This window comes from Xiphophorus hellerii, chromosome 1, assembly GCF_003331165.1.
Source record: "Xiphophorus hellerii strain 12219 chromosome 1, Xiphophorus_hellerii-4.1, whole genome shotgun sequence".
Lineage (NCBI taxonomy): Eukaryota > Metazoa > Chordata > Actinopteri > Cyprinodontiformes > Poeciliidae > Xiphophorus > Xiphophorus hellerii.
In genome coordinates this window covers 137-71,579 of record NC_045672.1, presented here as the reverse complement: position 1 = coordinate 71,579, position 71,443 = coordinate 137, and the positions used below count along the sequence as shown (strand labels likewise).

General features: G+C 40.4%; 3 protein-coding genes across 8 annotated transcripts in view; 1 reads left to right on the top strand and 2 right to left on the bottom strand.

The window, feature by feature from the left end:
• The window catches only part of LOC116724797 (alpha-1,3-galactosyltransferase 2-like), an 8,913-nt gene extending 731 nt beyond the window's left edge, over positions 1-8,182 (bottom strand). Inside the window, exons 1-6 of one of the 3 annotated variants that reach the window (XM_032570559.1) lie at positions 8,099-8,182; positions 4,958-5,045; positions 4,452-4,541; positions 4,006-4,101; positions 3,119-3,256; positions 1-1,430 (exon numbers count right to left, since the gene is read on the bottom strand). The exon at positions 1-1,430 is cut by the window's left edge and continues 731 nt beyond it. In XM_032570559.1, the coding sequence (XP_032426450.1) occupies positions 746-1,430; positions 3,119-3,256; positions 4,006-4,101; positions 4,452-4,477 (945 nt within the window). In that variant the 5' untranslated portion in view covers positions 4,478-4,541; positions 4,958-5,045; positions 8,099-8,182 and the 3' untranslated portion in view covers positions 1-745. Of the gene's footprint in view, positions 1,431-3,118; positions 3,257-4,005; positions 4,102-4,451; positions 5,046-8,098 lie in introns of all 3 variants that reach the window. The other 2 variants (XM_032570542.1, XM_032570551.1) reach the window with 2 other exon arrangements.
• Positions 8,183-37,848: 29,666 nt separating this feature from the next.
• Positions 37,849-58,317, bottom strand: LOC116717550 (zinc finger protein 362-like). Of its 2 annotated transcripts, none has more exons than XM_032559058.1 (9): positions 57,667-58,317; positions 52,301-52,364; positions 49,245-49,485; positions 48,031-48,156; positions 46,471-46,798; positions 43,464-43,688; positions 41,560-41,638; positions 40,045-40,203; positions 37,849-38,762 (listed from the first exon to the last, which is right to left on the bottom strand). In XM_032559058.1, exons 2-9 carry the CDS (start codon positions 52,361-52,363, stop codon positions 38,643-38,645), a joined length of 1,341 nt encoding a protein of 446 aa, XP_032414949.1. In that variant the 5' UTR covers position 52,364; positions 57,667-58,317; the 3' UTR covers positions 37,849-38,642. The 2 variants fall into 2 exon arrangements, with proteins under 2 accessions (XP_032414949.1, XP_032415027.1); XM_032559136.1 differs by having other exon boundaries at positions 49,245-49,452.
• Positions 58,318-65,032: 6,715 nt separating this feature from the next.
• LOC116719005 (uncharacterized) lies at positions 65,033-70,469 on the top strand. 3 transcript variants are annotated; one of them, XM_032561381.1, is made up of 3 exons: positions 65,033-65,126; positions 65,565-65,714; positions 68,879-70,469. In XM_032561381.1, the coding sequence occupies exons 2-3, from the start codon at positions 65,567-65,569 to the stop codon at positions 69,823-69,825; spliced, it is 1,095 nt and encodes a 364-aa protein (XP_032417272.1). In that variant the 5' UTR covers positions 65,033-65,126; positions 65,565-65,566; the 3' UTR covers positions 69,826-70,469. The 3 variants fall into 3 exon arrangements, with proteins under 3 accessions (XP_032417272.1, XP_032417419.1, XP_032417349.1); XM_032561528.1 differs by lacking the exon at positions 65,033-65,126 and adding an exon at positions 65,165-65,186; XM_032561458.1 differs by lacking the exon at positions 65,033-65,126 and having other exon boundaries at positions 65,435-65,714.
• The last annotated feature ends 974 nt before the right edge of the window (positions 70,470-71,443 follow it).

Sequence of the window (71,443 nt, the reverse complement as noted above, 5' to 3'; positions counted from 1 at the left end):
TTTATAAAATCCATTGTCACACGTTCCTCCATAACCTATCAAGAGTTTTACTACAACAGGTTTTTACGCCCTGACAGATTTATTCAGTCTTGCAAACTAAAACTGTAGCAAAAGCAGAAACAACTTCAGTATAATAGATGAGAAAAAAAAATGTCAAATACAAACTGCCTTGTGTGGAAAAAAACAAAACAACTGTAACAAGGTTACTCACTGAGATCTTTCTCAGTGAGTCTGATCCTGGTTAAAAGTTTAAGAAGGTGATGTAGGAAACGACGCTGTAATAGGACAATCCTACAGGGGGAAAAAAGGAGGAATAAATTTCCACTAAAAATCTCAGAAATTTTGAGATCCCCAAAATTTACTACGGTAAAATTTAACATTTCTGAGTTTGAAAAGTTTAACATTTTTACCTATTGGCAATTTTCTGAGTTTCAAAGATAAAAAATTGTCAACTTCTTTTCTAGAAAATCTCAAAATTGCAGTTTTTTTCGTGCAAGTGTTCAACTTTTGAGAATTTCAGAATTTTTATGAGAAAATTTCTGAGCTTGTTCCCAGAATACAATTTTTTCCAACAAATCTTTGACTTTTCACGCTCATTAATTGCCATGTTTATTCTAGAACATGTCTTGAGATTATTCTCATAATTCGAGTTTTTTTTGGTGAAAACAAACTCCTTTTTTGACTATGTATAATTACAGTCAACTGCTACCAATGGGGATCTAAATAAAATAAATTAGAGAGTTATTTATGACGTCCTCAGGTTGTAGTAGTCTTTGGGTGCCCACAGCAGCCGGTACACCTGTATGTCTCTCCGGTAGCCGATGCTGGTGTCCCAGCAGTACTCTGGAGAGAGAACCCTGCTGGGCTTGTGAAGCCAAAAGTACCTGTTCAGATGACTCTCGTCGTGCCACAAGGCCTCCACTTCGTTCTCCTTGTCCGCCAAGATGCTGCGGTAGCAGGCCTCCGTCAGCGCCTTCACGCTCCTCCAGGAGCCTCCGAAGACAGCAGCGTGGTAGTAGAAATCCCCAGTTTTCATGAACGCCTTGGATTTCAGGTTGCGGTCGTAGGTGAACAGCATCTTTGGGAGGTGATAGTAGTGGGCGTGAAGCAGAGCCACCGAGTCTCCCAGAGCTTCGGGGCCAAATCTGCCGGTGAACACTTGATCGACGTCAAAGCAGAAGACGTGCGTGGCGTGGTGGCGGATATCCGACTCGATGACGTCTGATATCGCCTTCATCCTCATCATGGAGATGTCCTGCCACCGCGTGTGTCTCTCCGCTCTGATTAGTTTCAGGTGCCGATTGGGGGCGAGCTTGATGTTCGGCACTTTCTCAGGCGTGTCCGTGAACACGTAGTATGACACGGGCAAACTCGACATGAAGTGTTGCTCTGATGAGTTCAGGAAAGCCTCCAGGTAGGCATCCAGGTACCTGCAGAAACAAAGATGTCAGCCTTTATCTTCCTGTGGTGGAAACCGGGATGTGATCCTGGGAATTTTGCAGTTGACAGCCATCTTGGAAGGTATCCGCAACTGTGATGACAGTTGCTATGGAGTTGCTATGACAACAATGTAAACAAGCCACATCCTCTGTCTCTGTCGGCTGTGGATTTTGTTATGAATAATTATGATGTTGCTCCATTTTGTCAGACAGACTGAGACTGAACAGTCAGATAAGTTTCCCATTGGTGAACAATGACCATTTAAACGTGTTGTAGAAATTCATTATTAATGTGTTTAGGAGCCTGATGATTAAATTACATTTAGTATTTTGTCTGTTTGCATGTTTGTAATCATTATTATACTGTATTTTAAGTTCTGTCTGTTTTTCTTCAACGTCACATCGTTTCACACCTGCACATGTTTAGACCTGCTACTTCAGTGACTTATTTAAACAAACAGACAAACCAGGAAGTTCAGAGTAAGTCAAGAAAAATGCAAGAATAACAACCCGTCCAAAACAAGACAAACCGGACTGCAAAGTTAAACAAGATATGAGAAAGAGAAACTTAATGCATCAGCAATATTTTGACAATGTTTTTCTCAGAATCTTGCATGTTGATTGTTTGATTTATTTGTCAAGAAAAAAAGCAGTAAAGAATTTCATTGGAGCGGATCGGTGCTCGTTCAGACTGTTGGAATATTCAATCGGATCCAGAACAGCACAGCATTGTGGGAGAAAAGGTTTCACCCACTCCACCTCTCATGGAAAGACAAGCTAGTTTGGTAGCATCAATCTGCTGAGTTCACGTTGAAAAACATTTTTCTGAGTACAGTGTTTTCCAAAGTGGGGGACGGCAAGGGGGCGTAAAAAGTTAGAGGGAAGACGAGGGGAAAAAAACTGCAATAAATAAGATAAACCCCATACATTTTTAAATCTTAATTTTTCATCATAATTTTTGTTTTGTTATTCAGTTTCTAAATAAAACATAAGCTAAAATAATTGATCTAAGAAGGAGACCAAAGGAACTGTCCCGCTGTGGAGAACGCTGCTGCAAAACCCAGAAGAACTGGGGGAATAAAATTAAATTTGATGTGATAAATATAAAATATTACATCTTTACTTATAATCAAAAGAGGGGATTGTGACAAAAATTTGTAGCATCTGGTTATAAACTCATTATCTGACAATGACAATTTTCACCATCTAAAATTAGCATGAGGCAACGTTGTATGAATAAATGTAATTATTGGTTTTATTAATTATTATTTTGTAGCATTTTCTGTGGGTTTGCAAAGTACGTCCCCAGCCAGAGTTCAATGCTCTTTGGGAAGCCCTGAACTCACTCGCTCTATATTTGCCTAGCAACTCACTCACTCTTTGGTTACCTAGCAACGACCTGTGTCGTAACTTGCGCAGCAGTAGTTTAAGGTTTTGACACAATGTCTCCTAACTGCTTAAAAATGAAAAACGACGGCGTGGAGTGAAAGGAGAAAAAAAGTGCAACAGCTGGAGAGGAAGCTATGGATCAAATGGGAAAAGGTTATTCAACTAGTGTGGAAGTATTTCAAATATTTAGAACAAAAAAAAACCTAATCAATAATTGTCAATATTGACTGATATGAAACTTTTACATTGTGTTTTGTTCGGCCTTGTCTAACATTCATTTGAAAACCAACCTGCCGACAGCAAACACAGTCAAGGCGACAGAAGATCCTTTGTTTCTGTGTATCTGGTCGTAGTGGCTGGGATTAAACATTCCCTCCCAGATGATGGGAGCCTTCCAGGAAGTGCATGTTTGCACGTCATTTCGAGACCTGAAACAAAGGAGAACCTTGAAGTTTATACAAAAAAAAATAGTGCATGGAGAGTTTCCTCCTCTTTTAATAGGAATGCAATTTATAAGTAAAATCAGCTCAAGTTCACAGGTCCTGTAGGGACATTTAGGGCTCTTTGCAAACTGCTTCTAGTCTTTTGCTATCGGCTGTTGGGTTGAATTTCATTGGACTCAATATTTTGAATGTTTCTCATCTTTAGACTACTTTCTGTACGGTGGAGCTGCTGTTTGAACGTCGTTAGATAACTTGCCAAGCTCATAAAGTGTTGAGATGCTTTTTCTGAAGGCCTCAAGATAACTTTTTGGTGTTCACTGCCACCTGAGCAGTTAAACTAAATGTCTAAAAAGGCCAAATATATTTAAAAATTATGATTTTCTCAACATATGTATTTAATGTTATATGCCTAGTTTAGCTTCTTTAATTGGTATTCTACACACAGATTGCCTACTAATTACATTTCTTAAAATAAGTTTTACAAGATCTGATCTTCGATTTCAATTTAATGTTTATGTTGATGAAATTTTGTTAATCTAAATGCCAGTCTTGCACTACTCACAACATGAACACATTTAAAGCAACACAAGGAAAACCACCTAAAATTACTCTTGTACAAATCATTTAGGTAGCAGCAAGTATGAGCTGCAGATAAACTTGGTGGTTGATACTGCAGATTAAGACTTCATGAGAAATGTCTGTTCTAGGCAGAACTTGAGGTTTAGATGTCTTACCAAAGGTCGAGGCTTGCGTCTGCACTGTTCCCTGAAGTCAGCATCTCTACACTTTCCAAAGTGCATTTGTCCATTGGAATGAGTCCAATTAAGAATCTGAGATCAAACAAAAATGTGTTTTTTACTTTAAATTTTGAACTAATACTGATGCATTATAGACTCTAAAAACTTGTACGAGATTACATGTTGTTAGCTGACGTGCTAATAGGCAGAAAAACATGGGGGTTCTTAGTTTTCACTGAGTCTGAATCTGATCTCTGTGGCTTGATTAGTGAAAATCTAGTCTAGGATTTTATTTTTACCTTTATTATGTGATGCAAAACAAGGGCAAAATGGTGTGAATAAAACCACGTTTACCTCCACATGAGTAATATTGTTAGTTTCCAGTACAGACCTGACAAATGAGTCAGGTCTCTTAACACCATTTTAATCATTTAATAACTCACCGAACTGATGGAGGTGCAAAGAACATGACGGACGTTGCAAACGGAAATAAAAACAGGAATTTCACAATTGTCTTTGACCTCTGAATGCTCCTGTGGTGAGAAAAGGTATTAAAGCCCCAGAAAGTGTCAAAAATCCCAAAAACAAATGAACAGTGGATATAAAAAGTTTACACGCCTCTGTTGATGTGCCAGGCTTTTGTGATTTCAAACAAATTACTATTAAAAATGACTTTTTCCAATTTTAAAATTCATCTGTTTGAGGGAAAAACAAAAAAAATGCTGCAGAAACTCAGCTGGTTAAATTAGGATACGTTGTTAAATCAGGGCTCTTAACTGGGAGTCTATCGTCTGGATTTAATGGTATTTGCAAAACATCTGCAAATATATCAGGTTGAACTCGACTAATTTTGTCAACATCGCAGATTGTCTGATTGTGTTGCAGTGGCACTTTAACTGGGATCAGTAGACTTTTGTTATAAGGTAAATAATGACAGAGAGACATTTACCCACATTGTTGGTTGTTTGTTGACTTCAGTAAAGAAAAAAGACTGTAGGCTGAGGATGATGGCAACCGTGGATTATGGCACAAAAATGCTGGAAGAGAAAAATGTTATGAGAGCTGAAGTTTATTCAATATTTCTAAGAAAAAAAAGTAATAAATACATTTATCCTGGATTTACAAAGATGATTACTGTAATATTAATAATGAATAATAATACCAACACATTTGATCAATTTAAGTTTCCAATTTATAAGTATCTGACATGGTTTAAAAGAGGGCAAAAATCCCATTTAAACTGTTAGGATATTTTCAGGTTGCAACACCAAGAAAAGAAACTGTGAAATCGTAGCCATTGTGAAAAATAAACCCAATGTTTACATTCAGACCGGTTTGAGTGGTTTGGCTGGTTGACTCTGTGATGTGTATTGTTGGCTTTAAAGGGGTTTAATTCAAAACGGACTCCTCAATTCATGGAAAGATAAAAATGGCAGCGTTGAGTTAAGGTTCTGAGAAAAACCTCAGAAGGAGAAGAGCATCCTGGGTAATGCAGTTGCACAACAGAATAACGTACTACAGATTGTAGTTTTTACTAAATGTTTTACTTCTGGTTCTTCTCTAAGCAACCCGACATTGAAAGACAAAATGCTCATTGAAATGAATAGTGCAGAAATTATACACTGTAAAACATTTGAAGGTGGTTTAACTTGAAAATGAAAGTCCACCTGCTGCCTTGAACATGTAATTTAAGTCAACAAGAAAAATGTTTTGATTTTAACTCAGAAATTAAAGTTCAAGAAGTTGATTTAACAACAAGAGACAAGTTTTCTAAATGTTTTTAAGTTCATTAATCTTTAATTGTGAGTTTACCTAGCCCTAAGCATTCTGGGAAATAGTTTCCACTCCTGTCTTTTTCTTCTTTCAGTTTTCTTAAGTGCTAACATAAAAACTCTAGTTTATCAAACTCTTGGAGGTTTGACAAAATTATTAAAACCTTAACACAACTTACTACTGTAAGTTTATCTTTCACAAACTCACATTTACGTTCAAAATCTAAAACTCGCTACATTTATTTGACTTAAATAGTAGAAGACAGAAGACAAAACTAAATGCGGCTCAAATGTTTTACAGTAGATGCAAATAACCTGATGCAAATATATATATTTTTTTCTAGGTCCTCTTTAGTTTATAAAGATAACATAATTTATGCATCACATTTGCATGACTGCATGGTAAGAAACTCTCCTATAACGTCTCTAGATAAAATGTCAAAATACCTGAGACTGGACAGAACTCCCCGAACCCCTAAATTAGAAGAATTAACAGTAAGATAATCTCTCATTGTGAAGGAATAAATATATTTTGTTGTGTGTGAAAATGAGCAGCAGTCACAAAAAGGGGAACTTCATGAGCCTCAGCGCAGTGAGTCTCCATGGTGACGGGGTTTGGGTTTTTGAGGTGTGCGAGAGCTCAAAGAGAAAACATCATGTTTTAAAATTAAATATTATTTACTTATCCTACTCAGTGAATAGTCAGAAAGTTGTTTTTTTTCTGTACGGATCAATGTAGAACATAATCATTTTAACATTAATGGAGAAGATTAATTTCTTATTGGAAATAAGTTTATTCTAAGAATACAGAGAGATTTGATATTAGGATGATGCAACCCCAGGGTGGGGACAAGTGTAAATATTAGGGGAATTAAGGCCAATAGGTCTATTTAATAATTCAGGGAAACGTCTAAAACCAACAGGATGAGACGTTAATACAAACCATGAAGGTTTTGTTTTATGAAGAGCCTCAATGAACACCAGTTTTCAAGTTTTGTTCGTCCCAGCTGGATTTAGTTCTGATTTCATCCCGCTGCATGATGCTGACACCACCATAAGCTATAACTTACTCATCCATCCACAAATCATGTGGCAAACAAAGAAATGGGGGCTTTCTTCTAAAAATAGCCTTCAGTTTTTCTAGTGAGGTAAACAGTCCAAATTCGATATATAGACGAATTCGATACTAAACGTCCCTTCAGGCCTGTTGTGTCAATAGGAAGAATTGTTGATTTGACCTAAAAAAAAAAAAAAGTTTAAAATATTTGATTGTATTTAATTTGTGACATCTATTTTTATGAGCAGGATGAAAAATGAAAATGAAACAAGATGAAAAATGAAATGGTTCATTTTCCACAACATCCCCTATAGAGTTGCCTGTAGATGAAGTTGCCGTTTTAAAACAGCACCAGTCTGAGCGAAGAGTCAAGTTCATGTCTGATCTGAAAGTGTGTCAGGTTTCCACAAAAACACAAACGACTTTACCGCACCGCTCATAGTCATGATGAGGCCACAGCCTAGTTTTGGATTTGATTGTGAAAAGTGGAGAAGAAAACAGGTTTGATGTCGGTGAAACAGTCTGGCACTCAAAAGCACCAAGCTGCCTTAAATATGTCATTGGTTTTCCTATTTTGCTTCTTTCTTGCTATTTTGCTGTATATTTTTTTATTATCTTAATCTCAACCAGTCGATCGTAAGTGTGACTGTATCTTTGTTGGGCAGGAAGTAGGAATAAACGAACATTAAACCCGTCTGTGATGCAATCTGGACTAAAGCATATTTACATGTCAGAACAAGTCATGTTCAGACAAATTGGGAATCTGACAATAAAACTTCAGAGCGATTGCTCAAGGCTGCTCCATTTTTCAAAATGTCAAAATGCCGATTTCGACTCATATTCTTAATAAATCTTAATAATTTATTCAGTATGCAAAAATTGTTAGATTCCCGTGAAATGTATTTTAAACTACATATCACATATGCACCATTTTGTTTCGTAAAAACCCCAATAAACAACATCAAAGTTTGACGAAATTGTAAATTAAGAAAAATCAGTCGGGTATTTTGCGATGCAGATGCTGCACGCTTTGTTTTTACGCGTTTTGACGTGAGACTGAAACTTTTTCTAACACCACACACATAGGGAAATAATAAAAAGTATATGTCCCGCCAAGTTTGATCGATTTTTCTTATTAATAACTTAATTTTGCGCTAAGGTTTAGGCAGATGATGGACAGACCGATTAGGCTCATAAAAAAACAATCCTTAAAGATTTAGTCCTACACAACATTTTAAAATGTTTTTTTTTTTTTGCCTACCTGTAGGTTTCTTTTGTTAATCCAAAACGCTTCCCATGTTAAACGCCACGGCGCATAAAGCTCCACAGTAGGAGCAGGTTGTCTGTACAATATCCTAATTTGCATGTCACTCCCTTTTCAAGAAACCTATTACTTTGAAAAAGGGAGTTGGCTTCAGACATGAAACCAGCGCCCTACTGGTCCCAGCTCAAACGCAGTGATTCCCACTAATACCAATGATTATTATGGGAATAATACAGATTAATCAGTCTCTCTGGCTAAATCTGGCATATTTACGCAATTCATGTTGGTTAATATGCATTGTCCTCTTTATTTTCAAAAGTAATAATAATGATAATAATAATAAAATTATGAATGTATTATTATTATGATAATACTATATAATAATTTGATATATATAATTTAATATGGATGGATGGATAATATATTAATAATAATAAATGTAAATTTACTAGTTGTGGAATATTTTCTGTATGTTTTTGTCGACGCGCTGATGGCCAATTCCAGAGAAAGGTTTCACTATTTATAGCAGACTTTGTAAGAGAAAGAAATCAGACAAGCCTAACGTATTATTACCACATCCTGTAAGAGTCAGAGAATGACCAACAACCTGCATGCTGACAGAAAATTATTAAACGTGTTAACATTTTAACGTGAACAGAGCAGGTTTCTGTTTTCAGCCTCGTCTTTATCATCGCTTCTCTTCCGTCGTTGGAGCGACGCGTCGTGTTTCACCTCTGTGTCAGAAACTTAATTAAAGCAAAATTTCTCCACTCATACTTACTTCATCATAACTTTTTTATATCTTTATACAGGATTTTTATTATTATTATTATTATTATTGACATCGACACTTTGACTTGTATACTGTAAACAGGTCGATGTAAAACTGTTAGATTACCCAAAATTATTTATAATTGCGGAATATCCGAATAATAAGGAAAAGATGGATGTTTTGGTAGCACTTTATTTGAAAGAGTGTGCATAAGTCTGACATGACAAAACATCTGTTATGAACATGTTTATGACTGTTCGGTAATGGCACTTTTAATTCAAAGCCGTACTAAAAGTTGCATTAAAAAGCCATTAAAAGTGTCAATTTTGCGCTAAAAGTGTCAATTTTGCGCTAAAAGTGTTGTTATTTTCGGAATGACAGTCATTCAGACTCCTTCATGTTTATACCAGCGTCATGTCAGTCTTATGCATTCAAATAAAAATGTTACCGATGTTTTTCCTTAAATCCATAACGTTGCCATTTCAGGATGGTTAATTTGAGTGACTTTTAGGCTTGTTCACTGCAGCCCGAATGACCCAATTCCGGTGTTTTGTCTAATCCAGTGTTTCCCAACACTGTTTCCCAACACTGTCCTACATGTTTTAGAGGTTTCCCTGCTTTAATGTGCCTGATTCAACTGAGTGCAGTTCAACAAACGCCTGTTAATCAGTCATCAATTGAAATCAGCTGGATTGAAGCAAGGAAATACCTAAGACATGCAGCGCGGTGAGCCTTGAGGTCTCTGATCGGATATTTTGGAGGTGGTCGTTCACACTTCCAATCCTCAGCCTAATAATTTAGGCAATTATGCTATTAGGCTGACTTATGTGATCTCAAGCGTAAACTGCAAACGACCTGAAAGTGTCCCGCATGTTCAGTAAAGAGCGCAATGACGTCACACATAGAGCGCTTGCTCAGTGTTTTGCAAGCCACCATGAAGAAATAGTGGTCAGTGTTTGCGGAAGTAAACGTGGACGTTAACGGTCGAGCAGAGCTTGCGATTTTGAAGATGTTGTCCGACCAGAGCAGCACTTTAACAGCTTAATCATCACTATTGTCCGCCATGATTGTTGTTTTTATTCCTCTTTTTTTTTGTTTTTAACTTTATTTATTATAACAAACAACAATACAATTGTACTGTGAACAAATCTCAGGAAGATAATAACAATAATTTACCAGGGGGAGCATAAAATAAAGCAAGAAGATAAGAAAACGACAATCAATATAAATATGTATAAAGGAAATAGCACAAATTGTGATACGTGTGCCAGATGTCACAGTGCATTAACATAAAAGATAATCCAAAATTCCAAGTTGATTACAAGCCCGTATTGTTGATTCTGCTTTTTGATTAGTGGAGGACTGAATTGTTGATAAATAATGTTTAAGTTCGATCAAAAAAACTAAAAAAAATGTTTTTTTCTTCAAAAATTTGCATTTATGTAGGTGAAATTTAGCCTTAATAGTTAGTAAATTGATAAGGAGACTCTTTACATTCATTCCTCCATTTTGTTGAAATCCAAATAAGACATTTTCCCAATATAACTGAAAGCCTGCTGAAATTTTGGAATCAACAAAGTTACAAAAATGTTGCCAAAATATTTTAGAATGAGGGCACAACCAGAACAAATGAGTGACTGATTCTGGGCAAACGACACAGAAGGAACAGTTCACATCAATGTTGGAATTGAATCTCTTTAAATAGACTTTAACAGGGTAGATTCGGTGAATGAGTTTAAAAGAAACGTCCTTTATCTTGTTAGAGAGAAGAAAGTGATTAGGGAGCAGCCAGATAATGTTTTTATTCCTCTTGCGCGTATCAAGATGCAGAATAGTGACGTTTGTCGAGTATCAGTGGAGAAACGCATGCCTGCCGAGAATTAGCGCGATTAAGCTGACACCCCACCCACGTCAAAAAATTCGGCAAATAGTCTGAGTGGTTAGTGCTCCGTTAGTGCAGGTTAAAATTTTCGTTTGTGCAGCTTTGGTTTCTGAGATATTAAAAATTATTTTTTAGGTCATCCAGAGTTCACCATCCCCCCATGTTGCTCCAAAACAAACCAAACTGGGCTACTTCGTTAGTGCTCCGTTTGTGCAGTTAAAATTTTAGTTTGTGCAGCTTTCATTTTCGAGATATTAAAAGTTATAATTTTGGCCGATGACGTCACCATCCCCCCCATGTTGCGCCAAAACAAACCAAACTGGGCTACTTCGGTAGTGCTTCGTTAGTGCAGGTTTGTGCCGTTAAAACGGTCGTTTGTGCAGCTTTGGTTTCTGAAATATTAAAAGTTATTTTTTAGGTCATCAGAGTTCACCATCCCCCCATGTTGCTCCAAACATCAACATTTTTGCTGTCGCCGCCACTATGTAGCCTGGGCCACAATGTTACCCAAAGATTATATTATACAAATGATAATTTCAGATAACGATATTATTATTATTTTTACTTTTTTCTAAATATACCAACTAAATCTGATTTTACTTTATTTGGTGCTTTCAGAGTTTAACATTCACGCGATGACATTCACCCAATTAGGGGACAATTAATTTCACCTGCTGCAGGCTGTACTTCCTGTTTTACTTCCGGTTCTCTTCCAGCACATTCCTGTCAGGTAAGTCTTGGTTTCAGTGTCGTTTTTATGTATTTGAGGTTGCTGTATTTTTGTAGAAAGGGGACTATTTGCAAGAATTCATGGCATAATCAATACAGTTATAGTAAGACAATATTTCTGGTTATTTATTTTTTTTTGGTGATGTATAAACTTGAATACCTTATGGTTTGCTATTGACACACCCAAATACCTGTACTGTGAGGCGAAGGGTTTCTATCCTACTTGAGAACTAATGAACCATGAAAGTGACTGTTTTGAAAATCCAATATAATTTGACAGTAAAATAAGAAACTGTGTTGATTTGAACAATTCAAACAACAACAACAAAAACAAACAGTGTCTTGATAATTGGAAATTAATTTCTCCTGTCTTGAATAGACAACTCCTTTCATGTGAACATGTGAACTCCTTTCAGAAACATGGCATGAAGCTATTTGCCTTTGGTCTGGTCTTCAAACTTTCTACCCCAATTTTTTTCCCTCACAGATCTGCTGTGTATAGCACTGCATGTGGTAGTATTTTCTGCTTTTCAGACAATGTCTTCAAGACATTTGCCAGGTAATCATAAAGCTCCCACACAGATGGAGTTCTCTGGCAGTATGCAGTATAATGTCCCAGGCCATCTTTGGTCAAGCTTCCCCTGAAAGCAATGACTGCTCTCAAAGTAAGTGTTTTTCCTTGGAGAACCATAATGGAGGGAAATTCACTCAAGGCAAATTCAGTTGGATTTGGAAGGTCACTGTCAATCCATGTTATTTCTCCAATGCTGTAGCTGTGAGTAACGGTTCCTGTGCAGAGAACATTTCCTGAGGTACTGGCTCCTGTTTTGAATTCAGATGGACATTGTGATTCATTCTGCAGTGGTCGGAGGCAGGGAGACGGTGGAAGGAAGAGTCCTTTTTCTACTGAAGTGCCAAGCTGAGCCATGCCAGAATTCTTCAGGACAGAAATGTCAGGTGCAACAAATGGTACTTCCCTGGTCATTCCTTTGTTTAGGCAGCAGTATTGTGAAGAGCAGTGTTTTGATAGGTAAACGCTTGATACATTTCTCATTGTCTTCCCAATAACAGTGGCAATATTGCACTGGGCATCGATTTGGTGGGTACCAGACCTCAACTTTGTTTTTGCAAACATTGAACTAAGTAGATCTGCCCTCTGCAAGTATGTCTTTGGGGTCACACCATCTGTAGTTATGGATTTCACCAGCTGCAAGAGTGTGTTATCACTGTCATTCATGACAACATTTTGAAATGCAGAGCTGTCACAGAAAGTACAGCATAAGCACTGACAAAGGGCATCAAAGGAACAGGTGTTTAACACAGAGAGAGACAATTTCCCAGCTTTAACAGGCTGATGCATGTTTCCATTTTTTAATAATCCCACTTTCACTCTTTTGGCCCCAGATGATGAATCTGCATGGAGCCATTCAGTGCAGGAACTCAGGTATGAAGTCCTCTTCCTCTTTTTGGGTGGAAGAATTTGTCCTCTCCAATTTTCAACCATGTTTTCATCTGCTGTGGAAAACTTTCTGGTGGCATCAGATTCCATTAAATCGCTAGAATCCATTTCTCTGTTATCTTCAGCATTGTGGGTAATTATGGATGCAGGATTAACTTCTGCATCTTCTGCTGATGCAACTTGTTCCTCCTCTTTTTTGCTTTTGCAGAGCAAATCCGCATATTTCCTTCGATGAAGGAAAGATGCCGAGAAATGAAGCGATCGACTCGCATGGGTAAGTTCTCATGTTTGAACAGGCCATGTTTTACATTTTTGAATTCAGCTTCAACATTGGCTGAGCTTGCCATGAGGCTGGTGCTTTTGAAGAGTGGAACCATTATTCCTGTCCACAGTGGTAAGTAACTTGCAAGTCTTATAATGTGTGGCACAATCTCAGGGAGGAAATGGATGTTATCCCTATCCCCATTAGCTGCAGCGTGTGTCCTGCTCTCCTCACAAATGTTTGACACCCAGTCTCGTAGGTCAGTCTGGATGTCATCACATGGATCCACTTGATGCACTTCTTTGTGTCTTCATCTGGAATGAGGATGGAATCTTCTGCAATCTGGGCTTTCAGGTATTTTTTGCACCTCTCTGATTCAAGAGGGGTTCCAGAACTATCATCACCTTCTGCCTCACTGAGAGCCACAACAGTGATGGCATGTATTAACTGCTTTGCATGGTCCAAGCTTTGTGCTTGAAGAAGCTTTGCTATTCCCCTGACAAAGAAGTCTTTGACATGGTGTGACTTGTTTTTCATGCAGTCCCACTGGCAGACCATCTTTATGCAGTGGGCAACATCAACCCTGATGTAACAGAGAGGAAGTTTTGCAGACTGGTTCCCAAGTAGCACACGGAAGCATTCATCAATGTATGACTTTAGGTTAGAAAGAGGAGTGAAGGCCTTCACCAGAGCACCAAGAATAGCCAGGGAAAAGTCACTCACAGCTTCCCTTGGTACAGCTGCGCCTGCACGAAGCCATTCTGTCAGCCATGTCACAATTGCATTAATGACATGGCTTTCTGATAGCATTTGTACCACTGGGACTGAGCAGTTGTCTCCCCTCAGAAACACCTTGATATAAGAAGATGTGGCCAGATGTACCATTTGGTCGTGCCAGTTTTCTGACAACTGAACCAGTTGCATCAAAGCAAACTACTGAGGGACATTTTTTGGTCAGTGCCTTATAAACATTTGACTCCAATAGTGACAGAAGAATTTATCCAGACCAATATCTCTTATACTGCCACTGTTAGGTGTGCTATACTTTAATAACTGCAAAGACAGAATGGGGTCTTTGTCGCCTAATTCCAAATCTTTTCTCTCCTGCTTGGCTTTTCGTAAGGTTGCCAGATTTGGAAGGTGACTTGGCTCGGGATCTCCAATATCCATCAACTCTGATGCCTTTGCTGACCTGCATACAGCTGGTTCCATCCTACCCTCACACAACTCTTGAAACCTGTGCACAAAGGGTTCCTGACATGAATCTTTTGGACTGGTCAGTGTGCAGGGAGATGTCGGCACCTTGGATGGAGCACTGGAGCACCATTGGGCTGTTGACCGTTGGCTCTCTGTCACATGTCATTTTAACATGGCCTTGACACTCTTTACAGAAGCCTTTGATATCAATGTACTTACTAGTGACAGTTGGATAAACTTTTGTTCTTTGCAATACAAATGTACATGTGCTTTTCAACTTTTTCCAAAGCAGATCATTAATTATGTGACTCCAAGTGCCAGGTTTTAAAATTGTGTATTCCCTTTTGCCAAATGATGAAAACTTGTCATTGTATTCAACTCTTTCTGGTATAAATTTAATCCATTCTTCAAATGGGACTTCAAGCTGAAAATCTGTAAATTGTCCAGTAGAAGTTGTGTCTGAGTCAAACTCTGTGTCCACGGGGCTTTCAGGATCACTTTCTTGATCATTTATTTCCAAGCTTGCCCATACGTTTTGTCTGTTTAGCTTTACAAATGTGTACAGGGCTTTTGCAGACATTTTATTTCCCAACTGCTGACTTAACTCTGTCCAGACAGCGGCAGTTGGAGTGGCTATGTTGCCGTTTTCTAGGATAGCCTCTTTTGACTTGCAGAGAACTGCGAAAAGAGACTCTCTGTCCACTGCTGGCTGTCGAGGCATCTAGTTAAAAAATGAAAAGGCTTTGATTAGCATTGCTCAAAATAATAATTATGGTCTACATAATTTCGAAGAAGCCACAAAACATTGACATTCTAGCAGAGGCTGCACAATTACAATAGTCTTGAACTAAAAAAAGTTAAGTTAGCTTTCCCAGTTTCTCATTTTTACTTTTTTTTCCTTTTTTTTTCATAATGCTACTGTAGCACATTGCTAATGCCGCACGATGCTACAGCCGCACGATGCTACTGTGGCACGTTGCTAATGCCGCACGATGCTACTGCGGCACGATGCTAATGCCGCACGATGCTGCAAGATGCTACAGCCGCACGATGCTACTGTGGCACGTTGCTAATGCCGCACGATGCTACAGCCGCACAATCCTAATGCTGCACGATGCTAATGTCGCAGGATGCTAATGCCGCACGATGCTCAGCAGGTATCCGGAGGAAACCATGGTCATGTAGTTACGTTATATTTAGTTGTTATGAAAATGTTATTTATAACAAAGAAACTTGATTTTGTATACCTGACACAATTGGCATCTGTCTCTTTAAGAAACTCCTACTTCATACCTCTTTCTCAAAGATTTGAGACCTGAGTTGGACGGAGGGGGGGGGTCTATATATGTATATCTGTCTGTTGAATGCACCTAGGACTATTACTGTGGCATCGTGCGGCATTAGCATCGTGCGGCTGTAGCATCGTGCGGTTGTAGCATTTTGCAGCATCGTGCGGCATTAGCATCGTGCGGCTGTAGCATCGTGCGGCATTAGCATCTTGCAGCATCGTGCGGCATTAGCATCGTGCGGCTGTAGCATCTTGCAGCATCGTGCGGCGTTAGCAATGTGCCGCAGTACCATTGTGCGGCTGTAGCTTCGTGTGGCATTAGCATCGTGCGGCATTAGCAACGTGCCACAATAGCATTGTGCGGCTGTAGCATCGTGTGGCATTAGCATCGTGTGGCATTAGCATCTTGCAGCATCGTGTGGCATTAGCATCATGCAGCATTAGCATCGTGCCACAGTAGCATTGTGCGGCTGTAGCATCTTGCAGCATCGTGTGGCATTAGCATCGTGCGGCATTAGCAACGTGCCGCAGTAGCATCAATCACGGCATCCCTGCATCTGTCCGTTGACCTCACATGCTTTCATTTCCAAATTATGATGCTTGCTCATTCACTGCCGAACTTTTGTAACTTGTGACTTTTTTTTAATGCAAAAACACGGTGGGTCAGTTGTGGAGTGCCCTAGTGCCCCTACCACTGGGCTTAGCAGGTATCCGGAGGAAACCATGGTCATGTAGTTAAGTTATATTTAGTTGTTATGAAAATGTTATTTATAACAAAGAAACTTGATTTTGTATACCTGAAACAATTGGCATCTGTCTCTTTAAGAAACTCCTACTTCATACCTCTTTCTCAAAGATTTGAGACCTGAGATGGACTTTGGGGGGGAAAAATCTATATATGTATATCTGTCTGTTGAATGCACCTAGGACTATTACTGTAGCATCGTGCGGCATTAGCATCGTGCGGCTGTAGCATCTTGCAGCATCGTGCGGCATTAGCATCGTGCCGCAGTAGCATCGTGCCGCAGTAGCATCGTGCGGCTGTAGCATCTTGCGGAATTAGCATCGTGCCACAGTCACTTTAAGAAACTCCTACTTCATACCTCTTTCTCAAAGATTTGAGACCTGAGTTGGACTTGGGGGCGGGGGGGATCTATATATGTATATCTGTCTGTTGAATGCACCTAGGACTATTACTGTAGCATCGTGCAGCCTTAGCATCGTGCGGCTGTAGCATCTTGCAGCATCGTGCGGAATTAGCACCTTCTTCCTTCTCCAAATAAACATGCTTAGGCAGAGGTGAGTGACTCAGGGTCTCTCTCCTCTGCTTAGGAGTCAAATCGGACCGGGCCATCTCCCCTCTGCCTTAAGCAGAGGAGAGAGGCCCTGGCTCACTCCCCAGGGGGGAGAGACCCCCGGGCCATCTCCCCTCTGCCTTAAGCAGAGGAGAGAGGCCCTGGCTCACTCCCCAGGGGGGAGAGACCCCCGGGCCATCTCCCCTCTGCCTTAAGCAGAGGAGAGAGGCCCTGGCTCACTCCCCAGGGGGGAGAGACCCCCGGGCCATCTCCCCTCTGCCTTAAGCAGAGGAGAGAGGCCCTGGCTCACTCCCCAGGGGGGAGAGACCCCCGGGCCATCTCCCCTCTGCCTTAAGCAGAGGAGAGAGGCCCTGGCTCACTCCCCAGGGGGGAGAGACCCCCGGGCCATCTCCCCTCTGCCTTAAGCAGAGGAGAGAGGCCCTGGCTCACTCCCCAGGGGGGAGAGACCCCCGGGCCATCTCCCCTCTGCCTTAAGCAGAGGAGAGAGGCCCTGGCTCACTCCCCAGGGGGGAGAGACCCCCGGGCCATCTCCCCTCTGCCTTAAGCAGAGGAGAGAGGCCCTGGCTCACTCCCCAGGGGGGAGAGACCCCCGGGCCATCTCCCCTCTGCCTTAAGCAGAGGAGAGAGGCCCTGGCTCACTCCCCAGGGGGGAGAGACCCCCGGGCCATCTCCCCTCTGCCTTAAGCAGAGGAGAGAGGCCCTGGCTCACTCCCCAGGGGGGAGAGACCCCCGGGCCATCTCCCCTCTGCCTTAAGCAGAGGAGAGAGGCCCTGGCTCACTCCCCAGGGGGGAGAGACCCCCGGGCCATCTCCCCTCTGCCTTAAGCAGAGGAGAGAGACCCCCGGGCCATCTCCCCTCTGCCTTAAGCAGAGGAGAGAGGCCCTGGCTCACTCCCCAGGGGGGAGAGACCCCCGGGCCATCTCCCCTCTGCCTTAAGCAGAGGAGAGAGACCCCCGGGCCATCTCCCCTCTGCCTTAAGCAGAGGAGAGAGGCCCTGGCTCACTCCCCAGGGGGGAGAGACCCCCGGGCCATCTCCCCTCTGCCTTAAGCAGAGGAGAGAGGCCCTGGCTCACTCCCCAGGGGGGAGAGACCCCCGGGCCATCTCCCCTCTGCCTTAAGCAGAGGAGAGAGACCCCCGGGCCATCTCCCCTCTGCCTTAAGCAGAGGAGAGAGGCCCTGGCTCACTCCCCAGGGGGGAGAGACCCCCGGGCCATCTCCCCTCTGCCTTAAGCAGAGGAGAGAGGCCCTGGCTCACTCCCCAGGGGGGAGAGACCCCCGGGCCATCTCCCCTCTGCCTTAAGCAGAGGAGAGAGACCCCCGGGCCATCTCCCCTCTGCCTTAAGCAGAGGAGAGAGGCCCTGGCTCACTCCCCAGGGGGGAGAGACCCCCGGGCCATCTCCCCTCTGCCTTAAGCAGAGGAGAGAGGCCCTGGCTCACTCCCCAGGGGGGAGAGACCCCCGGGCCATCTCCCCTCTGCCTTAAGCAGAGGAGAGAGACCCCCGGGCCATCTCCCCTCTGCCTTAAGCAGAGGAGAGAGGCCCTGGCTCACTCCCCAGGGGGGAGAGACCCCCGGGCCATCTCCCCTCTGCCTTAAGCAGAGGAGAGAGGCCCTGGCTCACTCCCCAGGGGGGAGAGACCCCCGGGCCATCTCCCCTCTGCCTTAAGCAGAGGAGAGAGACCCCCGGGCCATCTCCCCTCTGCCTTAAGCAGAGGAGAGAGGCCCTGGCTCACTCCCCAGGGGGGAGAGACCCCCGGGCCATCTCCCCTCTGCCTTAAGCAGAGGAGAGAGGCCCTGGCTCACTCCCCAGGGGGGAGAGACCCCCGGGCCATCTCCCCTCTGCCTTAAGCAGAGGAGAGAGACCCCCGGGCCATCTCCCCTCTGCCTTAAGCAGAGGAGAGAGGCCCTGGCTCACTCCCCAGGGGGGAGAGACCCCCGGGCCATCTCCCCTCTGCCTTAAGCAGAGGAGAGAGGCCCTGGCTCACTCCCCAGGGGGGAGAGACCCCCGGGCCATCTCCCCTCTGCCTTAAGCAGAGGAGAGAGGCCCTGGCTCACTCCCCAGGGGGGAGAGACCCCCGGGCCATCTCCCCTCTGCCTTAAGCAGAGGAGAGAGGCCCTGGCTCACTCCCCAGGGGGGAGAGACCCCCGGGCCATCTCCCCTCTGCCTTAAGCAGAGGAGAGAGGCCCTGGCTCACTCCCCAGGGGGGAGAGACCCCCGGGCCATCTCCCCTCTGCCTTAAGCAGAGGAGAGAGGCCCTGGCTCACTCCCCAGGGGGGAGAGACCCCCGGGCCATCTCCCCTCTGCCTTAAGCAGAGGAGAGAGGCCCTGGCTCACTCCCCAGGGGGGAGAGACCCCCGGGCCATCTCCCCTCTGCCTTAAGCAGAGGAGAGAGACCCCCGGGCCATCTCCCCTCTGCCTTAAGCAGAGGAGAGAGGCCCTGGCTCACTCCCCAGGGGGGAGAGACCCCCGGGCCATCTCCCCTCTGCCTTAAGCAGAGGAGAGAGACCCCCGGGCCATCTCCCCTCTGCCTTAAGCAGAGGAGAGAGGCCCTGGCTCACTCCCCAGGGGGGAGAGACCCCCGGGCCATCTCCCCTCTGCCTTAAGCAGAGGAGAGAGGCCCTGGCTCACTCCCCAGGGGGGAGAGACCCCCGGGCCATCTCCCCTCTGCCTTAAGCAGAGGAGAGAGGCCCTGGCTCACTCCCCAGGGGGGAGAGACCCCCGGGCCATCTCCCCTCTGCCTTAAGCAGAGGAGAGAGACCCCCGGGCCATCTCCCCTCTGCCTTAAGCAGAGGAGAGAGGCCCTGGCTCACTCCCCAGGGGGGAGAGACCCCCGGGCCATCTCCCCTCTGCCTTAAGCAGAGGAGAGAGACCCCCGGGCCATCTCCCCTCTGCCTTAAGCAGAGGAGAGAGGCCCTGGCTCACTCCCCAGGGGGGAGAGACCCCCGGGCCATCTCCCCTCTGCCTTAAGCAGAGGAGAGAGGCCCTGGCTCACTCCCCAGGGGGGAGAGACCCCCGGGCCATCTCCCCTCTGCCTTAAGCAGAGGAGAGAGACCCCCGGGCCATCTCCCCTCTGCCTTAAGCAGAGGAGAGAGGCCCTGGCTCACTCCCCAGGGGGGAGAGACCCCCGGGCCATCTCCCCTCTGCCTTAAGCAGAGGAGAGAGGCCCTGGCTCACTCCCCAGGGGGGAGAGACCCCCGGGCCATCTCCCCTCTGCCTTAAGCAGAGGAGAGAGACCCCCGGGCCATCTCCCCTCTGCCTTAAGCAGAGGAGAGAGGCCCTGGCTCACTCCCCAGGGGGGAGAGACCCCCGGGCCATCTCCCCTCTGCCTTAAGCAGAGGAGAGAGGCCCTGGCTCACTCCCCAGGGGGGAGAGACCCCCGGGCCATCTCCCCTCTGCCTTAAGCAGAGGAGAGAGACCCCCGGGCCATCTCCCCTCTGCCTTAAGCAGAGGAGAGAGGCCCTGGCTCACTCCCCAGGGGGGAGAGACCCCCGGGCCATCTCCCCTCTGCCTTAAGCAGAGGAGAGAGGCCCTGGCTCACTCCCCAGGGGGGAGAGACCCCCGGGCCATCTCCCCTCTGCCTTAAGCAGAGGAGAGAGACCCCCGGGCCATCTCCCCTCTGCCTTAAGCAGAGGAGAGAGGCCCTGGCTCACTCCCCAGGGGGGAGAGACCCCCGGGCCATCTCCCCTCTGCCTTAAGCAGAGGAGAGAGGCCCTGGCTCACTCCCCAGGGGGGAGAGACCCCCGGGCCATCTCCCCTCTGCCTTAAGCAGAGGAGAGAGACCCCCGGGCCATCTCCCCTCTGCCTTAAGCAGAGGAGAGAGGCCCTGGCTCACTCCCCAGGGGGGAGAGACCCCCGGGCCATCTCCCCTCTGCCTTAAGCAGAGGAGAGAGGCCCTGGCTCACTCCCCAGGGGGGAGAGACCCCCGGGCCATCTCCCCTCTGCCTTAAGCAGAGGAGAGAGGCCCTGGCTCACTCCCCAGGGGGGAGAGACCCCCGGGCCATCTCCCCTCTGCCTTAAGCAGAGGAGAGAGGCCCTGGCTCACTCCCCAGGGGGGAGAGACCCCCGGGCCATCTCCCCTCTGCCTTAAGCAGAGGAGAGAGGCCCTGGCTCACTCCCCAGGGGGGAGAGACCCCCGGGCCATCTCCCCTCTGCCTTAAGCAGAGGAGAGAGGCCCTGGCTCACTCCCCAGGGGGGAGAGACCCCCGGGCCATCTCCCCTCTGCCTTAAGCAGAGGAGAGAGGCCCTGGCTCACTCCCCAGGGGGGAGAGACCCCCGGGCCATCTCCCCTCTGCCTTAAGCAGAGGAGAGAGGCCCTGGCTCACTCCCCAGGGGGGAGAGACCCCCGGGCCTCCTTAAAACAAAATTTCTCTCTCTCCACCCCCCCCCCCCACAGGTCTTGAACCCATGTTAACTGGGCAACAAGAGCACCCAACACATGCATCACTCGAACGTCTACAAATACTATGCTACTTGATATAAGCTCTAAAAACCATGCAATGACCTGGACTCGAACCCAGGATGCATGTGTCCAAAGCACAGGCACTATCCATTGTGCCAACCACGCAACTGACAACTAATGCATTCAAACTTCTACAAATACCACTACGTAGGTTTTGCTTGGACTTCAATCCAGGGTCAATGTTTTTGTAAGCATAGACACAAACCACAGTTCCAAACAAGCAACCAATTTCTTACGTGATTGAACTTGTACAAATACAACAAGGTAGGGTTTCATATAAAAATTTAACACCATGCCAGGGTGTCTTCTTGTGTGGAAGACCACAGGATTTTTATTCAATCTCCATGGGGATTTCCCATCACCCAATAGACCCTTTTCACAGTGACGTCAGACAATGGCCGCAATAACTCAAAACTGGGTATCTTTACTTCCGGTGTGATTTTGCCTTGGGAACCAAGCTGAAAACTTCCCGCATTTTCATAATCTTAAGGATATAATAAAAGGTAAGTTTAATAATAACAGCATTTAAGTGTTAGATAGCTGTTACTAATCATTGTAAATTCACCATTCTCTATCTGTGTATAAAATAAACAGCCTCCGATCGGAGAGTAAACCACCTAGCAGCAGCTTTAGCCACATTTAGGAAAAATATACTCTCTGTCAGCGCTGTAACGTTTAGAGGTTCACTTTCTGTGTTTTATAAAACAGTGTTTACGTGCTAGATAACCGTTATAAGTCATTGTCAATTTACCATTCTCCAACTGTATTCAAAGGAACCAGCCTCTGATCATGAGTAAACCAGCTAGCAGCAGCTTTAGCCACAGTTAGGAAACATATACACCGCCGCCTGTCAGCGCTGTAACGTTAGAGGTTCACTCTCTGTATTTTATAAAACGGTGTTTACGTGTTAGATAACCGTTATCAGTCATTGTCAATTTACCATTCTCCAACTGTATTCAAAGGAACCAGCTTCCGATCATGAGTAAACCAGCTAGCAGCAGCTTTAGCCACAGTTAGGAAACATATACACCGCCGCCTGTCAGTGATGTAACGTTTAGAGGTTCATTTTCTGTATTAATGGAAAATAAAGGGCAGCTTCCAACAACGTTGTTTAGAATAGTATTTTAAATATTGACTTAAAAGATTTACATGCATCATTCACATATTCTGATGTGATTCATAATTTCTCTTTTTGTTTTGTTGTATTTTTCCATCTTTGAACTTCACGTTCAAACACAAGTCCCCCAAAAAACGCAACCGGTGAATCATTATTTTTTATAAGTTTAGAAAAAACAAGACAAAAGCCACAAATAACAGTTGGGCTTGACGATATTTCTGTTTTTCCAGCAACAAAATGCGCATCTCCATGCACTGTTCATGTTTCTGTCACTGCTGTCACAGAGTCTCTCCCAAAGACGCAAAGAAGGAATAAAAATAAATACACAAGAAAATATTAATGTGCAATGATTTGGATAAATAACTTTAATCTGATTACTGGATTTGAAATACGAACTCGTTAGATTATTCGTTACCGAAAAAGTGGTCCGATTAAAGGCATTACAAAGCAGCGGCGGCACCGGACATCTCTGCTTATAACAAACAAATCCCTATTTTATGGGATGAGTGGCAACTCCAGTCTATAATTTAATAATCTGATCAAGATTAGAGCCTAAAACGTTATAGTTCAAAAACAGTAAAAAGTTCTGGTTAAGGAACAGTTATGTCATGTAGTTAGCTAGCTAACAAAATTCACTAATGCTAAGCTAACGGTTACGCAAAACAAAAATACCTACCTTCATAGTCAAACAGGTATTGTTCGGGAGAGAATTTGTAGCCTTTGTCTAATTTAGATTTTTTTGTCAGAGAGAACTGGTTTGCAAATCGTGATATATCTTCAAATCTTATTTTAGGCAAATGTTTTAGAGACTGTGTAAACTCCATGCTCCGGTGATCTGTCTGATCAACATATGCTGTCAGATTTATACATCTCTCTCTCTCTCTCTCTCTCTCTCTCTCGCTATATATATATATATATATATATATATATATATATATATATATATATATATATATATATATATATATGACATATATATATATATGAAATAGACAACTTTATCATTACTTACTATGTACACCGGAACTAAGGATACACAGCTTCGAGCCAAAACGGAAGTTGTGTGACGTCATGTGAAAAGGGTCTATTCAATTATTGTCGAGAAAGGTACACTGTTATCCTTTGCTGTATTTTCTACAGTTAAATACCACAAAATGCCCAGTAAAACTACCATAAGACATCTTTACAAGTAGTGTTAAAAAAGAGGATAATTTAACGTTAACTTTGGACAAAGCGTTTGGCTCTTTCCTCTTTTAATCTTCCCGGGATCCTCGGCGAGTGACGTTCTCCGCTAGTGACGCTCTCCGTGGGCGACGTGCAGCGACAAGGAAACCACAACACTGCGTGTTGACGTCACAGATCACAGAGTTTAATTCCATACAAAGCAATGAACAACAAAGCTGCAGAGGAACAGAGATATGCATTTTCTCATAAAAATAAAGAGACAACGGGAAGACAGACAAAACACAAAACAAAGACAAACAAAAAGGCAAAAAATAGTGGCCGCTCTCTCTCTATTTTAGCGCTGACCCGAAATTTTATACTGAGTGGGTGTTTCTTCAGTTTAATATATGCAGTCAAGGCGTTCCGTTCTTTGACCAATTAGAAACTCCGTAGGGACTCAGAGAAACTTAAGAACCTCCCTGATTTACGGCAAAGATGTCTGGTTTTTGTCTAAGTAAAAGGGCGGACCACTTAGTGCTACTCCCTGTCTAGTACGGGGGATCCCTGGCGCCGAAAATCCTGAGATGAGATTTCGCAGATACCTCTGAAGTCTCTTTCCCCGAAACTCCCTTACTTCTACCCCATCGGAATGCTACTTTTATTGCTCTGTGTGTGGGGGAGGTCCCTGCTTGTCTGAATGCCTGCTATTCAGCTCCATCTCGCATCTCAGACAAAACCTGTTCCAAATAAGAATATTGAATATACCTTTTTACACATGTTGTAGATTAACTGTATTAAGCACTAAAAATAATCATTTGTCCTTAACAGTAGTTACTGTAATTTGCATTGCATCATGGGTATAGTACATAGTATTACAGTAACTTACTGTATGTTTTGAATTTGCAGTAATTTACTGTTTACACATTACAGTAGTGGTACTGTACTTATAATATACAGTAAGAATTCTATTTGATTTCCAACGGTCATCATACACTGTTAGCCTGTGCTGTATTTTTTACAGTTAAATACCACAAAATGCCCAGTAAAACTACCATAAGACATCTTTACAAGTAGTTACTGTAATTTGCATTGCATTATGGGTATAGTACATAGTATTACAGTAACTTACTGTATGTTTTGAATTTGCAGTAATTTACTGTTTACACATTACAGTAGTGGTACTGTACTTATAATATACAGTAAGAATTATATTTGATTTCCAACGGTCATCATAGCTGCTTCATCGTGGTTCCCTGTTTCTGTATTTTTACTCCTTTAGTGGTTACATATTTTTAAGGCAGAAAGAGAGCATGCACTTTTGTTTTTTTCACATCCTAGCTAACATTAATATGCAGTTTATCTAGCTACGTCATCAAGAGTGGCTTCGCTTCCAACCAGCTTTTTCTCTCCAAGTGCAAGTGCAGCTCTGTCTCCGTGCTGTGGGCTCACACTGCTTCAGCTCTTCAAGACAGGTAAAAAAACACTTCTTAGAAAACTGTTTGAAGCCAAAACCTAGTCTGGAAATGTACATTTTAGATGGAGTTAACGTAGCTTGTAGCATCATGCTATAATGCTATAACTTAGCATTATAGCATGAGCTCGTTTGTTCTGGTTAGCCTGGTAAAATAACGTTACCTTTACTAACTCTGGTGTTTTATATGACTGGCATATTGCAACCTTATAAGTTACGTGTCTGTAAATGAGGTGAAAGATAGGAAAATATGGTGGTGTTATTTTTTGAGCTGGTTTGGAATTAACATTAGCTAAGGTGCTAATTTTACCGTTGAAGGTTTTAGCTTGACTTTTGCCGCTTAATCTTCCTCAGGCGGCTTTGGGTTGAGATGAGCTCAGTGCGTGAGTGTCTGTTAGCATTGTTGTTACATCCTTTGTCGAACAATATAACCTTAACTGATAATTGATCCTCCCCCCCTTTTCTTTTTTTTTACATCTAATGACTGTTCATTTGTTTAAACCATGATCTTGCAAACGTTAAAAGTGCAGATTAGCTACGTAGGTCCGCAATGATGAATTTCTAACATTGTTCTTTTTTTTTCTTTTCTTCAGATGACCTTTTTTTTTCACTCCCAAGCTTTTTCCCTCCAAGTGGCTGTGCAGTTCTGTCCTGCTGACTGCTAACATAGCTTCATCTCTTCAAAAGACAAGACAACAGGTAAAAAGCTCTTCAAACATATTTGAAGCCACAAAATAGTCTGGAAATGTAGAGGAGCAGCTAACCTAATCTATAACTTTGAGCTTGCTACAGCTGGTTAGCCTGCTAAAGTACCATTACATCTCCAACATAGTGTATAAGAGTCTGTAAATGAGGACAAAGGTGAAAAACATTAAAGTGGTTTCTGTTATTTTTTGAGTTGGTTCAGCTACAGTGGCAGGTGGACAAAAAAGTTAATTTCCAACCCTGGTTACATATAAGGACTGTTCACATGTTTAAACCATGCTCCTGCAAATTTAAAGTTAAGTCAGTACTAACAGGTGCAACTATGTACAGGTGTAAATTCTGCAGCATTTGTACTTCAGAATTTACAGAATTTTGTAGTCATGTGAAGAAACATCAACACACAGCTAATTATCGGTTTGCATGTGGAATAGAGCAATGTCCTGCTTCCTTCAGAAAATTTTCTGCATTCAGGTCCCACATGCACAGGAGTCACCGCCATTGCAGAAGTCAGACTGAACATTTGTGGAACTGTATTTGTGGAATGTAATGCTTTAAAAAATGCATTTAGCCCCACAAACTGTCATTCACATCCGCTGTTTCAGAGTGGTAGCAGGATGTAGGGGTAAAGTCTAGTCTAGTCTCCGGGATGAGGTTCTCAAAAACCTGTTGTAATCTGGGTGAACTGGCCCTTTAAATATAAATTACTACCAGTAATTCATATTTAAGAGAGTTTTCCTTTTATGTTTTAAAGGTATCTTCCACCAAGATGTCTGTTGAAATGGAAATGACCTTACCCACTACACCAAGGGTAATCATGCTTGGTAAGAGGAATATTTTCTATCACTATAATTTTTTTGTAGCAATGTATGTAATTAGGTAATTGTTGTAATTGTAAGGGTTTGTCTATTTTAGGAAATAGCTTGATGTCTGCAACCCGGTGGATGGTCAGTATGGAGGAGAAGGTATTTTTCGAGCCTGAGCAACTACATGACTTTGCCAGCGTCCTTGCTGTCTTTTTTGGGTCATATTATGTCTTCAATCTGGAGTATCAGGAGTCAGCATCCACCACGCTGGAGATGATACAACGGCAAGTACTCTACACCAAGCCATTTATGAATTAAATTTAATGACAGTTTGACTGCTCCTCCATGGGCTGCCACCTTATCGTGGTGGAGGGGTTTGAGTGTCCCAATGATCCTAGGAGCTATGCTGTCTGGGGCTTCATGCCCCTGGTAGGGTCACCCAAGGCAGACAGGTCCTAGGTGAGGGACCAGACAAAGAGCAGCCCGAAGACCCCAATGATGAAGGAAAACCTTGGACTTGGTGTTCCCTCGCCCGGACGCGGGTCACCGGGGCCCCACTCTGGAGCCAGGCCTGGAGGGGGGGCACGATGGCGAGCGTCTGGTGGCCGGGCTTTTACCCATGGAGCCCGGCCGGGCTCAGCCCGAAGAGGAAACATGGGCCCCCCCTCCCATGGGCCCACCACCCGTGGGAGGGGCCAAAGGGGTCGGGTGCAGTGTGGGATGGGTGGCAGCAGAGGGAGGGGACCCTGGCGGTCCGATCCTCGGTTGCAGAAACTGGCTCTTGGGACGTGGAATGTCACCTCTCTGGTGGGGAAGGAGCCGGAGCTAGTGCGTGAGGTTGAGAGGTTCCGGCTAGAAATAGTCGGTCTCACCTCGACGCACGGCTCTGGTTCTGGAACCAGTCTCCTTGAGAGGGGCTGGACATACTTCCACTCTGGAGTTGCCCAAGGTGAGAGGCGTCGGGCAGGAGTGGGCATACTTGTTGCTCCCCATCTCGGCGCCTGTACGTTGGGGTTTACCCCGGTGAACGAGAGGGTAGCATCCCTCCGCCTACGGGTGGGGGGACGGGTTCTGACTGTCGTTTGTGCTTACGGGCCGAATGACAGTTCAGATTACCCACCCTTTTTGGAGTCCTTAGAGGGGGTACTGGAGAGTGCTCCTCCTGGGGACTCCCTTGTTCTGCTGGGGGACTTCAACGCTCACGTGGGCAATGACAGTGAGACCTGGAGGGGCGTGGTTGGGAGGAACGGCCCGCCCGACCTGAACTCGAGCGGTGTTCTGTTGCTGGACTTCTGTGCTCGCCATGGATTGTCCATAACGAACACCATGTTCAAGCATAAGGGTGTCCATATGTGCACTTGGCACCAGGACACCCTAGGCCGCAGTTCGATGATCGACTTTGTCATCGTTTCATCGGATCTGCGGCCGTATGTCTTGGACACTCGGGTGAAGAGAGGTGCGGAGCTGTCCACTGACCACTACCTGGTGGTGAGTTGGCTCCGGTGGTGGGGGCGAAAGCCGGTCAGACCTGGCAGGCCCAAACGTGTTGTGAGGGTCTGCTGGGAACGTCTGGCGGAATCCCCTGTGAGACGGAGCTTTAACTCCCATCTCCGGCAAAACTTCGAACACGTCCCGGGGGAGGTGGGGGACATGGAGTCTGAGTGGACCGTGTTCCGTGCCTCCATTGTCGAGGCGGGCCGATCGGAGCTGTGGCCGCAAGGTTGTCGGTGCCTGTCGCGGCGGCAACCCTCGAACCCGCTGGTGGACACCTTCGGTGAGGGATGCCGTCAGGCTGAAGAAGGAGTCCTATCGGGCCTTTTTGGCCTGTGGGACTCCGGAAGCAGCTGATGGATACCGGCGGGCGAAGCGGCATGCGGCTCGGGCGGTTGCTGAGGCAAAAACTCGGGCGTGGGAGGAGTTTGGAGAGGCCATGGAGAAAGACTTCCGTACGGCTTCGAGGCGATTCTGGTCCACCATCCGGCGTCTCAGGGGGGGGAAGCGATGCAGCACCAACACTGTTTATAGTGGGGATGGTGTGCTGCTGACCTCTACTCGGGACGTTGTGGGCCGGTGGGCAGAGTACTTCGAAGACCTCCTCAATCCCACCAACATGCCTTCCACTGAGGAAGCGGAGCCTGGGGACTCTGGGTTGGGCTCTCCAATCTCTGGGGGCGAGGTCGCCGAGGTGGTTAAAAAGCTCCTCGGTGGCAAGGCCCCGGGGGTGGATGAGATCCGCCCGGAGTTCCTTAAGGCTCTGGATGTTGTAGGGTTGTGTTGGTTGACGCGACTCTGCAATGTCGCATGGACATCGGGGGCAGTTCCCCTGGATTGGCAGACTGGGGTGGTGGTCCCCCTGTTCAAAAAGGGGGACCGGAGGGTGTGCTCCAATTATAGAGGGGTCACACTCTTAAGCCTCCCTGGCAAGGTCTATTCAGGGGTCCTGGAGAGGAGGGTCCGTCGGATAGTCGAACCTCGGATTCAGGAAGAGCAGTGTGGTTTTCGTCCTGGTCGTGGAACGCTGGACCAGCTCTACACCCTCGGCAGGGTCCTGGAGGGTGCATGGGAGTTCGCCCAACCAGTCTACATGTGTTTTGTGGACTTGGAGAAGGCGTTCGACCGTGTCCCTCGGGGAGCCCTGTGGGGGGTTCTCCGGGAGTATGGGGTACCGGGCCCTTTGATACGGGCTGTCAGGTCCCTGTATGACCGGTGTCAGAGTCTGGTCCGCATTGCCGGCAGTAAGTCGGGCTTGTTTCCGGTGAGAGTTGGACTCCGCCAGGGCTGCCCTTTGTCACCGATTCTGTTCATCACTTTCATGGACAGAATTTCTAGGCGCAGCCAAGGTGTTGAGGGGATCCGATTTGGTGGCCTTAGGATCTCATCTCTGCTTTTCGCAGACGATGTGGTCCTTTTGGCTTCATCAGATCGTGATCTGCAGCTCTCGCTGGAGCGGTTCGCAGCCGAGTGTGAAGCGGCCGGGATGGGGATCAGTGCCTCCAAATCCGAGGCCATGGTCTTGAGCCGGAAAAGGGTAGAGTGCCTTCTCCGGGTCAGGGGGGGTGTCCTGCCCCAAGTGGAGGAGTTTAAGTATCTCGGGATCTTGTTCACGAATGGGGGAAGAAGGGAGCGGGAGATCGACAGGCGGATTGGCGCAGCGTCTGCTGTCAAGCGGGCGCTGTACCGGTCCGTCGTGGTGAAGAGAGAGCTGAGCCAAAAAGTGAAGCTCTCGATTTACCGGTCGATCTACGTTCCCACCCTCATCTATGGTCATGAGCTTTGGGTCATGACCGAAAGAACGAGATCGCGGATACAAGCGGCCGAAATGGGTTTTCTCCGTAGGGTGGCTGGGCTCTCCCTTAGAGACAGGGTGAGAAGCTCAGTCATCCGGGAGGGACTCAGAGTAGAGCCGCTGCTCCTTCACATCGAGAGGAGCCAGTTGAGGTGGCTCGGGCATCTGGTCAGGATGCCTCCTGGACGCCTCCCTGGTGAGGTGTTCCGGGCACGTCCCACCGGGAGGAGGCCCCGGGGAAGACCCAGGACACGCTGGAGGGACTATGTCTCTCGGCTGGCCTGGGAACGCCTCGGGATTCCCCCGGAGGAGCTAGAAAAAGTGGCTGGGGAGAGGGAAGTCTGGGCCTCCCTTCTGAAGCTGCTACCCCCGCGACCCGACCTCGGATAAGCGGAAGAAGATGGATGGATGGATGGATGGATGGATGGACAGTTTGACTGATGGTGAAGAACCATAGCTGATTGCTGTATTGTACGTCTTCATTAAAAATTACAATTAATATATTTTATTTCTGTTAAAAGATTCTTTGTGAGGATCAATCCAGATGTTGGTACCAAATGCACAGCCAAAGTCGGTACAAGCCGCAAGACGGGAAGTCTTGTCAAGAGGAAAGTAGTCAGTGTCAACTCCCAGATCACCACCTTCTTCCAACAACTTGCTGAATTTGAATGGAGGACTTCCAACTAGGTAAGTATTTTACCAAATGTAAATGTTTATTATTTTGTTGTCTTTTCCTCCTATCTTGCATGCTCTGACTTTACTTTAGCCTTTTTAATCTGATTTTAATGATTATTTATAAATGCCATGTGATTCCTACACAATAGCCCTTTAGAGTAGCCTGCATCTTTTCTGTGTCCGTGGTAAAAAGTGGATGTCGCTGCATCTCTTAATAAATCACAGAAATGCATAAATGTGTAGTCGTTTAAGTGTGGTGTATTTTTATACTATGCAGTTTTCAGTTTATTAGGCACACCTTTGCAGTAATCCGTCAGCACCAACAAAATGACTAAAAAGATTGTTGTACTTCATCGTCCCCTTGGGGACATTTGTAGTACGTAATCTTTTGAATTACTGAAGACTGACTGACTGACTGCTTTTGCCATAAACAATCCAAAAACCTGAAGTGAAGCTAGTCCTGCTCATTCTTTATGCAGCTTCTATTATCACTTCAGTCCAATTGATTTTTTTTTTAAACAAATTATCAACTTAATGCTGCTTTATGACAAAGATTTTATGCATTTGAACATTGTCACTTCAGCTTAATTTGTCAACCTTCCTGTCGATTTGAAAATGTAGATAACTTCCTGACCATCTCACGACCTCCCACATTGTCTGTCTTATTCTTTACAGTTCAGCTTCCACAAGATGGATCCCACTGATTTTGTTTGACGAATGGAATAAAAGTTCTTCTGATGTAGGAAATGTGTTCTATGGTTTTGTTGTTTTATAGCACATTATATTCTATTGTGACATTGTTCTTTATGACATTGCGAATATGTAAATGGATTTTATTTCTACAAATCTGCTGAAAATAAATACCTGTTATTCACAGTACTTGGACTAAAATTTCTTTTATGAAATTTTTCGGTTTATGGTAAAATATTCTTATATTAAAAAAATGTAAACTTTAATTTACAGTAAAACTCTGACATTATGTTGTGAAACAAGTTTACAGTAGACCAGCTTTACTATAAAATACAATTACTGTATTATACTATAAACTACATTTACAGTAATGCAGTTAAAACTGTAAAGCACACTCACAGTAAAAATTAACTGTGAAATATCATAACAGTAAAGGTACTGTAGAATGGTAATTACAGTAACTTACTGGCAACAGTGTTGCCAGTAAGTTACTGTAATTACCATTCTACAGCACTCTTACTGGCAACACTGTTGCCAGTAAGGCAACAGTACCCTTACTGGCAACACTGTTGCCAGTAAGAGTGCTGTAGAATGGTAATTACAGTAACAGTGTTGCCAGTAAGTTACTGTAAAATTACAATAAAAGGTCTAACAGTGTATATTGGTGAGAAAACATTACTATCTAAAAACATTTCTTGAAATGAGACAAATTTCTTCTTGTTCTAAATCTTTATTGAAGTTCAAAACTAAAGAACGTACACATTGTACAACAGCTGAAAATCTGCAGAATTTAACTTACACAATAACATACGAAATTAATAACTGCTTGCTTTGTGGTTATGTCCAGAGCAGGCCACAGTCTTCAATTTAGGTGAAGTCAGTTGGCGTATGAAAGAAAATTATGTAATATCTCATAATGAGCAGTAGCCCAGTTTGTTTTGTTTTGGCGCAACATGGGGGGATGGTGACGTCATCGGCCAAAAATTATTACTTCTAATATTTCACAAACCAAAGCTGCACAAACGACCGTTTTAACGGCACAAACCTGCACTAACGGAGCACTAACCACTCAGACTATTTGCTGAATTTTTTGACGTGGGTGGGGTGTCAGCTTCACTCAGCTCCGAGAGCTGCATGCCCTGTCGCGGGAGCGCGCATCGCTCTAAACTCTCGCATATTGATGAGAAAACGGACTGAAATATGACCGAAGAGGAAACTTTTGAAGATATTCGTAACATTATCACGTTTCTTAACCATGTAAGCCATAAAACGGTGGGTTTTATTTCGCAGATTAATTGAAATAAATACGTTTTTTACAGCTTTATTGAAACATCTGAGTCGAACGTTTTTCAGTCAGTGTCTGATGAAAATGTTCTCCGCAGATGGTTTGAAATTCCCCGATTTTTCTTTTAACACCATAATAGCTTAAAGCATTACAAAGCAGAAGCCCGTTATATAGAACATTTTATATCATCCTTTACTGTCTAGTCTATTAATGTAGGGGGATGCATTTTAATTTCTGAGCCTGCCAATATTTGTATCCCCTGTCTATTGTCCTGTTGATATGAAACTTATACCAGCAGTTCATAGAACAAGTTTGATTATGTAGAAAAAGTTATTCCACTCTTAACTCTTTATTTCTCCATGTTAGCAGGGGATGCATTTTACGGCAAGGCCTGTCATTAGCCTGCCAATATATGCATGCCCTCTCTGTTTTCCTCAAATATCATCCTATCTATTGATATGAAACTCATACCAGTAGCTAAGAGGATAAGTGTAATTATGTAGAAATGGTAAAATCCCTCTTGACTCTATTTCTCCATTTTAGCAGGGGATGCATTTTGTTATAGATATGGTGATAGAAGCTGTGGTTTCTCGGTTCTGGAAGTAGACTTCCAGAGTATAATCTTCATCACTCATCATCAAGCTGTAACACTCCACTTGTGAAGCTAAATCTGTTGGATTTCTACTTCAGACACTAATTCAGATCGCTTCCACTTGACGTACATGAAAGTGTTTTGAGGGTGACGGTTAAGGGATTAGGAGACTGAAACGTTATCCTCCATCTGTTTAACAGAAAGGTGACGAACATGGACACCGGTAACCCAACACCACTGGTGGGTCCAATTCTCACACCTTCACCATCCTGAGCAGATGTCTGACGAGAAAAGAAGCGAAAACATTATAATAAATCACTGGTTAACCTGAACTGGGAGGACTGGGAGGAGAGGCTTATGTTTATTACAGGAAGGTTTTGATCCTTATCAACATGACTGTTGTATGAACTCTACATTTTGTCAGGTTAATTTGATCCTTTCTTTTCCTGAGGTGGAACGATTGTACAGTTAATGAATTTGAAAACAATTATTTAGAATACAAGATCTAATTTACATCTTGATTGGTTTATTTTTCTAATTCTTTCAGGTTTTAAATAGAGGCTCAAATATATACATTTAGATCCCCACTTACGTTTATTTTATTTTTTTTTGACTCTCAGCAAATTGCTAATTTACCACCATTAAAAAGGCCCAGCCTTATCTCTGGCTGGTTGTTTGACCTCTCCTCTTACTGAAATAGTTCATTAGAAGTGGTTGGTTTTCTGGTATGATCCTGCGTTTTAGACGAGCTCTGTACATTTTTTTAATAAGTTTGAGGTCAAATCAGATTTATTCCATCCATAAACAGTTTTAATGTGCATTTGGGATCTTTATTCTGTTGTTTCCAAGTTCCAAATGTCTAGATGTTGATTCAAAGTGAAGTTAGCGCATTGCCTCTGTAGCATTGGCAGCAAGTCAGACCATGATACTGCCACCACCATGCCTTACAGCTGGCCATAAAGGGTTTGTTTTAAACAAAACATCTCAGTCTTTGTCCAGCTGAAAACGTTTCTCCAAAAGTCATCAGTTCACTCTTCATTGTTCTTTTTTAGATTTACGATAAGTTCACGTTTGACTAGTTCCTGGGTTACTTTTTAACATCCCAGACAATTTCCTCACATCAGAAAAACAGTCAGTTAGATATCTGCTACTCTGACGCAGTTTGAGCGTTTCACTGGATACTTGTCCCAATCCCAAATCCAAACTGGTTTTGGCCCGAATAAAGCAGGATAATGTTAAGCTTCTAGAATGGATCCGACTTCAAACTTGCTGAATATTTTTGGACTGAAAAGGAAAACGAATCAATTTGAACAAGTTCTTCCAACTCTGTTATGAAGAGTGTTCAACAAGAAAAACAGCAGCAGCTTTGTGACGGCTATGAAATATAACCAAACATTAGTGTTCGTGCACATTTCTTTTATCCTCCATGTATAATTTTAACACAGATTTCAATTATTGTGTCTAAAATTTACAGACATTCTTTGCTGTGCAATCAAAACACTTCCTGAGTGTATATAAACTTCTGGTTGGCACAGAATGATCTAAACACCGTTTATCTGACGATAGAATAACATCAAATCAGCAAAAACACTTTTATTACAATTGCTTTGACAGTTAGTAGTTTATTTACAGAGTTTATCATGCTCCGACATAAAAGACAAATGTTAAGTAGGTTACAAATTAACTCAGGTGTTGTACACAAAGTTAAGGCCTTAAACACTTGTAAAATAACGCATACTTTTATAAGTAAATGGAAAACTTCATGTTTGATGTGTTCACCTCAGACTACAGCTGTAAACTGTAATGTCTCATCAACCTTGACGAAGATCATGGTTATGATGTTTAGCTTATCTATAAAATGAATCCATGGATTCTTTTATGTTCTTTTTGTTTCCACATTAGTCACTAATGCTTACATTTAAACAGATAAACTAACTTGTGGAGAAGAAAACATGTTTTTGATCTCTTTGTCATAATTCTTGGTCATAATTTCAGGTTCAGAAGAGATTAGAGATTATTTGGTCTTTTAACTTGGCTCACAACGCAGCCTAGTTAATAATACTGCAAAACCAGTCACTGAAAAAAAGCCCACTTCCTGGAAACTGTAGACTTTTTAAACAACTTTAACAAACTAAAACATGATTTATGGATAGAGCCCATGCATCTAAACACAATACATAAAAAAATGCATGACATAAAACAAAGTAGCTCATCAATAAATAAATAAATGTGGCTATAGCAAAAAGGACAAGTTCATCCCCAAAAGGGTCATCAAGTTGCAATAAAAATTTCCAACAACCTCCAATTTTTCTAACACTGGAATGTTTCATTGAAAAGAGGGAATGTCTAAATGTCCCAGCAGCGTTCATTAAACCAGGACAGCTATTTGCATCGATGGGCATCTTTAATCTTTAATCTCAAAAAACATCAAAACGTCACTTTGCATTCGAGGGACATCTGTATTTTCTGTCCAAGAACAACAAACAAGGGGGGTAAAATTATAAACCCGACTTTGTCTCATTCTTTTACAAAGCCTCACCTTGATGTAAACCGTTATATATTTTTTAGAATATTAGGCTAATAAAAGTATTTTTCTGCAGCTTGTGTCTAGATAACGCTTCTTTACCAAAGTCTTACAAAATAAAATGGAAAGACAGTTATGCATGCAAAGCATACACATAAATACATGTATATGCTCTGCATTAGCTGCGTGTAAAATTAATCAGTAAAAGTTATTCACAGCACATAAAATGCAGCTTTGATCACAGCCGACGGAAATAACTAAAACTTAATCCAAACATGTTTGTGTGTCCAACATGAGTTCAGAGAACAAGACATTGTGTCTGAGAAAATGAAATGTAATAATTGAAAATGGATTAGTAAGGGTTTTGTTCCTTTAACTTATTTAATCAGAGTTATATTTCTGCAGCAGGTGAAAGCACGGTGTTTGAAATGATCCTAAAATGAGATAAAGATGAGCAGCCTTGTCACACAGGCCTTTCACAGTTAAGACAAGTACAAAGAAAAGGCGGAAAAATTTAAATAGCTTCATGTCGACATGTCACAATACATTATTGTGCTGTAGTTGTATAAACCTTCCAGACCTCTCAGTTCTTCTGGTTCTGGTCTGCTCTGCTCTGCAGAACCAAAACCAGAACCAAGCATGGAAAAGCAGCATTCAGCTTCTACGCACCACAAATCTGGAACGAACTTCCAGAAAACTGAAAAACAGCTGAAACACTGAGTTACTTTAAATCTAAACACCCAGTTGCCTTTTGCTCCCAAACATATTTGATGAGTAATGATGGCACCTGGAAAAATGTAATGTTTCAGTTGTTGATTTTTGTGTTTTTATCATGTAAATCACTTTGAAATGCCTTGCTGCTGAAATATGATACACAAATAAAATCTGATTTGATTTTTGATAACTTGTTATAGTATCTGCATCAAGAGAGCACAAGGATATTATTAAGAGAACGTAAACTAAAAATGCTAAATAACGTGATTTCTTTAAGTGAATAACATCTATTTTTCAAAACAACAACAAAAAAAAAAATCATGTTTTTGTCAAAGGGAAACGGATTGAGGAGTTCTGCCTTTACCCTCTGAATGCTTCAGCTTTTTCTGCTCTGTTTTGCAGTGATGCAAAAAACTCAACAGTTTCCTCAGCCTAGAATTTTTTCAGGTGACTGTCGGTGAAGTTTAATCAAACCTCTCCATCTGACTCTGAGTTTGGCAAGAAGGCGAAGACATCACTGGAACTGAAGATGCTGACACATCGAATGCCTTAGTGTTAAAATACACATGAATACACAAACCTACACGTTTATGTTAACTTACAGACAAATATGTTGACAAATCACCCAAGAGGTGTGTAAAATAACCCTTAAATTAATCTTTTTGTTTTGAAAATGCAATAATGTAAATTTACCAATAAGGAAAATAATCTTGTTTTCCATTTATGGCATCTAAATCCTACAGACTCCAAGTTCGTCCCACAGGATCACACATCCACCACTATACTTAACTTTGGGGATGAGGAGAATTTCCAAATGTTTATCCTTTTTTTCCTTCCTTAATTTTACTCTCATCTGACCAAAGCAGATATTTCCAGTTAAAGTCCCAGTAGTGTTTGTGATGGTAGGTCTGATGAGGCTTTTCTCTCGCATAAAATCACATTTACAGCTCTGGAAAAAACGAAGAGCCCACTGCACTAAACCCCACTGAAAACCTTCTGGTTATTCCACCAAATATTGATTTCTGAACTCTTCCTGAGTTAAATTATTAGTGTTGTTGTTCCTAAATGAATATCAACTTGTTTTCTTTGCATTATTTGAGGTCTAACAGAACCTTTTGTTATTTTGACCATTTCTTATTTTCTGCAAATAAATCCTAAATTTGTGCTTTGAATTTCAGAGACATGTTGTCAGTAGTTCATAGAATAAAAGAACAATGTTCATTTTACTGAAATATATACCTACAAAAAGTAAAATCAGAGAAACTGATCTTGTTAAGTGGTCTTTTCTTCCAGAGCTGCATATCCAAAGAAGCCAGAAAATCACAACTTAATAATAAATCTGTTTTTCCAAGTTCTGATTTACTTAAAAAGCATCTTATATGTTTCAGTTTAGATCATTTTAAACATCATCACCTTCCTAAAATAAAAGCCTAACTTATTTTTGCCAAGAGGAAAAAAATCACTTTTGGCAATTTTTTTGGTATGATTTTATGCCTTCTTAACGTAAATTTATTTTTGTTATACTCATTTAATTATTGGATTTTCCTTTAATTTTAAGTTAAATTGTGGCACTGTAATAAAAGATTAATTTAATTTAAGCCATTTTACACACCACACTGTAAAAAGTTTATAATTTACAGTAAAGTACCGGCAGCTGTGGTTGCCAGGAATTTACCGTATAAAAACGGTAAAATCCGTATTAAAAGTCTGTATAAATACGGATTTTACTATATAAATGCGGTAAATTAGAGACATTTTTTACACACCAGGGTTGTCAGCAAGATTGCCTGCATCTGTAGATAATGGAAGACTAATATATGACAAAAGGGGAGTTAATTAAAGCAGTTTATAAAAAACACAGAGTTATATGTATAACACAAAACTTAAAAAGATTCTCTATGTAGCTGCCTGGAGCAATACTTGTTTAAGTCCCATAAAAAAAAAATATCCGGCCAGTCAGTGTCAGGCCTGAAAGTGCTGAAATCATCTTTGGATGATCCCGTTAATACTTTCTCTTTAGCAACAAAGAGAAGAGGGAAAAACTCGTCAGACGAGAACCTCTTCTCCAAATGATTCCTGCCTCCGTTTGGAGCCGAGCGGTCCGTCAGGCAGTAGGAGTCTGTGATGGGAGGAAAGATGACGGCAGTGGAGCTCAGATGAGGGAGATCCGAATGGGAATATTGGGAGAACCTGTCCTATTCTGAGGGGAATGATGGGACATGACGTGCTCCACCATCGCGTGTTTCGGCATGTGCTTCATGAGGTACGTCTCCTGGAGAGAAGAGGAAAAACAACTTTACACTGCAAAACACAGTGGTTTTAGAGCAACTATTATTGTGAAAGAACCCACATAGATTACTTTATAAAAATATTACATGAAGCACCTTAAATACCTGCAGTACCAAATTTGACACAGATTTTAACATTATTTAAATGGAATATAATAAAATAAATTTCTAAGTTATTGTGCATTGTTTCAAAATATAAAGCATTAATTAAAAAAAAACAATATATATTTATTTTTACCCAAAATTGTCTAAAATTTGCAAAACCTTCCCTGGAAAAATCGAGTGACCAATCTTATGCGAGCGGACATTTTGAAATGAGGGGGTTTCACCGCCTGCAGTGCAATGATTATCCAGTAGGTGGCAGAATACAAGTCTCAAATTAAACACAAAACAGGCCAAAAAAGCATCAAATACGATACAAATATCGTTATTTAATAAACCATTTCAAGTGAACATAACTTGGACATAAAATGTTTGATAAGTTAATCTACGAAAGTTGAGTAAATGACAAAAGGTTAAATATTTCATAGGCCAGCAGGGTATCTCACAATGCATTGTGCCACCAAAGTAGTTAAACCACTTTTATTTGTCACAAAACAAATTTGTTTTAAGATGTTTAAGGCGACTCCAAAGCTTCATGTGTGGAGTCAGTTCCCCATAATGAGCAGTGCAGCTCGTACTAGTTATTTTTTTGGTATTTACATTTGCATACATGAAACAGCACCATGACCAACCTCCTCTGCCTTAAAGTGTAGCGTAACATGGGATTGTTTGTTTTACTGAAAAGATTTGAGGAAACTAACACTGCTTCCAATATCGTCAGTCAAATATTGTAAAAAAGTGATTATGTAAAAGACAATTTCTTTATGTTTTTCAATGTCTGAGTATTAATAAATCATCTTGAAAGAAAAAACATAACTGCTTTCAATATTTTCTGTCAAAGTTTGAGAAACAAAAAAGCAGGAACCATTTTGATCATGTTGTTTTCTTTTTTTATATGTAGTTTCTAATTAAAAAATATGCACTGTGTGTCATTTAAGTACTTAAAACATACTCAGATTTATTATGTTAACTTAAGTAAAATTGCACAAAGTTGCTCAATCAGTTAATTTTATGTAAACTACAAGATTTTGAGTTTCCAACTAAGGAGAACTAATTAGGTTTTGCGGAACACACATGTACTATTATATCATTACAACTTCCTGATAATAATCAAGTTGAGTTCTGCAAACTTAAATTTTGAAAACTTGGTTTCTGTGAACTCACTGAGGTGTATGCCCGGCCGCACATGCTGCAGCAGTAGGCCTTGGCGTTCTTGATGGCGTGTACAGAGAGGTGGATCTGCAGCGAGGCCGAGTCTGAGTAGGCACGGAAACAGTTGGAGCATTTGAAGGGCTTGTCCTTGTTGTGCTGCCTCTGGTGAGACTTTAAGAAAGAAAGCAAACACATCAGGTTAATCTGTGTGCCTACATGCCTCAGGACAAGCTGGAGACAGAAGGGTTTTCTGAGTCAGCTTGTTCAACAAACCTATAAAAAAAAGACATAAAATTAACTTCCCCACTGATTAGGAAGCAACTTTTAGAACCACGAGAGCCGTTTTGACCTCAGTTCAGCTAAATACAATCTGATAAAAGTTGAAGAAGCTGCAAGACATTTTGAAGTAAAAACAACTTGTTGGTATTTTGAGTCTTGAGCGAACAAAAACACATTTCTTGTACCATTTGTGTCATTCAGATACTGCATAAAGATGCATAGAAAAACTGCTAAAATTAGACTTTTTTATAGCATTTATTTTAATGATTTCTGGTCATTTTTTCCCACTGAGCCACTGTAGAAGCTTAAAGAGCTCCGGGTTACAGATGCCTGACTTTTTTTTTAGTCATCAGCGTGTGGGGATACTTTCTTTACAATTTACTTTATTTTACTTTTATGTAACTGGGTAAGTTGAGAACAAAATCTAATTTTCAACAACGACCTGTTCAGAAAACATAACATACAACAGAAAACAGAAGAATATCATGACACACATAAAAATATAACCATATTCATACTGATTAAACATACATATCAGAGTTTTTAAAAGCAGGTACATCTTTGTTCCAAATAATTGCAGATACTGGTTGGTTTCGGCCCCAAAGCTTCAGTTTTAAGTTAAAGTTGAAGAAAGATTTTACTTTTAATCATCACAGTAAGCCAGAATTAAAAAAAAGACTGTATGGGAGGAAAATTAAAAGTTTGGCATGTATTTTTCAGTGTATTTTCAGATATAGGCCACATGATGTTGGGGGAAAATGAACAACTAATGGACTTCTAGACTTCAACAAATTTAAAGTAGGTCATTATAGTGACGTAGTTGTTAGGTGAAAGATGTTGGTCAGAATGGGAGTATAAATTACAAGGTACGTTGTCACTGTGGTGAATTATAGGTGGACCAGACCTGCCACTCGCAGCTTTTACAGCTCTCTGTAGGGGACCGGTTTGCTAGGTGTATAATTCCTGACTTCCTGTCCCTCACAGGATCAATGGCATATAAATCTTCACTTCATGAGCTCAAATTGGAGTTGAAGTCTTTTGCTATCAATACTTTATAATATGTCTATATATAATAAACAATGTAAAAAAAATGAGGTTCAGATGATGTTTCTGATGAGATCAGGTGAAACAGGAGGCTTCTTTGTGATCTTTGGCAAAAAGGTCACAAAGATCACATTACACGTCAATTTCTAAACCATTAACCTTTGTTGTAATGCGGCAGAGAGTCAGAAAACAGCTCATGTTTACCTGCAAATTAGAGAGTTGAGTAAAAGCTTTCTCACATCCTGGATGGAGGCATTTATAAGGTCGGTCACCTGTGTGGATTCTAAAACACAAAAGACACAAAAACAGGTAAAACAGGAAGATGAAAGCAACCTAAATCAAATATGAAGTAATAAGGTGACCCAGAAAAGGCTTTTTATATTTTCAGTTTGGAAAAATACAAAACTACATAACCCTAACCTTTTTTACATCTAAAATGACTTTTTGGCTCTTGAACGTTGCATCAACACCAACTCAGTATATTCAAAATAACTACAACCCCTCTAAAATTATTAACTAATAAACTTCTTCAGTTCAAAGTGCTTTACATGAATTAGGTGGAAGTACAAACAAAAAACCTAAATCCAAAGAAAGACAAAAAGGTAAAAATATAAAACTACATATTGGTTATTTAGTAAGAATAAGTAGTCCATCATTTGTAAACTAATGGGGGTTTCTCTGGATCTTAAGTTTGATAGGGATTATTGAGGTAAAAAAGCTAAATGTTGGTTCCAGTTGTTCTGGGTTGAGTTCTAGATTTGTACTGGTGGTCCGCGAGCGCCCCCTAATGGTCAGCGAGGTACTGCATGTAAACGACCGTTTATTTGCCGTGACGTCAGCTCAAAGTCCGACGCTACAGCTAGCTTACTACGGGACTGTGTTAAAAGAAATTGTGATGGGCGTGCCGTGGTGGCGTAGCGGTTAGCGCGACCCTTCAGTCCTCGACGCGGCCGTCGCGGGTTCGACTCCCGGACCCGACGACATTTGCCGTATGTCTTCCCTCCTCCAGGGGGGTAAAAAAAAAAATAGTGATGGTTACTAAAAAGAAAAGCTGGTGGAAAGAAAACAAGCCCAGGACTACTTATATTACCAGAGGAAGCAACATCATAGCTGCTGAGTGTTGCTGTGTCGTTCACTAGCGCTTGGATTCCTTTGGTTAGCAGTATTAATCGTTCTTTGTTGTATATGACTTTGCTTGGTAATGAATGATTTTCAGCTTTTAGGCCAACAGCAATTGTCATTTTCATTTAATTAAAAAATATTAACTTCAGGTTAGGTGGTATGTGGCTGTTTGTTAAATGGTTTAAGTCACAGGTGTGAAACTCCAGTCCTCAAGGGCCCACTGTCCTGCAGTTTTTAGATGTGCCACAGGTACAAAACACTGGAATGAAATGGCTTAATTACCTCCTGCTTGTGTAGATCAGTTCTCCAGAGCCTTGCTAATGACCTAATTATTCTATTCAGGTGAGGTGCAGCAGAGGCACATCTAAAAGTTGCAGGACTGGAGTTTGACACGCCTGGTTTAAGTTTTCCTCGCCCTGAGTTTCTTTAGGTGTTGCTCTTGTGATACACCATAGAGTGGGAGATTTTAATCATCACTTGTTTATATAGTCAAGAAAATCTGTTTGAGTATAAGCCACCACATAAATTATTAGTATTGCAATGTATTATATATGTGTTTTTTAGACTGAAATTGACCGAAATACCACGTCAAATCCAAAAGGAAAAAAAAGGAACCAAAATGTAGACAGTGTTTCACCAGGAGGCCTAGAGTGAGGAGCACCGCCCCCTCTCCTCAGACAGAGTTTGGGGAAGAAGATGGCGGTCGTTCCTTCATTCACTGAAGCTATTCATGTTTTCAGGCTTTCCACTCAGAAGAAAGGAGAAGCAGGGACATCCTAACATCATTTGTTACAATTGTTTCGACCCAGCTGAGACGTGTAACACTCTGATATTAAAAGTATAAAGCTATGGCATATAACATACTAGCAAATACTGCATAAAGCAGTCCTTTGTAATTGCAACATTGCAGGTATTAATATTTGCTACTTTGTGCAGCTCTAGCCTGAACTGTTGCAGATGAGCTGTGTGTTTGTCGGAGGTCAGACCTGGTGTGCTGCTGCAGGTGGGAGAGCTGGCGGAAGCATCTTTCACAGTAGGAGCAGCGGTACGGCTTGAGGCCCAGGTGGATGCGCAGATGCTGGGCCAGGTAGGAGGCGTTCGCAAACGTCTTGGTGCAGTGAGGACACTTGTGGGCTTTCGCCTCTGTGTGCGTTTTGGAGTGAATTTGCATGTCGGACTTGGAGAAGAAGGTCAGGGGACAAACTTTACACCTGGAAACAGGAAAACAGGAGACATGCATCAGGAAGAAAACACAGAAATCAATAAATCATTAATAAAACTTCTTATAGTGCAGATTTTTAAATTAAAAAAGTGGGACAACAATATTTGAATAGTAAGCATTTAGTGATGAATTTACAACATTAAGATATTTAGTATTTATTTAATAGTATTTGGAAAACATAGAGGTACATCTCAAATTAAAATATATTTATCTAATAAATAAATTCTGAAATTTAAACAAATACTGTTTAGATTCAATAGAGAAAACCAGGATGATGTGTTTCAAGAGTCTGTTTCTCTTCATTTTGATGATTATGACTTATTGCTAATAAAATACCCAAAATAAAATCAGATACTAAAGAATATGGACATTCAGAGACTAGTGGAAAGTGAATGAATGAATGAATGAATGAATGAATGAATATACTTTTTGATCCCAGAAGGAAATTCACATATTAAGAGTTTGATGCAGCTTGGGTCACATTCCTGTTTCCTGTTTTTTTTTTAAGTGGAGAGGAAAAAACAAATAGCTTCATGATCAAGAAACAGACCTTAACTGAGAAAAACCGAACAGAATGTCCACTAAAAAAACAAACTTATCAACACTTACTAGACAAAAAATTAACAGCAAACCTAAACAGCAAAAATTACATTAATGACGACTAAGAAAACTGATGCAAGAACCTGGCAGGAATAATCCAAATGGAAAAAACTAAAAATCAGGGCTAAAAAATAAACCTAATGAGCATGGAGTAAAATAAACTGACAGAATATGAAAAAAACGTGAATTAGAATAAACTAAACACACTATTCAAGAAGAGAAAAAACTTACAAAACAGATGTAAAACTTTGATCTAGAAATAACCCAAAACAAAACCACAAACCAAAACCCACAACATCTGAGCATCATGACAACAGGAGCCCCGACAAATTATTCAGCATGTCGACCTGCTTTCAGTACCCTGAAATTTATGGATTAAAAATGATCTTTTGTATATATATATATTTCCAATGTAATATTCTAATTATCTTAGAAACAGAACTTTGAGTTTTCAAAATGAACCCAAAGAAACAAATTAATAATAACAGTCTGGGTGCCAAATCAATTTAAAATGAGTTAATATGAGTTTAACTGTTACAACCTGTTCTTTTAACACAAAACCCAGACAAAATGTCTAATATATATTAGACATATATATATATTATGTCTAATTATGTCTCAAAATGTCTAATATATATTAGACATTTTGAGTATTTCCTTAACTGTTACATTTCTGTGTGCTCTCATTGTATTAGTCTGTACTTCCTCTTTGCCCAACGGTGAATCCCTTAGTATTTACGGATTTGCTGTCCTGTATTTGCATTTGTTTTGGTTTTCTTCATAGAGAACCATTTCCAGCACCAACAGTTTAGATTGTTATCATCACTACCGTCATTCCTGATATCTTAAACTACAAATGATGTGTAAATATATCTCTGAAGAATGTGAAACCACTGAGGTAAGGTCGACGGTGTGTATCAAAGGTGTGTTTCTGTACTTTACTGCTCAGCACATTTAGCCTCTTCTTGCTTCTGCTTTGCAGCAAGCAAAACTTGAACAGTTTCCTCTTCATTTTCTAAGTCTCGTCAAAACAAAAACAACTCTGCAATAATAAACCATTATTTTGCAGACAAATTGTGAAATTAAAGTATTCTTCATATCAGTTACTCTCACATCCTGCTTTTTTAACAAGAATTTAAATTTTGGGATTTCAGGTCGTTTTAATCATGGTGTCGCGGTGTCGATTTACCTTTTTTTATCTTTCTTTGTTACTGTTTGTGTTTTTACTCCTTCTAGTTTGCTTTATTTTCTTTAGAAGTGATAAAACACTCTAAAAAAACACATCTTGATCTCAACAACAAGATTCTCGATAATCCCTGCAGTCTGGTTTTATTTGTTCTTGAGGTAAATAGCTTGTTGATGTCAAACTGAACTTCACAATAAAGTTTAATAAAATCTGGATTCATTTAATCACTGAAATCGCATTCATTGCATTGATATTCTATGAGTATTTGTGTGCTTTATGGTATGAATATCCCGATAATCATAGTTTTCTCTAAATATTTTATTTGTTTTATTGATTTTTATTTGTAGATTTTTTGTGCTATTCTGTTGCCAGGCATTATAAGATGATAGATTCATAGCAGATTCAACTTTACTCTGAGCTTTTTGTTGTGTTGGCAGCAGTACATTTTCACCCAAAATAGGGCTGGACAATATGGCTGAAAATTATTTTAGCATTACATCTAATTTTTTTTTGCTTTAAATATCTGAAATACTTCCAAACTGGTGGTGTGACCTTTCCTGTTTTATCCACAGTTTTCTCTTCACATTGTTGTTTCTTTTATTTTTAAGCAGTTATGAGGCACACTGGCGAAACCTTAACATGCTTAACCTTTATTAAGCTGCTGCTGTGGCAGTTACTCAACTGGTTGTTGCTAGGTAACCAAAGAGTGAGTGAGTTGCTAGGTAACCAAAGAGTGAATGAGCTAGTTGGTTCTACCAATCTCACTTATCTGGCCATGAGAGTCTGAGCCTTTCCTCTGCCTATGTCTCCCAGAATGCTGTGCAGTTCTGGATCAGAGTTCAGTGAATATTCTATATACTGAATACTGAATATTCTATCAGATGTATTATCTATTGATATTGATCATACCTCTATCGTGATATATATATATATTAGTACTGATTTATTGTCCAGCTCTAAACAGAATACAGCAGTTTTTTCTCACCTGTAGGTTTTACCCTCTTTAGTGGTGATGGTGACGCAGGACTGGTCGTTGCCCGAGGCCAGGATCGGGTACGGAACCACCAAAAGCGACGAGCCATTCTCGGCCTTGATCTTCTTGCGCCCCCGTTCCTGCTTCGGAGGCGGGCCGAGGAGACCCACAAAGCCCCCGTTGGTCTTCCCCGGCTCGATCCCGTGGCTGCCGGCTAACCCTGAGATGAGGTGAGGGGTGGGGGCTCCACCCAGCCGGCTGTGGCTGCTTGATGTGGGTGTTGTTGGGGTTATGATCTCCGAAGTGCTGAGGTTCCCAGTTCTGGATGCCAGTGCCACACCTGACAGAAACAACAGTGAAGATGAGAACATTACTGAACATTATTATAGCTGTTATTAGGGCTGGACAATATGGCTGAAAAATTTATCCCGATGTAAGTACTTCATATCACTCGATATTGATTATTATTGATTAGTTTTTTGTTTTAAATATTTGAAATAATGGCAAAGTGGCAGCATGACCTCTCCTGTTTTATCTAGTTTTCACTTCACTTTGTTCTTTACTTTTAAGCATCTATGAGGCACGGTGGCAAAACCTTAAACTGCTGTAAGTTACTCATCAGGTTGTTGCTAAGTAACCACAACTTACTTAATAGGGTGTTGCTAGGTAACCTAGCCTTTCCTTTGCCTACATCCCCCAGAATGCTGTGTGGTTTTTGGAGTTCAGTGAATATTCTGTATACTAAATACATCTTTTATATTATATTTTTTAACTTCCTTGTTTCATAAATTTACATTGTAAAACATTTGAAGGTGGTTTAACTTGAAAATGAAATTTAAGTTAAACAGAAAATTGTTTTGGTTTTAACTCAGACATTAAAGTTCATGAAGTTGATTTAACAACAAGAGATAAGTTTTCTAAACATTGTTTTATAAAAATGTTTAGAAAACAATATTTTCTAAACATTCTAAACAGCATTGTTGTGTTTAGAAAACAACATTTGTTTAACTAAACATTAAAAACCAACCTAAAAACTCTAGTTTATTAAACTCTTGGAGGTTTGACAGAATTTTTAAAAAGTTAACACAACTTACTACTGTAAGTTTATCTTTCACAAAGTCACATTTAGGTTCAAAATCTAAAACTCACTAAATTTACTTGACTTAAAAGACATTAGATACAACTAAATGCGGCTCACGTGTTTTACAGTGTATTGCTCCCTCTGTTGACTATTTCTGTCTTCTATCTCCACATTCCATAAGTTATTTTAATTAATATTTTATAATAATAATTAAAAAAACATATTAAATGTATAAAAAATGAATAATTCAAAATTTTTAAAGAATGCCTTTTTTTTATTTTCACGTCTTCCCTCCAGCTTTCTGAGGCGCCTCTAGTGTCGGTTTAATCTCCAGCTAATTAATGAATGAATCTTTATTTTTCTGCATCACCTGGAGCATTGAAGGAGAACAAAAAAGCAAAGAACAAAGAAAAGGAAACAGGTGACGTGAACCCACTGAGGAAGGGTTTGTCTCAGTTTGCACAGCGGACCGCTGGGACGTGTTTGCTCACCTGAGACGTGGTTTGTTCTGGAGGGATGGTCTATGAGCTGGCGCAGGTGCCAGTCCTCCCACAGACCCCGGGCTTTCAGAGCCGCCTTGTCGTCCAAATTCAAGTTCACATCTCCAAGGATACGACCTAATTAAGAAGAAAAATATATGTCTTAGTCAGAGTTAGATAGTAACTGGTTGCTTTTATTCAATTAATAAAGTACTTTTAGGAGTTATTTTACTACCCTGTATTTGAGTCATTTTATCATGAAGTAATGCTACTCTTGGGTATAATTTCTGGATTTTCTACCCACTGTGAGTAACTTCACTGAATGAAAGACAAACATGTTTTAACCAAAAATTAACCAAGCAAAGACACACACCTGCAGTTTTTGTTAACGTTTAATACTTTTTTTATTGAGTGAAACAAATTTGAAAAAATTTTCTTTTGTTATTTTTTGTTACTTATACAAATTATTATCATTTTCATCCTTAAAATACCAAAATTTCCACTTAACTTTATATTTTGGTCCCTCTGATTATGTCATTTTTTAAATGATTGATATTTTGATCAGTTGGTGCCTGAGTAGACTTTTTACCAAATAATTTTTTACTTGAGTAATTTCTTATATGGCTATTTTTTGCTTTTAGTTGAGTAAAAATATGCTAGTCTGCAAAATGACGACAGCAAAAGTTGGGAGAAAACTATACCTTTTTTTTTATTGTACATTCTGCTCAGTATTCATTACCCAATCGGTGTATACATAAACACAATACAATACTTTGACCTTTTTGAATTCTCCATCTAATAATTAAACAAAGTATTAAAACACTAAGCAATATTTAACTAATAAAAACTAGCAAACACACTCTAAATACTAATTAAAACTAAAGAAATTAGACAAACAAGAAGTCACAATAAGGTAAAACAAAATTATGATGAAAAACACAAAACCCTAAACTATTATTAAATTAAAAGTCTAAAACAAAAAGATTTCTTTTAAATCTTTCTTAATATGAAAACCTGGAGAAGTAAGAAAATGTTTTGTCTGAAGATTCTCAAACATTTTTTGAAAACTTGCATATTTGCATGTCAAGTTAAAAAGTTAAGTAAATTGATTAATTATGATTAATCACAGAGCGTGATTAATCTGATTAAATTTTTTTATGGATTGACAGCGTTAGTTTTTAAAGAAGTATTTAGACTAATTGTATGTGTGGACATAGTTGGAGTACCTGTGACAGAGCTGGAGGCAGGGCGGGCATGCAGGGCGATGTCAGGCTGCGACGGGCTTGGACTGTGCAGCCCGGACCCCTGCTGAGCTTTGGACATCCCGTGCTGGCTGCCTTCGGCCTGGCCCGACGGAGACATCAGAGGCTGCTGGGAGGCGGCCGAAACGGCGGGCATGTGTGGCGGCCGGATCTTCTCCGCCATCAGCTGCTCCTTGATTTTATTGATCAAGACTAGGTTATCCAGCTGACAGCCAGAAACCACCATTAGTGACAGAAGAACAGCCATCATCAGTTCAATCAGTGACACTTCTCAGGGCAATGGTGCCCTCTCTTGGTTGACACCAGACATTGCAGCCAAAGCTTTGAGACTTTGAAGGAATGCCTGTTTAGTTTTTATTTGAGTTTGAAACCTCTTTAAGCAAATAAATAGCTACTTTTGAAATTGAGTTAGATATTTATGTACTTTTAAAGACTTTCAGAACATAGAGGATATAAAAGTGCCTATTTTTTCTTCTTATTTTTATGGTTTTGTTGAATTGATGCTTCAAAGATTTTGAGAAATACATTTTAATGTTTCTAATTTTTCAACCGAAGTCTAACCTATCGTCTCTGTAAGACAAACTTTTATTATGTTATTGCAGAAGACAAATGTAATCCAATAAATCTGCCGTTTCAGTCACTACATTTAGGGCAGTGAAAAATGCTTTGGTGTGGTTTTGGGATGAAATCCAGGGATTAAATGAAATTAAAAAATAAAATGCAAACACTCTTCTTATCAAGCATTGGCTTTTGTGCTGGTGAATATCAGATAAGTTATGAGCTGAGGTTTAAATGTAAAAAAAGTAGGAGTAGTATAGGGAACTCATTGAAATTTGATCAAAAACTCTAAAATTAATCTAAAGTTTGAGACCATCTGGCTTCCATGTTATTTCATGTTAAATATTCACACTTTACAACAGTAAAAATGCTTTCTGTCTACAAGTGAGGCAGGATTGAGACAGTCATTATGAACTGCTTTGTATTTATGAAAATGTGAAACGTGAAAGAAAATACTTCCTCCAGTCTAAGTTGTAATACCTGTAGTTTTTTTTTGTGGTTTCAAGACTTTTATTAGGATTTTATCATGTTTTTTTTATAGCGTTAAATGCTTCCTAATTAATATAGCTATTATGTTATTGAGTTTGTCTACAGACTTCACTGGGGTTCCTTGGAGATATAAAATATGCATGAAAGATGCTGCTGCTTTGATTCTGAACAAGCCTTATGTAAAACAAAGTGAAGGCATAATAAGCTTGTACTTTGACTTACACTTTTTTCACTTTGAGCTCTTGCCATTGACTGGTATTAAAATATTATCTATTTCTGTACTTGTTTGTCTTGTGTTTCTTTTTTCAGCATTGTGTTTTTTTTCTTTTTTGACCTGTGTATGAAAAGTAAAAAAATATAGAAAAATAAATAAATATTAAATTATTCTGAGCTAATCCAGTTAAATTGTTTTAAGAGGTTCTCAAGACCACACAGTTGTTTATTAGTGGGGTCCTGACCGACTTTGCGGACCTTAATGGGTAAGCTACAGATAACTTTACATCACATAGTTGAGTGGACTATGGAGTGAATTAGACAGTTTGTATTAAACCTAAATCTGCCAAGATATGACTAAACCTTTCAATTCTTTCAATAAGCTGTCAATTGGCATTAAAGTTCATTATAAAGACATTATAGTTCTGTGCTTCTCCAGGTCTGCTTTTCCAGATGAATTCAAACAAATGTCTAATGTACAAATTGGACAAATTAACATCCATGGTGTGTCCTGCTGATGCGTAAATTTTCAGATTAAATTGTTTCAAATTACAGCTAAATCAAAGAGGTGCAATCCATCTGAAAAGCTATTAGCCTACAGTAGCTCTGTAAACTTCTTTTTTTTTTTTTTTTACAAACACTTAAATAAGAAATCCCCCTGCTACAGGTATGTAAACTATTCCTTTAAACTCTCTTTATGGTGGAAACACAGTTGCAGCATGCAGTTATGCTCATCTTCTCTTGCTTGCTGCTGCTAGCTGCCAGTTAGCTGCTTCTGATGGTCAAAGAAAGAAACTTTTTAACTAATTACAAATAACTTAATCAGGCTTTTGGCATATTTTCTGCTACCAAACCTACACCTGGTCAGTTGAGCTGTTTAGGTACTGTGAGTTAAAGAGGCTACCATAACTGTCAGTTAGCTAAACAGCTAACTGATGCTGGCTAGCTAATGCTAGCTTGTTCAGCTTAACAAAACTCAAAAACAAACAAAAAAACTAAACCAACTGTCATTAGGGGACATTACTTTCATATTCTCAATCATTTTAAGCTGGTTTATTGTTATTATGAATACTGCTTACCATCATATTCAATAAATGTGATATTAAAAGTGACTTTTGAAATTAACCTTAACATGTTTTTTGTAAAGGACACATTTTTGTATTAAAATTGCTATTCTAATCTTATGTTGTGTTTTCAGTTGCTGTAAGTGGAAAATCATCATAAATGTTTTCCCCTTAGTGATCTGAGTTAGTAAAATAAATTAACTTTCAATAATATTTTAAATTATTGAATATAACTGAATTTTTGTTGAAAAACTGCTGACTCTTGGGAGTTTTAGCTGACAGCAGCAGTGTCCTTCCCTGAACTCCTTTCAGGAGTTTACAGCTCAAGATAGCTGAAAGATGTTTTGTGTTTATTAATTAATCTTTCAATTAGAATAAATATATTTTTCAGACTTTTGGACTCAGAGGAGCCCGTAGTTTTAAACTGAAATCCAGCTTATAAGATCATTTATTGGTAAAAACCAGGGGCATAGATATCAAGCTTCCCAGTGTGCTATTTAACTACATTTTGGTCAAAATGATCTGTCGACAGCTCAAACAAATAAATATTTACAATATTCCTTCTTTATCAGAGCTTAGGATCAGAAAACCTATTATTTATAATAACATAGTTAAGTCATACAGAACTGTATTTTTTCATTGAAGTCTAAAAGATTCACTTTAAGATTGTTTTTAGTTGTGAAAGGTGGTTCTTACCTGGCCAGGCATAGAAGGAGGAGGAGGCCAAAAGTAGGGATTGTTAAAGCGCGGTTCAGCCATCCTGGAAGAAATGCACACATAATAAAAATGTCAGTTATACTAAACGGCAGGAAATATGCAAATATTGAACCAACTCTTGTCACAGTGTGTATTTTTTCTTGCTTGATGACTCCTGTTTGTTCAGATTTTTCCATAGCCCAGTACACTTCTGTGTGTTTCTGTTGTTAATGTGGTTAAAAGCCACGTCGGTAGCCCTACAACTAAACAACATCTGACTGTTTGGTGCAATAATCAGTCTTGTGATAGCGTATTTCCAAGAATATTGTGTACAAAGGCTCCTGTTTGACCCAGCTTTGCATCCTTGCACTATTTTCAGTCCAGCATGTTATAATGATAGCAGGGAGGATGTTTATGAGCCAGCAGGGTGAGTTAATTCTGCAGGATTTGTAAATCTAAATTAAACTCGCTGCTTTTTCTGAGGATTCTCAGACACACTTTTGCAGGCATGCAGACTTTGAGATAGGCTGCATGTGATTTCAACTGTTAGTTGTGCAACAGTTATCAGAAAATAACAGAGCCCACTAGTTTGATGTAGATGCTAATCTGTTGCTTTTTGTCTCCTCCTTCAAACTAGGGGCCCTGACTGGCTAAGGGTGAGGAGAAAACCAGGGTAAATTTGGTGGAGTGTTTTCTAAAGTATCTCCAGAATAAGAAGTTGCGGAAACTTGTAAATAAGGAATATCTAAATTGATAACATGCAGCGTTTAGTCCCAAGTGCAAACCCTTTTTTCTTTCATCTCAAACCTTCATGGAAACAGCTGTAAAATACCTATAATATAGCTCTGATTGCAAGTGCGAAGCACAATGATTGATAAGGCTTCTGTTACATTAATCAAGTTTAACCGGACGGCTGAAAATCTTTCTTTTTTAAAGGCAAAGCGAAACACATGCAGTTTAAGGATTGCTCTGAAGGCCTTTCTTTCCATAGCCTCTCTTTTCCGACCCTCTTGAAGATCTTTTTAAAACATTTTGCCTTGCATGCTTTGGCACACAGAGCCATTCCTAAGTCTGTTTGGCTTAGCAGAAGCATAACACAGCCCACATCTGCAAGCCAAGAGAAACAAAACCGATACATCTAGAGGTACAGCCGCACAATGCACCTCCCAGAAAATTTCTATAACGATGGGGGCTTTCTGCCTCAGGGGAGTTTTTCTGCTTTTATGCATCTTTGTGTTGCTTTTTGAGCTACAACGTGATTGTAGTGAGGATTTAAGTCAAATAGGAAATTGGCATTTCTGTTTGTTGTACTTAATTACAGTTTTTTAGGCTGTCCTGAATAATTTTCTTCTTGTTTGCCTTTGTAAAGAGGTTTATTTGTAATTCTGAAAATGAGCTTCACATGATATACACATGTTTTCATTTTTTATGTTCAGTTCATCAGAAGTTTAATTTCTTAATCAGTTTGTCATACTATATAGAAATGCCAAACAGCATCCAATCCAGGCTATCAAAGACTTAGATAATTTTACATGAACAACTTAATCTTTAGCATTTCTGATATTTTCTCTTATACTCAGTCATGCTACCTAATTGTACCACCGTCTGAAACCATTATTTATCACAGTGTTCATATCCCTTTAACTTTTTCCCCTTCCTTTCACATTACAACCACAAACTTTGCTGACTTTTATTAGGGTTTTATATGCTAGATCATATAATTATATGACCTAGCATATAGCATATGATCTAGCATATGATCTATGCTAGATCATATAATTATATGATCTCATATAATTATATGATCTAGATCATATAATTATATGACCTAGCAAGTAATAATTATCTCATATGGAAGTAAAATCTACTTTTTTACATATGAAATAAAAAAAACAAAATCAGCATGTTCTTGTATTTAACCCCTTTACTTTAGCACTCTTAAATAAAACCAAATACAACCAAGTTCCTACAGAAGTCAATTAATTTGTAAACAGAGTCCACCTCTATGTAACTTAATCTACATATAAATCCAGCTGTCCAAGTAACTGTTACATTCAGTTGTTGTAAAAAATGCTGAATACGTCAAACATGACTTTAAAAAAATTGACTTGAAATTAACGCCTTGAAATTGGGCCTCTGTCTCTTTAAGAAACTCTTGCTCTTTCCAACACCTTCAGGAAGTCATCACAACATCTCTCCTCTATTAAGCCTTTAATAATGTTTTTACCAGCATTTCACTGAGAAGCAGCTCGTCCAATGAGCTCAGCAGATGCTCAGTTCCACCAGGTGTTTGCTAATTGCTGCTGGCTAGTTTGAAGGAGCTGAGTGGGAGGGGGTTGCTCTGTGAGGCTTGGAAACTGCAGCTCCGAGAAGGAGCTGGATCTCGAAGGCGGGGCTAGGTCCAACGAGGCGTTTTGCACAACTGACTGGTTGCCATGGAGATTAAAATGTTTCTCAAACATGAAGGAAAGAATCAAAGCAACACTCCAGGCATGTTTTTGATGAAGGAATAAAATTATAACTTGATGTAAAGCTCAAAAAAGTCAATTTTACATAATACTGCCCTTTTAAACACCCCAGCAGAGATGCAAGGTATTGGGTTTAGATCAAAAGCATATTTGTGTCGGAACGGACCAATCAAAGGAAAGAGCTTAATCCAACAGAAGAATTTGTACAAAAACTTAAAAGAGTGTTCACAGATTCTCTAAATCCAATCTGACTGAGCTTGAACTAGAATTGTGATACTTAAAAACAAATTTTCATTTTCCATCCACTTCACAATTATGAACCACTTTGTGTTGGCCAGCTATATAAAATCTCAACAAGAATGTAACATGAAAATAGGTGGAAAACTTTAAGGTGTATGAATACTTGAATATGCGTGCAATTTTTTAATTTTCCTCTGAGCTGGAATCGAACTCACAACTGTTCAGCCACAGGTCTCCTCATAATATGAGCTCCATAAATTGTGTTAAAAGCGAAAAGAGGTGATTAAAGTGCTGAGATGTCGTGAACACTGGACGTTCACTGCAAATACTGAAGCAAAGCCCTCAGAGACACCAGTATTGAAAACTAATGTGCCAAAATGGAAAACAATCAATAAACCAATCACAAAGCAAAACCTCTGAAGCAAAGGATTATGGGAGGTTTAAACTGCTAATATTTGTATTTATTTCTATGTTCCTCAACAATAATGTTAAATGTACAACGATTACTTAGGAAACAATATGATCTTTGAAGCTTTTTGTGTTTAAAAAGAACAGATGTTTTTACATTTTATGTGATTTAGTTGAAAAAGAAGAGCCTGAACATCCAACATTAAAGTGTTTGGGTTGCAAAGAAAACACAGACAGTTTCACTAAACTCCATCAATTTAAAAGTTTTTGTATTAGAATTACATATTTTGAATATATGCAACTCGTTCTGTTGCATATTTTCAACTGTGTTCAGAAACGGTTAGATTAAATTTGCCTATTTACCACCTGAGTATCAAAACTTAATAATCAGTATATCATGTTATGGGCACAGCCACATTTTCACATCTGTTCAGTGGAGACCAAGTATTCAGCTTTAATAAATTATATATGAGCGTCCACTATGCTGTCTCAATTGGACTCTATATGGGTAAAAATAAATCTGCACCTTGTCTTACTGACGGAAATGTGCAAAAATATCAATAATATTGACTGACTAGTTTAATACATATGAAAAGTGCCACATATATATTTAAAATAAACCTTTAAAATCCAGTAGTGTAAGTTGTTATAGAAAAAGTGAAAGGTATCTCAAGTGTAGTGGTTATAAAATGTCATGACATCGCTATAAAAATGGCAGGTTTTGTGATGTAAATAAATGAACCCGGGTACAAATGTTTTCACAACTTCAATTCCAAATCAGTTAGCAGAAATTAAAAAGCAGAAATAATCTGGTTTGCATAAGTGTCCTTAAATGAATACTTTGTTGAAGCACATTTCAGTTCCAGTTTTCAGTCTTATTTCATTCAGTCCAGAATCTGATCATCAAAAAATAAAGTTCAGTTGTTCTAGTAGGATTTCCTAAACATTTGCTCATCTCCATGTTTTACCTGATGTTATTATTTACAGAGAGGGTACACAATTCAGCTTATTAAACAAAGGTATCAGTCAGGAGAAGGGCACAAGGACAAAAACAGCTAATTTGGTCTAAACATCATAGCATAGTGAGGTCAGTCATTTGTAACTGGAGAAAATCTGGAAAAATAGTCACAAATGGAAGCTGAATATTTCTTCAAAACTGGTAAAAGACCAATTAGAAACTGGTCTGTGATGCTGCAAAGAGTCTAAAGTAACACGGAAGGAAACTCAGCAGCTAATTGTGTCCTATATGTGACACCAATCTGTTCTACACGTCATATATCTGGACTAAAGCGTAGGATTCGTTCATCAACAAAACATAAATACAAGGGTCTGAAAGGAGATAGGTTTACCTATTTTAATTTATCGTTTACCTCAAAAGCTTTCATATTAAACTGGACCGGACAGCAAAAATGTTGCAAAAATGACTGCATGTATTTATTATAGTAAAAGAAAATAGTATTTTAACGCAGATTTATATCCACTGTAGCTGCTGTGAAAGCTTCATACACTGGGTTCTTGAGAAATGGCCTACAGTGAGGTTGTTGTTGTTGTTTTCATTTTTTAAAAATGGTGATAAAAAAAAAGTTAGGAGCAACTTAAGCCAGTTATTGCTTAGAAAGAAACAGAATCGAGCTGATTTCCAGATTTGGATTGTTCCTAGCTTTAAACCAGCTCCAAGAGTGAGTTTTCCCCTACAGAGCAGCAATCCTGCAGCGCCTCGGTCTGTCCGCCGCCTCTCCCACATTCTCAGACAGTTTATTAAAAAAATCAGACAAAAGGAAAACAAAAATGGCAGCCCTGTCTTATTTTTATAACCAGCGGACGCCATATTCTGCAGAAAGGACTATTACAAGCAGATAACCCTCCGGGTGTCATTAAAGGCCACTGCGACGCGAATGCATGCGGCAAATTTGCATAAATCGTAGGGATGATTGTTTACTTTGATTTGCAGGTTTGAATAGCCCGGCTTGGCGAGGAAAAAAAAAAACACCACACACTGACACTTCCTACAGCCATCAGCGTGGCTCTTACACAGCGCCGAGCTGAGCCAGAAATCCGATCATCAGGAGGGCTTGTATTTGCACGGCAGCTTAAGACGTCATCTATTAACATTTAAGCATCGCAAATGCTTATTTTATTATTCCAAGTTCTGCACGACTTTTAAGAGAAGCGGCGGTGCAGCGCGGCGGCTTTGAGCGAGAGGAAAACAGCATAAAGAGGCGGATAATTTGCACGGAGAGACCAACATACCTGCGCCAGCGAGAGGAGAAGAAACAGAAATTTATAACGGAGCAGGACTCCCCTTTTTCTGCCTGCTTTCAGCCAGACTTCAAGCCTTCCGGGTCGCCTGCTGTTCACTTCTGGGTGCTACAGGCGAGAGGCTGCTCAGAGTACAGAGAGAAAAACCCGTTCAGACCGATTTTTAACCCATTTTCTGGCTCATAATTTTCACCCGATCCGTGCAGATGCCGCAGATGTGCGCGTTTGGCGCCGCGGCGCTATAGTAAAAATGAGCGCATGAATAAAAAGGGGGGTTCGACTTTTTACAAGACCTTCCTGTAGGAGACTATTGTGGGAATAATGAATTATAATATGAACGTCTCTCACTTTTCCTCACCCCATGTTTAATATAAACCTCGCAAGTAGTCATTACAGTCAGATTATTTGGAGTTGGAGACTGAAAAGGGATGCGCCTGTTATATTTTCCGTGCACTGTATCATTGCTGCGTGTCTGTCGGAGATAATGTGCATTAAATATGAGTAATCCTGTGAGCTGCTGCAGCAGCATGACAGGATGCTAATGTGCTCTGTGCTTAGCTCAGCAGGAGAGGGCACTGCTGCCACGCTGCAAGCCACAGAGCCGCAGCTGGCGGTCCACGGGACCCAGAACACGAATGATACTCAGAGGGTGCTGTTATTGTTTTAGCTTTCAAATTGTTTTATTGTACAACTCCTATTGTTTGCTGATTTAGAAAAGTGTAAATTGCACTGGAGCTTTGTTTTGGTTTGGGATTATAAATTGTACAATTGGAAATATATGGTGACCTATTATAGTAAATAATAATAATAATAATTATTATTATAATAATAATAGTAATAATAATAACAAATAAAACAAGCACTAAATATTTATCATAAATCAAAAGCAATAAATAATACAATCTAGGAAATATTGAAAAATCCAATTTTAAACTCTGATTTAATAATATTTCACTAGATTTAAGAAAACATGATGTAGAAAATGTCTCTTTTAAAACATTTACCAAAAAAAAGACCAAAATCCTTAGAAGAGCTTTGGTTTGGTTTTAGTTTTTATTTTATTGAGTTTTTATTTTATTTTATTGAGTTTTATTTTATTGAAATAATGAATTTCAAGTCATTATTGATATAAAATAGGACAAACCTCTTTCAAAAGATATTAAAACAATCAATTTTCTAAAATAATACTTGTTTCTTTGTAGTGGTATTTCTTTACATTTCATTTAAAAATAAAATGTCAAAAATGATTTATACCACTCTCAATAATTAATTGACTATGAGATGCCACTTTGTTAGCATCACATAGTAATCTTTTTTATAATTGCTGACCATTTATTTGTTTATTTTTTGCATGTTTCCACCGGCAGTTTTTACGGTTTATTTTTGGCGATGAGTTCCTGGTAAGAGAAGTTGGATGGCCTCCTTCCCATCACCCTAATCATTAACTCCCTGCACAGATTTCAGTCAGGATTCTAGTTGGGACACTACGACAAACTCAAATAACAAAGTAAATCGTTATCATGCACCTGTTATTGTCAGTGCTCAGCGCCTCTATTTACATTCATGGAAAATGCAAAACTCAAACTGGCATGAAATGAAATATGGGACCTGCAGGAAACAAATACATTTAAATGAAGTTGGAGATGTGGGGAGAAGCATAACAGAGTGCTTTATGCACTGCTAAAACTGGCCTCCTGCTGGACACAGTTTCAATCTTTTGCCTCCGAATGAATTCCCCTGACCCAACTCCACCCAACAGGTGTTTCATGGTTAAATGGGAGGAGCAACGTCAGCGGTGAAACAACAAAGCAACGTTAGAAAATGGTGCACAGAGCAGAAACATTGTCTGAGAAACTCTTGTTTCTAAACGGGAGTATTTTCTGCGTCGCAACTCCCATTCATCACTGCTCCATTAAGTATTTAAAACAATTTAAATCCAGTTGCTTAGAGTCCCAGTTTAATTGATTAACTAAACAGCGGATAGTTCAGGGGTCTGCAACTTTTACAGCCACTTTACAGCCACTTTACAGCCGCAGCTGTCACCTGACTTCTTGCAAAAGAGACAACTTGTATGTTGTCTGTGCTGCAGAGGAGGAGCCACGACCCATTCGCAGACCTTAGTCCTTGACGGGCCGTCACGGGTTCAGGTCCCGACCTGATGACCTTTGCTGCATGTCTCCACCCGGCCTTACATCAAATCACTCTCAGATGAAGGCTGCTAGAGCTTGTTGTAATGCTTCTGTGCAACACCCAGGTCCGTTTACCAGTTCAGAGACTCGACCAAAACCCCTCAGTGTTATTACCTTGAGAAATAATGACATTTGGTTAAATATAAAACAGGCTTTAACGCCGAAAAGGATCAAATGTCACACAAGTGGAACAGACACAGAGTGACGTTCAGCGTCTGGGCTCCTCTCAGCTCACTGTAGGGATGCAACCAAGTGAAGCAAAGATTGTGAGTTCTGCTTTTATCTTCTCATTCTGCACCGTCTCCAAGGGGTGTTGGCCTGCCTTAATCACTTTTTGTTATGAGTAAGATAGACGACTGTCGCCAGTCTTAAATGTTGTGCTTATGTCAGCAGTGTGTATGTGAGCAGATAAAAGAGACTGAGGAAGGACACTGGGTCATTTATCCACAACAAGCTGATAAAACAGTCAAAAAAAGACAACTTTTAAGTTTAGATAAAGAAAATATGGTGGAAAACTTTAAATGAACCACCATTTTATTTCTTCTTTTACAGATTAAAGTAAAGATAAACAAAGTTTTGCATAAAAAGGATTGACATTTTTTCTATGTGATGGAAAATGATGTAAAGAAAGCACACATACTCCAACCTAATAATAAAAACAGATCATAAAACATATTATTGATACCTTTAGTGTTATTCTTCATGGAAATTAATTGTTGGAGAAACACCTAAAAATCAAAATCATTAGCTCTTTCTTTATCATTTTAATCCAAGTTTTTAATAGTCATTGTAAAAAAACATCAAAGAGCCACTGTGTAATAAATAACACAGCTTCAAGTGCCCCAGAATTTATTATTCACTGGAACAATTGTGGTTTCTTCACTCAAGGTGGTCAAATTCAAGTTCAGATGTGGCACACAGTGTCATAAATAACTGAAAATGACATTTTTCATAATAACTACTATGGCTTTGACCAACATGGGTTATTTCCTCGGCTTCATACCAATGGCAGAGTTATAGTTCCAAATATTAATATGGCCTTGATGAAACCAGATTGAACAATATTCAAGTGAATCCACTTGAAAATAATGATTTATATTTTTTATTCACTTTTTCACTTTCTGCAGTGAAGAGTTTGTTAATGTAGAAGAAATGAAGTTCAAATAAATTAACTTTATAACAAAATTTTGCTGAAAGGATTACTTTAAAGAATGTATCACTGAACACATTCCTATAAAATTAGACCAGGAAACTAAAGATGCAAAAATAAAAAAGTACAAACTACATGAGACAAACATAGCCAAAGTAATGTGACTGTTTCTGTAAGACGTTCAGTGGCAGCTGAGCAGACATCGATGTTTTGGTGAGGAAAACATTGACTGGAGAAACACACACAAAAGATACAGAACAACTTCTGTTTAAAACCAGAACTTCCAGTCTAATAAAACCTTTGAGAGTGCAACTCATCTCAAAGGTTGAGTCAAAGGTTGAGTTCAAGGATGAGATAAACTCATCTGAAAATATTTGACTTGTTTATTTGAAAGTTCTTCCACAGTTTGCAGATTCTCACTCGATTATAAGAGAGCTTTTCATGAGCCTTTGCAGAATGTTTCCAATATAAAAGAGTTTATTTCTATATGCATAAGCTGAATAATGTACCTGGTGGCACTGGACAGCAACTAATATTTACATGAATTAAATATAAAAGAAATTATTGTTTGCTTATTGATGACTTGGAGGTTTTGAACCTCCCGTCTCAACTTGAGATCGATTGTTCAACTCAAAGAAAAATGTTCATTCTTTCAATTGAAAACTCTTTTGTCGTTCTGTTTATGTTTAACAAAGAAACCGAACCCTTCATGGTATCACTAATCCTGGGCCTCCAATATATCTTGTAAACGTACATTTATGACTTTAAATGTATGAGTCTTTGTAGAAGGATTATGTTGTTTGTGCAGCTTTAGTCAGGAAATGGGTTATGAAGTGTTCCAGGTCACTTTGACATGAAAAGGATCGTTGCGCTTCAGTAAAGGTAGTTTGGATCCAAGAAGTCAGAAGGAAGTTCGGATAGATGAGGAAATGACAACTTGACGATACTGTAGCTGTGGGATTACTGGAATTATCCTTCGCTATGAAGTGAACCAAGAAAAACTACGCACGTCCGAGGAAATGATGCTATTGGTCGAAACTTCCGAAATACAATAGATATGAACTCCTGTAAAAGGTCTTGGAACCATTACAAAGTAGGAGTAACTATTGAATTTGTAATGTGTAGGCAGAAATAAATCTCCAGGTCGGCCTGATTAGAGCAGTGAGAAATACAAGTCCATGTGATAATTTGTTTCATCCCTTGAGTTTGCCAATTTTCATCCCCCACATAAAAAGGTTCAGAAAAATCTACAGCAGCAGCTTCAAAAGGAGGTGATTTGGTTACTCTGTATCGAGGTAAAGGAGCAGTAATCTGCTGTGCTGCCTTGACCTTGAGTTTTCTGCAAATGTAACAACTTGAAACAAAGTCTATTACAAGCTGTCTCCCTATCCAAAGCTAAATTTGCTCCTCACCCTTTCATGACATGACTGAACTAATAGTTGAGAATATTGTGACTTGTTGGTAGTATCCAGGGGTGTTGTTCTCTGAAACTAAGATCTGAGTTCTGCAGTCTTCCCCCAACACTTAATAGATCATTTTCATCTAAAAATGTTTTCAAATTTTTGATTTCAGAATCTGCTTTCACATTCTGTTTTGACCTTGGATATTTCAGACCTAAAACAACTCTCTTGTGTGGCCTTTATCTGGTACATTTCATTGCACTAAGTTCTTCTGCAGTTAACTCTCCCTGAACCTTCTGACAAGTCCTTGTGTTGGTAACAAACCGTTTTCAGTGATTCTTAATACAGCTTGTTGTACCTCTCTAAACTTAACAGTGGTTTAGTTTGCTTGCATTACAGTAGGCGTGCAACTTTACGTTGTGGTACCACCTGGGAATGGCCACCAGGTACAACAGTGGTAGCTCCTGTACACCACTGCTCCCATTTCTCTGTCAAATCAGTGGGTAATGGTTCATCCCAGCTGAACCCTCTCTCCCACATTTCTTGGAAAAGTCACTTCACTCTGACAGGAAACTCAATAGGGTCAAATATACGAGCTACACTTCTCTTTGTATTTTCTCTGTCCTTCAAAATGTCCATTAGCGCCTTTTGATTAAACACAAAATCATTGTGTTCCGGTGTCCAAACCAGGCCCAGTACTGTAAGCACATTTCCACAGGACTACGCATCACTCACAACTCTACTCCATTCTCTTCCACATGGCTTTTAGATCAGATGAGTTGGTAACTCATTTGCAGAGGTTCCTGCCTACCTGAATGTCCTTGTGCTGCAGTTGTCACATATAGAGCTTCCTGCACAGTAGGTACGCTTGAAATAAAGTCAACTAAATGCTAAATCTCTGAGAGCCTTTACTGCCCTTGGCTTTTCCATTCTAGTGTTTCAGATGTTTTCTAATGGTGGCAGCAAGCAGGAACGGACAGGGAGACACTCCAAAACCAAATGTGTTCATTCTCAGGACACCTCATTTAAACTAGATGAGTTAGGTCCACATATTAAGCTAAATGTGGACCTAACCCTCCCTTTGGGTTCAGGTTAGGTCCAGTGTGCAGAGTCAGACACTCATTGAGGGATGGACTGTTATCATCATGTGAGGATACATTAAATACCTCTCTGAATTTAGTTGTGGCTTTGTCCTCTTTTACCACAGCATGATGGGGCATGTAGTATTTCACAGTCTCTTGGTTCTCTTCCTCTGGTTTGTCATCTGCCACCTCCTTCCAGATACTGTTTTGCATGTAGTCCTCTGTTACATTGCTGTATCTGGCAAGAACAGCAACAATGGCAAGAAAGCAAGAAAGCTTGGAGAGCTTTCTTTCTCTCGAAGCTTGTTAAGCTCTCGAAACGTTGCTTTGCTTCCCTAAAGCTGTCCAGAAGCTGGTCCTTGGCTGCGTTCACACTGCAGCCTGAGGAGACATTTTTTGCCTTAATGCGACCTGCATTTGATCTTTTTCTGACAGTCTGAACAACACAAGCCAGATTTTTGCGGCCACTTGGATATCCGATACGTATCTGATCTTTCCAAATGTGACCTGAATCTGAACGGCCAGGTCACATTCAACCAACTCGAACGTCATTGATACTCGACAAATGTCACCACTCTACGTCCTGATACGCGCAAGCGAGAAGAAAAACAACCATATTGTGAGGATGAAGTTGTTAATGTGCTGGCTGTGGTTGGACAACAACTTCAAAATCATAAGATATGCTCCACCATTAGCATTCATGCTTACTTCCGCAAACACTGAATGCTTCTTTTTTATGGCAGTTGGCAAGACAAGTCACATCTAAGTGTGACGTTATTGTGTCCCATGCGGGACACTTTTAAGTCGTTTGTAGTTCACATTGGAGATCACATACAATCGAAACCTGGACTGTCCTTGTCGATGCGTTACGGTTGGTCGGCTGTTTCCTCTTTTAACCGCACCAATGCTTCCGTCATGGTGGCTGCGAACCGTTAGCTTCACTTTGTTCAGAAAAATAAATAAAGTCCTTATTCCCGGGTTTCAGTGAAAGCTTTTTCAATCATAACGGAGGTTCAGCTGTTTGCTGGACATCTCAGCTACAAACAACAGCGACAGCTGATAAAGGCTGTTCGTAACTTAGCAACCGAAAACACTAAAAGACAAAAGAAGATCCTGCTAAGCATTCTTCAAAATAAAAATAACTTCCCCTTTTCAAATGCTTTGCACTAAATATTTTTCACTTCACCGTTTTGTAATAATGGACCTTACCACAGCATTAAAATGCACCATTTGACCTGGCTTTATATAAAGTCCTGCATGGTGTGTATTCAACATTTAACCTGAACAAACTGGATGCAGAGGAGTTGTTTTCACGCCCTTGGCCTACATCAGCAGGTCTCCCTTTAAAGACACACACACATAAACAAACACGTTGCATCTGTTTGCAGCATGGCTAGCTAGTTGTTCCACTGGTTTTGTAGCTTGCACAAACACAGCCACACCCTCCAGAAACGCACAGGCGCTGTCACCTCCAGAGGCCAGGTGCAGGAAGGGCAGGGGCGGTGGCGGCGGGGGGTAGGGAGGGCTCGTTATCCCCGCGAGGGTGGAGCAAAAGGGGGAGGTGAGGAAAGCGGATGAAGCATTTGAAGCTTATTTTGACATGCCGCTCGTCAGGCTCTTTTGAGAGCAGGTAAGAACTAATAACCTCATGGCAGCTGTTCTCTTTCTCTCTAGAGATTTATTTGCTTCAGTAAGACATTTTTTAATCTCTTAAAGATTATAGAAATATTTATCCTCCAGTTTGAACCAGTGTGATTGTGAAGTTTTGTGGTTTGGTTTATCTGAATTATTTGTATCATTCTTGTTGACTCAGGGACACAGCCGAACTCGTCCCTGAGCTCTGTCTGGTCCAGGGTTCATGACCAATGGACGCAAGCAAATATTGATCCAAAACTCTTAGAGCACTCACTGACAAGTCTACTTTTTAATAATTTTTAGCAAAATCTCACAGAAGATATTCCTCTTGTGTAGCTGGATTATTACCTGCAGCGTTCCTGACATTCCTGAGCTCCTCCTCCCTGGGGCAGAAAGAAAAACCTGTTGGTCCATGTTTGTTGTTTCCTTGCAGACATGGATGGTGTGTTGGAAGGAGCGGTGGTGTTGTCTGCGTGTAAACTGGTCTGCAATTTTCTCGTCCTGCCGTCTCTGGCTGCGTCCCACAGTCCTGTCAGCTTCTGTTGCTGCTCCCTCTTGATTTTCACAGACTTCCTGGTCACAGGTAAGGACAAAATCAGGTGCACCACTTAACCTGCACCTCTTATTCAACATGTTTGTAGTTAATTTTTGTCCATGAAGCGCTCCCTAAGCCCCAGTAAAGAAGCTTTTGTTTTTAACACCACTGTCAGCAAACTGCTCCTTCGTGCTGTTTTAGATTTGCAGTCCTGATGCCCTGAAGGTCGGCGTTTTGCTGACCTCCAGTGGTTCTAGCTTTCATTTTGCTGAAGTGATGCCAGCAGAGTTCAGATGTGGTCGCAGGTGCTGCAGAGCATTTATCCTTCACCCCACCCAAAGATGGTGCAGGGCGTGATCAAACATTAAACCTGTGTGAAGTTTTTAGACACTAATTTACCTTTTGATCCTGGCGACTCAAAGCTTTCTGCAGGTTTGAAATGATGCGCTTCATTTATGTGGCAACAATTCACGACAACGATCGTGAATCTCAAATCACATCAAGCTACTTTTAATCCAATTCAATTCCAAATACATTCAAATTAATCCAGTTATGTAATCATATCCAGACAATGTTTGGCTCTTTAAATATTGCATTTGCTGCCTGTAAGTTATATAAAAAAACTCTGAACTTTTAGTCAAAGTTCAGAGAAACTTCGATCGATGAGAAAGTGACGAACATTGTGATCTGTCCATGAAATAAACTTACTCATAGTGACGTGGTTTAAATCTTCCTTAAGACAAATTTAAGCTTCACCTGAAAAATCAAAATCTAAGAATACATTGAAGCTGAGGCATGTTCAGTTAGTATTTTGTGAGCTTTAGTGAAATTGGTATAAAGCGACAAAGAACTTTATTAATCTAAGGTACTTTTTAATATTTTTGGACAGGAATCTCGCCTACATTTTAACCATATAATATTTGTAAATATTATGCTCCATAAAAACCTTCTCTCATTTATTTAAACTTTATGTCAAGGCGTATTACTAAAACTGCACAATGATTGGCAGGTACAGTATGTCGCCATTGAAATATCAAATATATTTATACCTCAAAGGGCTGCCTGGAGTGCAATAATTGTTGCCTAATATATTCCAAGTGTTGTGAACTTGTCTTTTTCACACTAATGTAATATTCAGCCAGTCTCACAGCTACAGATGTTCACACCAGACAAAAATGATGTTTCACAAATGCTAAACCTAATAAAGTGATGAAAACAAAAGTGACAAAAAGAGAAAATAAAAACATATCACAACTGATATCGTCATCTGATGCCTCACTATAATTAGCACTATCTGAAGATTTTCTATTATTGTGCAATACTATTGCGTAATGCTCTGCATTACTTTTATTTTTACATGTCAAAAGTCTGCAACACACTGCAAAAACTCAAAATCTTACCAAGTATTTTTGGTCTAGTTTCTAGTGCAAAATATCTTAGTACGCTTGAAATAAGACAAAACTAACTTATAAGTAACTTTTCAGAAAGATACAGGAGATTATTTTAAGTAAATACTTTCTTCATATTGTTGAAAAAGCACTAGTTCCATTAACAGATTATTTTACTTATAACACGGGAAAAATATCTTATCATAAGTAAAATTATCTGCCGATGATAGAACTTTTTCATCAATATGAAGGAATTACTGACAAACTCCTAAATTTAGCTGAAAAGTTACCAAGTTATTTGTGTCTTATTTCAAGTATACAACTAAGACATTTGCACTAGAAACTACACCAGAAATACTTGGTAAGATTTTGTTTTTGCAGTTCAGGTTTTCATTTTTTTTAACTTTGATGTCAAACGTATCAATCCACAAACAATAAAACAACATAATCTGCAGAAACATTTTGTCAAAATGTGCTATCTTTGGTGTTTTTCATAGATTCTCTCAATGAATTTGGATCTACTTTCATCTTTGACAGAGGCTGTGATTATCAAAGTGCCTAAATGTTGCAGTCAAAAGAACTGGACTTCTTATAGACGTTTCACCTCTGAATACAATTACACCAAACTTAAGAGAAGAATATTTAAAAAAAACATGGATCTTTGTTCTTACGCTACATAATTCTGCATTACTTTGTGCTTTTTGTGCTGTCTGGAAGGAGGTGGATCAACACGATGTGCATATCTAATGATTAAAAGGTTTTCAGCAAAAAAAGGGCTTGATCAAAAGGATTTGAGAAAGTGCACACATTTAAATTCTGAACTCCTTACTTGAAGTACTATCTAGTACGTCTTGAATTTGAATGTGTAATGCACATGCCCTGCTTCTCTCTGTCTGCACCTCAGCCACTGATTAGATTCTTGGCCAGAAAAGCAGAAGCTTCTTATCTGAATGTTCCTGCCTGTCCAGGGTCAGCGCTGCTTCACTGATCATTTTCTCTGCTTTCACTTGGTTCTTTCTGCCGCTTAAAGATGAGAATTTAATGTAGCTTACTGAAGTGAAGCTGTGTGCAGCTGGTATCAGTATTAGCTCTCTTACTGAACATGCAACAAAGCCAGTCGAGGTTCTGCACTCAGATTGAACCGACTCAACCTTTATCAAGAGTTTCAGTGAAGGCAGGTGTGCACCAAGGAGATGTCCTCTATCCACTCCTCTTTGCTCGACGTTATCATGTGGGAAGCTTTTAAAGGCTGGGTGGGAGTTAGTTTTGATGATTACAGCTCAAATTTTGCAAACACTGATTGCCAAGGCTTCAGAATTACTACATGATATCATACCTGCCGAAGAACCGAGATTCACCTTTTTTTGTTACCGTCATTAAAGACCTGAGGCGATAAAAACTGCAGCCTGAAGTGACCAAATTAGATTTTTTTTGCCCTTATGTGGTACAAAACAATACAGGTTGTAGTTTTACAAATGTGACCCAAGCCACTTGGATATGTGGTCGTAAAACTGGAACGTATCAGACATTTTGAAATGTGAGCTGTGTCTGTACAGCCAGGTCGCATTCATCCGACTTGAACGTCATTGATATTCAACAAATGTCACTAACAGTAAAGAGCTTTTTTTTTAATTTTTTATAAAGGTTTCATAATGCAGCTTCATTCAGATAAAGTAACAGTCTTCCACTACTTTGAGGATTTTACTTTTCTCTAAGCTTACTGCAATATGAAATGTTTCCGTTAGAGTTGATGCTTTGTTAAAACAAACAACCTGTGTTTTTGCTGGTAGTTGGGCTTCTGCTGACTCTCTTGTGTTCCCACAGCTTTCCTGAGTTTCCTTTGCGTCTTGAAGTCCTGGCTGACTGAGCTGAACCCACCAGGTGACGTCATCGCCCTGCGTTTCCTGCTCTTCCTCAGCCACACCTACGGAGCCGTGCTGCTCCTCACCACGTTTCTGATCGCTACGGAGACCCTGATCAGGGTGCTGTGGCCGCACGCTGCAGCTGATTCCCGGACAATTTTCTGTAATGATGAGGAGGAAGAGGACGGCAGCGTCTCGGATGAAGGCGAAAGCTTGCCACAGGTGGTGGGGTTCTTCTGCTGCCTGTCGGTGTGGATCGCCGTGGGGCTCAGTGTCCGGTGGCACTGGAAGCTGGAGGAAGGGTGGACGGCTGCTTGTCTGGACAAAACCGACTCTCTCATCAGATGTCTTCCTAACCTCTTCAGTCCCATGCACAGAGTCATGGATCCCTACTGGAGCGTGGCCTTCCTGGTTCTCCTCGGGCTGCTGCTGACTGTTAGCACGGGCCTGCAGAGGAGAAACCAGACTTCTGCAGAACCAAAGAGAACACAGGATGGAGCGGCGCCTGCAACCTTCAAGCCGCTTCATCCAGAAATGTTTACCCCAAAGTGTGTTGATGGAGACATTCCCCTCATCTCCCATGGCTGCTTGTCTGAAAAGATGGGAAGACAGGAGGTCAAGAGGACTCAGAAACACGTTTACCTGGATTTAGTCAGAGGGCAGCGCTTGGATTCAAATCAAACCCGCCTGAGCAGACGGAAACAGTGGGGTTTTCCAAGCCTGGAGGAGAATACAGTAATAGCGTTTGTTAGCGTGCTTTGCATGTTCACACTTCCCTTCTACCTCAGTGTGAACACTTGTCTAATCAGGACTATAGACTCTCTGCTGAATGGATGCATCAAGTCTTTACTTTCATCTGTGTCCAACAGCAGAGACACAGCGTCCTCTCTCAGAGTCTCACAGGTTTAAGAAACAAAGCCAGAGTACAGCTGATGAATGTTTGCAGCAGAACCATGAAGAGTGGTCCCAGTGTGCAGGCGGCTGTTTTACCTGTTGACGCTGCTCTGACAGGAGAGTAAACACACCTTCCCAGGCAGCTTTTCACATGTTGGGGATAGTACTTGTAGAGTGCAGAGAGGTGCTGAGGAGGCAGGTCAAGGCGTGCTTGCAGAGCAACACCAAGTACTTTTAAAATTCCTCGGGGCATCAGTTTCCTCAGACGTTTGTCTTTACACAAAGCCACGGTTTATGTGAGATTGATCCAGGGGCAAACAGCATCTTGCAATGTGTAACATAAAGTCTGCTGATGCTGCCTGACATGAAGATATATGTAATGAAAACCGAGGGACTTGAGGGCAAACAGATGGAGTTTTTCCTATTATGGGGTCATCAGACTGTCTGTGCCTTGAAAATCATCCATGTTGGGTTTTTTTACATTTTGCCTCAATGATATTTGAGTGGGATGTTAAAGGAGAGACCAGCACAAAGTTGTGTAACTGTATGAAGTGAAATAAAAAAAGGAGTTTTCACCAAGAAAAATCTTAGAAGTGTGGCATGCATTTGTATTCTGCTCCTTTACTCTGATACCCTTAAATAAAATCCGGTGAAACTGAGAAGTAAATGTTACTATTATTGGTATCAAATGTTTTATTGCTATCATTTAGAAAATATTAATAAATGTTTCCACAGATTACCAAGAATCAACCAAACAAAACTTTGGTGTAAACAGACTGTGCTACAAATGTTTTAGCTGCACAAATATTTCAGGTCAAGTTTATTTTATTTTGTTAATGTGGGGGATGAGGGCAGAGGTCAATCTCTGGTGACCTCTGGAGACGTTTTTTATATATTGTTTTTAATCTTAAAAATTATAATGACAAAGGGAAATTTTTGCTGCACAAATGTAGTACAATTAATTGACAACATATTTATGGGAATTTGATTTTGACCAGACATAGTCAACCGGTTATCTTAATACGTTAACAAAACATTTATTAATACATTTAAAACGATATCTGCGCACAAATTTGACACGAATTTTGTTTAATTTGAAGGAGTTGGGCCAACTTCACTCAGGTGTCATGCTGACCAAATTAACCCAACCACACACGTTCATACACCAATATGCTGATCAATAAGCAACTTGGGGTTAAAGCTAAACTTGTCATCCTAAAGAAAGAAACATCATTCAGTTCCTGTTTCAGATTCTTCTGAAACTTATAACTTTAATATTCTGTTCATCTGCTGGAGGTGGTGAAGAAGCTGTTTTGCATAAAGAGAAATTTTTTTTATTTTTTATTATTCAATTTGCTTTCCCTACAGACAGGACACTCTACAAGAACAACCAGGTGCAAAGTTAGAAAAATATCACGTGGTTATAAGAAATATGATGGATAAACATGTTTTATATGCAGTGACTTGGAACAGGCTTTTGTAAGATTTAAGTCTAAGCAAAGTTGCTACTTATTTCAGCCATGGAGTAATTCAAATCCTCTACAACTCTACAGACACTCCAAGCAAGACAAATATCACTTCACTGACATGAAGTTAAAGTAAACATTCCCTATTATAGATCAGTTTTGAAATA

What these genes read in the sequence shown, in the direction of transcription:
- LOC116717550 (XM_032559058.1), bottom strand. Translation starts at nt 52,363, where the DNA reads ATGGCTGAACCGCGCTTTAACAATCCCTACTTTTGGCCTCCTCCTCCT. An exon ending in CTCCTTCTATGCCTGGCCAG is followed by an intron (nt 49,486 to 52,300) that starts GTAAGAACCACC and finishes TCTGGCTGTCAG; the next exon opens with CTGGATAACCTAGTCTTGAT. An exon ending in CTCAACTCTCTAATTTGCAG is followed by an intron (nt 40,204 to 41,559) that starts GTAAACATGAGC and finishes TCTTTCTTAAAG; the next exon opens with TCTCACCAGAGGCAGCACAA.
- LOC116719005 (XM_032561381.1), top strand. Translation starts at nt 65,567, where the DNA reads ATGGATGGTGTGTTGGAAGGAGCGGTGGTGTTGTCTGCGTGTAAACTG. An exon ending in CACAGACTTCCTGGTCACAG is followed by an intron (nt 65,715 to 68,878) that starts GTAAGGACAAAA and finishes GTGTTCCCACAG; the next exon opens with CTTTCCTGAGTTTCCTTTGC.